Source organism: Zea mays, chromosome 1 (genome assembly GCF_902167145.1).
Source record: "Zea mays cultivar B73 chromosome 1, Zm-B73-REFERENCE-NAM-5.0, whole genome shotgun sequence".
Classification (NCBI taxonomy): Eukaryota; Viridiplantae; Streptophyta; class Magnoliopsida; order Poales; family Poaceae; genus Zea; species Zea mays.
In genome coordinates, this window is record NC_050096.1 from 169,090,363 (window position 1) to 169,162,451 (window position 72,089).

General features: G+C 48.5%; 1 protein-coding gene and 1 pseudogene across 2 annotated transcripts; both read right to left on the minus strand.

The window, feature by feature from the left end:
* Nucleotides 1-26,628: 26,628 nt before the first annotated feature.
* LOC109943456 (uncharacterized) lies at nucleotides 26,629-28,860 on the minus strand. Its single transcript, XM_020546511.1, has 7 exons — nucleotides 28,746-28,860; nucleotides 28,375-28,657; nucleotides 28,149-28,288; nucleotides 27,790-27,874; nucleotides 27,312-27,662; nucleotides 27,009-27,232; nucleotides 26,629-26,921 (listed from the first exon to the last, which is right to left on the minus strand). The coding sequence occupies exons 1-7, from the start codon at nucleotides 28,772-28,774 to the stop codon at nucleotides 26,873-26,875; spliced, it is 1,161 nt and encodes a 386-aa protein (XP_020402100.1). The 5' UTR covers nucleotides 28,775-28,860; the 3' UTR covers nucleotides 26,629-26,872.
* Nucleotides 28,861-29,491: 631 nt separating this feature from the next.
* LOC103640516 (histone acetyltransferase pseudogene) lies at nucleotides 29,492-51,896 on the minus strand (annotated as a pseudogene). The gene is made up of 10 exons (NR_165315.1): nucleotides 51,753-51,896; nucleotides 51,001-51,106; nucleotides 47,519-47,705; nucleotides 47,258-47,437; nucleotides 46,503-47,140; nucleotides 31,282-31,557; nucleotides 30,929-31,204; nucleotides 30,050-30,178; nucleotides 29,753-29,953; nucleotides 29,492-29,658 (listed from the first exon to the last, which is right to left on the minus strand). The product of NR_165315.1 is annotated as a histone acetyltransferase pseudogene (transcript).
* Between the last annotated feature and the right edge of the window lie 20,193 nt (nucleotides 51,897-72,089).

The following is a 72,089-nucleotide window of genomic DNA, read 5'->3' on the forward strand; positions in this document are numbered from 1 at the left end:
AAGTGGAAATGAATGAGGAAGACAATAATATAGAACTAAGATGAAGACAACAGTAGAGAACAACGATACTTGACGAAGAAGAATAATTCTGTTGTTTCTCCATACCCTCTCTTCAATTGTTGCTGCTCCTTATGTAATGTCAGCTAACTGGGCCGACAAACACCATATGGGCCGGGTACCTGACAATATGTAGACATAAATATATATATATATATATATATATATATATATATGGTGTAGCGGTGGCTATTGCTCACATTTGGCTGAGGGGTCACAGGTTTTAATACCGTTGGAGCCATGTGTGTGTGTTTTTTTTAAAGAGAGAGAGCTTTGTAGCACTGACTGTCCGAGGCGCGCTGCTAGAGCAGGGAGCAGCTGCGGCGGCGAGGAGAGTGTCATGTGTCAATTCATCAATTAAAACTGAAGCAGCAGGCGAAGCCACGATATATAGGTTGCTGCGTGTTTCTCTGGCTGTTTGGGATCCCAACGCGCTAGCTTGTGCAGCCTTTTTTTTTTTCTCCTGACATTGTAATCCATCCATCCATCCAGCCACCATGAACTCATTTTCAGCTTGAAATGAAAATTCCCGTCATATTTTGTCACCCATCACACTCATCAGCGCATTTGTTTTCTCTTTTTTCTTAATATTTCGCCTGTGCCCCTGCAGCCTGCCTGCCTCTAACATCTCTCTGAGAACCCTGAGAAAGTGCATGCATGCATGCATAGCCACGTCCTGAACGTGCGACCTTCTCTCCACGCCCTGCCGTCGTCTCAAACTGGCCGGAAGTCCGACCTCACCCCCCCCCCCCCCCCCCCAGCTAGCTCTCCTCTCTTCTCTGCAACCATTTTCAACATGCTCGTCATTTCCAAGCTCCCATGCACGCGCCGACGGTCAGACGCTGCAGAGTCCGGCCCGGCGCCGCTTGCCCCATCTCTCTCTCCCTCGCAAATGTTTTTACGCTATAGTCAATAGTTACTACTGGAGAAGTTGTTTTGTTGAGTGTCTGAAGCACTCGATAAAGTCTGAAAACACTCAGTGAAAACTGAAAAACACTTCGCAAAAAAAGCTCGATGAACTGTACATCGGCAACGGCTTTTTTGCTGAGTTCTTTTTATCGGACACTCGGTACTCGACAAAGAAAAGTTGTCGTCACGGCACCAGTTAACGGCGACGGGACGGAGCCTGTGCCGAGTGCCCACAGCGTGACACTCGGTAAAGGCTCACTCTTTGTCGAGTATCCATTGTACTGACACTCGACAAAGAAGCTCCTCATGGACCCTTTTATTAGGCCCCTTTACCACAGTACTGACTCTCGACAAAGATAACGCCGTCAGCCATAGACGGCTGCTGACGGTCCTTTGCCGAACGTCGTCTTTCGCCGAGTGTCTAGCTATGCCAAGTGTACTACGCTCGGTAAAGGTGCTCGTTATTGAGAGTGTGATGTTGCCGAGTGCGGTACTCGATAAATAATTCTTTGCCGAATGTTCGATAAAAAAGCACTCAGCAAAGAGCTGGATTCCGGTAGTGAGCGATTCTACCGTTTATACAATTCATGTGTCTAGGAGCCACCATGTTTTTATGGATCTTAAGTCGATGCTGCAGCCAGCAGACGGTGCATACCGCCGTATAAAACATTATTTTATATATTGATAGATTCTTGTGTTTCTACAGTGGATTTTGAAATAGGGGACAGAATGAGTAACCCTGCTGGCTGCTGCTAGAGATATAGCCTTTAGAGGCATTTCACTAGAAAAGAGAGCTAATTAAAAGGAGTTCTAGCTAGCTGGCCCGAGGGCCGAGGCTTTAGTTACATTGATCATCACAGCCACAGCAGCATGCATGCATGCAGACAGTGTACTCCCTCCGGTACAGGTTTACAGGTCGTTCTGGCCACGAAGCGTTGTGCGCCAAAAGAAGTCGTGGCACACGCGCCCAAGCGATTCTTCCTATTCTTTCCTTTGATGCCCCTAATTAATTGCAGCGCTTTTCGTTTTCTCCTCCATCGCGCGCCAACCGGCGGTACCGCGCGTACAGGAACTCGCGAATAAAGGACGCGCGCCAACGAAACAATGAAAAACCCACAGTAAAAAGACCGAAACGATGAAAAAATGCGCGCCCAAAACTCACAGAACAAAAAAAAGACCGCGGCACCGAGCGCCAGGAATGAAAAAAATGCACGCCCAAACGCGACACCGAACACCTTTCACGTCCGCCACAGTACCATGCGTGCAAAATCCTTCACCCGGCAAAAACAAGCAGCCACGGAGAGTCGATCCTGGGACCAACTACTTAGCAGATGCTGTCAATAGCCAATCGGCTAAAGAAGTTTTGCTGATTCCAATCCACTTGCCACCCTATATGAGGGTAAAAATGGAAAAATTACTCCAATTAATGACTCCTTGGTAGACTAAATCTGGTCTTAAACGACTTCTAAACCTGTACCGGAGGGAGTACGTATTACTGCAGTTGTGGAAGCTAAGCGTCATGAACTCATGATGGAAGAAGGCCTTTTTCCAAGCCGACTCCGGCGCCGGGGCCGCCTCCGTCCTCCTGGTCCGCACAGCACGCGTCCCTCACAGCTAGAAGCCTAGAAGAGGGCATCACGCGTGCATGCATGCATGCAGCAGGGGCCCGTCCGCGTTCACTGGTGCGTACACCCCGATCGTCTGGCAGCCGGCCGGCCGGGCAGGGGCAGCTGGACGGCCGATCGATATGATCAGATCAGGTGGCTGGCTACTAGGTAGACGACGATATCAGCATCATCATCATACTCAGATCGATCAGATCCACGCATGCATGCATATATACCGATCAATTGTCCCTCTCTCTGCTGTCTGCTGTGTCCCGGTCGGTCGACTTGGCCATCCAGCACAGGCAGGCAGGCGGCGGTGCCCCGCCGGGCCTACGGCGCGTTGCACCGGTGCATGCCGCGCGCGACGTGCGCGTGCCCCGGTGGAACTGGAATCTCGCATGCGACGGGCGCAAGAGGACAAGCGGGTGTGACTCCGTCTTCCATTATATTAGCGCACCTTGACCGCGGGGAAAGCCTGCGCTGCGGCGTGCCTCTCGCCTTGGCATGCAGTACTAGGCGCCGCAGCTGCTACTAGGCAGCAACCAATAAACCAATCCATCGATCTATCTGTCGATCTAGTACCACCATGCATGCAACATACATGCATGCATGCTTTTGACATTAAGGTGTAATGTAATGTAAATGATAATAATAATATAATGTAAATGACAACGGTAATGATTTACACTCGACCAACCAACGATAAGAGCAACTTTCGCTCATCACCTTCTACGTTATTAGTTTATAGTGTGATATCTGATTACGATTGGACTTAAATAAATATATTTTAACGTTATCGGTTACGTTACAAATGTGAACATAATTAACATCGTCTTACCACATGTGTGTTTAAGCGATGTGATAGTGAAAAACAGACTCCAATCCTGCAGGTCACCATCTCCAGGAGAGGTGGAGAGCAGGGGGCGCCGCCGGTGGATCGTCATCAAGACGCCGCTTGCGCTGGGATCCAAGCCCAAGGGCAGGCCCAGCAGCATCAACGACGCAGCTGCCGCAACGAGGTGGTGACCACGCTGCAGCAGGCGTCGCCATGCTGCCGCCTGCAGGTAGCTGCAGCTGCAGCAGCTTACGGCAGTAGCCTCGCCGTGCCTGCAGGTGAGCCAGAAGCTGGTGACGGCCTCTCGACGACGACGGCGACGCCGGAGCAAAGCGACAACAGGTAATTTATTGTGATGTACGGATCAGATCAGGTGCTGCAAGTAATTAGGTAGCACGGGCATTTATCATCCATCGTCTTTCATTCGTCGTTCTTGGGAGCCATGCAAAGAAGATGTCTAGAATGTCGTTTTCTTTCTGTTTTTTGTTACTCCTTGGAAAATCATTGCTTTTTTTTACTTGGAAATAACCGGTCATGTTCTGTTTAGGAGATGGGAACATATCTAGTGCGTATGTTGTACACATTATATTATGCTCATCTATTTTAAATCTAATGTCCTTTGTTTGATGATGATCTACATATCTATATCTATCTATATCTATACCCCTATATAAAGCACCACATCAAATTTTGTAACGGCCACCCAATCAAATACATCCAAATCCAAGCAATTTATCACGTGGTTCGGCCAAACCTAAAATACTTGCCTACATTCACGTTTTAGTTAGCCAACCTGGCTTAGAGTCTATTTTAACTCCTTCCTCCGTTTGCTCAGATCCGTCTATTTTAACTCCTTTCTTCGCTTGCTCAGATCCATCAGCAGGTGACGGATAAAGACTTCCCTTATATCTGGTCGATGTTGCAGTACAACAGAACCGTGACTACCACAACTTGATACCTCGACGGTGGATAAACGCAACGCCGAAGTCTTGCTCAAGATCACAATCATTTGCTCTATCTCGTAGAAGCACCTTCCCACTCTCTTTTGGCTTATAACTGTGCCAACACATGATCTAGAGAAAAATACACAAAGAGAGGGGCAAAGAATAACTACACAATGTTACTATGATTGCTTATTGCCTTGGTGTATAGGTTGTAGGCGTGGGAGACTCCTTTATATAGCCTCAAGCCTCAAGGAGCTGTTGGAGATCTAGAAGGAGACGAGGAAAGCACGATCAAGAAAACCAAGCAACAAAAGCAATAAGAAAATACAAGGCCACACTCTCTAGTGTCTCTCCAAGTCGCTAATCATTCAAGATTACAAATCACAATTATGACATTTGGAGGAGTTTTGAGGCTTTTGAGTGTGCCTTGAAGTGAAAACTTGCTCTTTGCAATGAATGAGAGTTGTGGAAGCTTGGGTTACCATTGAAGGGGGTGGTTAGGGGTTGTATTTATATCCACCAACCACATCCTAGTTGTTGCTTCAATTCTGCCAACCGTGGACGGTCCAGGGTCTCGGTCCGGACGGTCCATCCCAGTAAGATCAACGGCTATATCGCAACAGTCAGTTATAATAGCTATATCAATGGCTATAATTGTATTAAATGCGTCCTCAGACGTCAGACAAAGTATGATGTGGACGGTCCGATCAGGCCTTGGATGGTCCGTGTGGGCGCTATAATTCATTTTTTTGAACCCGACACCTTCGGGTTTGTCTGATTTACAACGGGTGGACGGACTGCGCATGGTGCCAGACGGTCTTTGTCTTTCCTTCGGGCGGTACATAGTAGAAATGTGCAATTGATGTAGTTTTTGTCCGAAGTGCATCGAGGCGTCGCGGACGATCCGTCGAAAGGGCCCGGACGGCCCGAACACATGTAATATTTCCAAAAAGAGCTCCTATCAAAATCTACGTTATCCCCGACAGTCTGCATTAGAGGCTCTGATGTCATGGTGTATAGGTTGTAGGCGTGGGAGGCTCCTTTATATAGCCCCAAGCCTCAAGGAGCCGTTGGAGATCTAGAAGGAGAGGAAGAAAGCACGATCAAGAAAACCAAGCAACAATAGCAATAAGAAAATACAAGGCCACACTCTCTCTTGTGTCTCTCCAAGGCGCTAATCACTAAAGATTACAAATCACAATTATGACACTTGGAGGAGTTTTGAGGCTTTGAATAGCTTGAAGTGAAGACTTGCTCTTTGCAATGAATGAGAGTTGTGGAAACTTGGGTTACCATTGAAGGGGATGGTTGGGAGTTGTATTTATAGCAACCAACCACATCCTAGCTGTTGCTTCAATTCTACCAACCATGGATGGTCCACGGTCTTGGTCCGAACGGTCCACCCCTGCAAGATCAACAGCTAGATCGCAACAGTCAGTTATAATAGCTATATCAACGGCTATAATCGTATTAAATGTGTCCTCAGATGTCAGATAAAGTATGACATGGACGGCCCGATCGGGCCTCTGGACAGTCCGCGTGGGCGCTATAATTCATTTTTTCGAACCCAACACCTTAGGGTTTGTCTGATTTACAATGGGTAGACGGTCTGCGCATGGTGCCAGACGGTCCTTGTCTTTCCTTCGGACATAACGTAGTAGAAATGTGCATTTGACATAGTTTTTGTCCGAAGTGCATCGAGGCGTCGTGGACGGTCCGACGGAAGGGCCCGGACGGTCCGAGCACATGTAATATTTCCAAAAAGAGCTCATGTCCGAGAAAATCTACGTTATCCCCGACAGTCTGCATTAGAGACTCTGATGTCATGGTGTATAGGTTGTAGGCGTGGGAGGCTCCTTTATATAGCCCCAAGCCTCAAGGAGCTATTGGAGATCTAGAAGGAGAGGAAGAAAGCACGATCAAGAAAACCAAGCAATAAGAAAATACAAGGCCACATTCTCTCTAGTGTCTCTTCAAGGCGCTAATCACTAAAGATTACAAATCACAATTGAAAGTCGCCTAGAGGGGGGTGAATAGGCGAAACCTGAAATTTATAACTTTAAACACACACAACAAGCTAGGGTTAGCGTTAGAATTAAATTCAAGTCTGAAAGAGAGGGAAAAACAAATCAAACAAGAATCAAGGCGGGTGAATAGGCGAATTAAATTCAAGTTTTACCGAGGTTCGGTTCCAAAGAACCTAATCCCCGTTGAGGAGGTCACAAAGACCGGGTCTATTTCAACCCTTTCCCTCTCTCAAATGGTCACTTAGACCGAGTGAGCCTTCTTCCTTAATCTCATGGGTCACTTACACCCTGCAAGGACCACCACACACTTGGTGTCTCTTGCCTCGCTTACAAAGCACTTGAGAGTAAGAATGGGAAAAGAAGAAAGGCCAAACCAAGCAACAAGAGCAACAAAAGAACACAAAATGCCCTCTCTCAAGTCCCTAATGGAATTGAGTTGATTTTGGAGGCTTGGAGAGGATTCAATCTATTTGATTTGTCTTGGAGTGGAGTCTTTTGCTCTTGTATTGAATGAGATGTTTGGAATGCTTGGATGGTTGAGTGAGGTGGTTGGGGGGTATTTATAGTCCCCAACCACTTCCATATCCGTTGGTGAAGCTGATGGTGAAGGGCGCACCGAACAGTCTGGTGTGCCACTGGACAAGTACTGTGCACTGTCCGGTGCGCCGCCACATCACCCAACCGTTAGGGCCTAGAGCTGGTCGACCGTTGAAGAGCTTGTCTTCTTGCGGCACCAGAAAGTCCGGTGCCACACCAGATAGTCTGGTGCCCCTCTGACTTCGCTGCTCTAACTTCTACGCGACACTGTTCATCACTGTAGCACTTTGCAGAGTCGACCGTTGGCGCAGGGAATCGTTGCTCCGCTGGCTCACCGGACAGTCTGGTGGCACACCGGACAGTCCGGTGAATTATAGCGGAGCACGTCTCCAAATTCTTGAGAGTGTCTGGTTGAGGATTGTACGGTCCTGGTGCACCAGACACTGTCCGGTGCGCCAATTCTTAGCGCACTCAAGTCCTTTTGCTCCAATAAAATTGTGTCCCTAACTTGATTTCTTTGTTGGTTTGTGTTGAACCTTATGCACCTGTAATAGATGAATTCTAGACAAACTAGTTAGTCCACGTGTTTGTGTTGATCATCAACCACCAAAATTAATTATAGGAAATGGTTAACCCAATTTCCCTTTCATCTCCCTCTTTTTGGTGATTGATGCCAACACAAACCAAAGCAAAAATAGAGTGCAGAAATATAACTAGTTTGCAATTTAGATGACAGTGCATAGGTTACTTGGAGTTAAACCAAATAAAAAGTCTCACTTAGTATGAATGGATTGCTTTTTCTTTTATTTAACATTTTGGACCATATCTGCACCACATGTTAGTTTTTGCAAACCTTTTGGAAAATCTTTTCAAAGTCTTTTTTCAAATAGTCAAAGGTATGTGAATAGGATTGCAAGAAGCATTTTCAATATTTGAAATTCCTCCCCCCTGTTTCAAATGCTTTTCCTTTGACTATATAAAAGCTCCCCCTGAATGAAATTCTCCTCTTAGCTTTCAAGAGGATTTTAAAATAGATACCAATTTGAAATTTTACTTTCACAAATCAAGTGAAACATTGATACTAATTGAGAATACATTAATTGAAATTTTACTTTTGAAGATACCAATTGAAAGTTCATATTGATTTAAAATTGCCTTGAAATACCAATTGAAAAACATTTGTGAAAATTTTTGAAATTTGAAATGGTGGTGCGGTTCTTTTGCTTTGGGCTTAATACTTTCTCCCCCTTTGGCATTAATCGCCAAAAACAGAGAACTTGAGAGCCCTCTTGCAATTTTATCCCAAATGGTGAGATAAATATGAATGAAGATCATACCATTTGTGACAGAACCTCTGAAGTCATTAGGCCCACCTACAGTTGTCCTTGTCCAACGGACCTTAGACAACCCTGCAAGTGCCCCTGAATCACTTGACAAGTCCAGTACCTCTGAAGTCATTAGGCCCACCTACGATGGAGTTCTGATCGAAGCTGATCAACTTGGGCATCCAGATCCCCGATTGGATCGTTGCCAATTGAAGAGCTGGGGAGGGCAGGGAAACGTGTACCAGTGGCACCTGGCTGAGTGGTTGAAGTAGGGGAAGTGGCGGGGCGAATGAAGACCGGTTGCTTGAAAGGGTAGGAGGGTGGACGTGGGGAAGAGCGATTCGGATTAAAAGGTTGGATTACCAACCTTTGTCTTTTCTCAGACCCCTGACTGGGCCTGTCGCCTCCGTAACCCTTGGATTTTCTAGAGCCTGTATATTTAGCCTGGACTGCTAGTGCAGTACTGACAGCCCTTCCGTAGGAAAGATCAATGCAGGTGGCCATCTTCCTTTGCATTCGGTCATTAAGGCCTCTCATGAAGCAATTTCTCTTCTTTAAATCCGTGTTGACTTGGTCGATAGCATATTGGGACAAGTGGTTGAATTTATTGAGATACTGAGTGATAGTATCCCCACCCTGTTTCAGCTTCATAAACTCCTCCTGTTTCATGTGGAGCACCCCTTCAGGTATATAGTGCTCCCGGAAAGCCAACTTGAACTCATCCCAAGTTATTTGATGACCAGCCGGTTGAACGGCTACAAAAGTTCCCCACCAGGTACTGGCAGGGCCGCACAATTGTTGTGCTGCGAATAAGGGCTTTTGAATCTCCGTACATTGGAGAAGCCCGAACTTCTTTTCGATGACACGGATCCACTCATCTGCTTCCAGAGGATCTTCCGCCTTAACGAACAATGGGGGACGTGTCTCTGAGAAATCCAGATATGATGTCTCACGGGGTCCTTGCTGATACGCTCGCCCACCTTGTTGCTGCATTTGTTGTCCCACCATTTCCCGCAGAAAGCGGGTGTTATCAGCTATAGCGTTAACCAAGGCAGCAATGGCCTCAGCTAATGTTGGAGGTACTGGGGGTGGGTTCTGAGTTGTTTCCCTCCCATGGGAGGTCCCTGCTCCATCCTGTGCATGAGTCTTGGAAGGCATCTAAGGCAACAAACATTTGGAAAATATAATATGCCAAAGAAAACCATCCATTTTACATTACTGAAAAGGGTAATGTTACAGACTCGAATTTATAACAGGATTACATTACCTATTATACATTACTACTACTTCTACACTATACTACTCTTGCTTCTTATCACTTTTGGTAGCCTCGCTGTCGGGAGTAGGAGACCATTCATCCACCAACTTCATAGAGGGAGGAGGCCTGAAAAGGTCTAGTTCACCACCAAAGGCTTCTCCCGCTGTCACAGAAGGTCCGGCTTCTATCCCGACAGGATCCGCAGGTACATTGGGGTATAGTTGGGAATACAATACATGAACTTCTTCATGTAGTGTATTACAATACACTTGCAAGTGGTCTATGGCGGTGCTAAGCTCCTCTACGCGGGCTCGAGCTTTAGCTTCCTTAGCCCAAGCAAGCGAACGAGAGTTAACCACCCAGTCGAGCGCTAGATCTCGTTCTGCGAGCTGATCTTGCAGGTGGCGGATGTCTGTTCTTAATTCGTTTATTCTTTCACCATCCACGACCCATATGTCGTTCTTACGATGGAGTTCTGATCGAAGCTGATCAACTTGGGCATCCAGATCCCTGATTGGATCGTTGCTACCACTGCTACTGTCTTCATGCCTCGGGGCAAGTTGATGGTGAGGTACGCCGATTGGCCCGGTAGACTTGCGCGCAGTCTTTCTTGTGCGCGGCGGCATTTCTTAAGGGGGAAAATCTTATTAGCATAGTTTTTAGCATGATGCATGTGTAATTACAGAATCAACCTTAGTTGATTCACACCTTCTATACCTTGCACTCTATTATCTGGTCTTTAAATAAGTACTTCAGAAGGAAGCTAGATAAAAAAGAAAGAAATTTTCTAGATAAGTCTTTGAAAATTCTTTTTGAAGATGCCTCATAACATCTGCAGAGATGGGCTTCGCTCTGATACCAGCTGTGATGGAACCTCTGAAGTCATTAGGCCCACCTACAGTTGTCCTTGTCCAACGGACCTTAGACAACCCTGCAGGTACCCCTGAATCACTTGACAAGTCCGGTATCTGCTTTCTTTACCTTTTCCAAGAGCGTTTCACCCGTCACGCATACATTTATAACACATCGGAGATACGAAAATGCGGAAGCAATTACAATAACTTACCTTATATTGAAAGTAAGAAAGAGTTATAATATTACAGACCAGAAACAACTATAGGAGTGCTGAGTATTATTATTATTACAAACCAGGGAGGCAAAAACTCCTCCCGAATAAGCAGTAAAAAGTTTTTAACGGAGGATCCTTTCCTCCTGAAGCTTTACTCCTGGTTTTCCTCCTTGGGCACCACCTTTGAACAAAAGCAACAAAAGTTTGCCGCTTCTTCACCTAAAACCACATGGGACAAAGCCCTGAGTACGAAGTGTACTTTCGCAAGACTTACCTGACAAAGTAAAAGACTCTCAAGGATATGCTGGCCTTTGGGGATCAAGGAATGGTTTATCAATAGTCAAAGACCCTGTTTGCAGAAATGCTTACTAATAGTGGATCCTTAAAAATCAAATTTTACTTGTCAGGTTAAGTGAGTTTACTTGAGGCTAGAGTTCTTTCTACCCTAGTTCAATCACTGGACCTGCACTAGCCAATTTCTTAATCACCCTTCATCTTCACTGGATTTCTACGTATAGGGCAGTGACCAAGTCTTCATAACCGCGAAGGTACGGCGATCCGAATCGATTATACTCAGCTGAGGATCTCCAATCACACGACATATGTAGCACTTAACCCTTGCATATGTCAACTCGCCACCGGGGTTCTTAAGACCAGATCAGGTTCACGCCAACCGAGAGCACAGATACACCACCGTCCAGCCTCTTGCCACGGAGGGTACACACTACTCTCGCCATCTCTCCACTCCCATTGTGTGGTATCTTATTCTGGTATTAGTCTGCTCGAGGCAAAGCTTACCCATGACGAGGCATGTGACCAGTTAAAGGGTCCTCGGTCAGCAAGCCTACATCGAATCGACTTAGACTGAGACACTACACAGAGACTCTCTTCTCGTGCAAGTCACCCGCCCGGTCTCAGTTTAATCATTTCAAACCCAAAGTTTGGTACCTGGCAGAGGTACATCTTTTCTGATGTTGAACCCATCATGGCCATGATGGATCCACCATCAAGTTTTATTTTTGAAAACATCCCACCCACTTTGCCACATCATCTTTTGAGAAAACAAAACATTTTATTTTTCTAAAGCAAAGCTAAGCATAAGAAAAACCTTTTGTAAAACAGGGATTTAAGAAATAATCAAGTCCAAGGAAGGAGATGCAGGAATTGGTTTAGCACACAAATCCTATTACCTAATGCATCAAGTAAGTGAGAAAGATTTTAAAGTAACAAGGAGGTGGCAAATGCACCGGGGCTTGCCTTGTGTTACTGGTGAATCAGGCTCTGTTCCGCAGATATCAAAATAAAAACAGTTGCCTGCCTGATGTTCCTCCGGTGGTGGTGGTGAAGTCTTCGCTTCTGCGACTTCTACTTCTTCTTTGTTTTCTAAATATGACCATACATAATAATGAATGTCCATGTAATGCTCATGAGAGTGCAAAGATAAATAAAGTTTATTATCTAAAATCTTGAATACAATTTTCCTTCATGGATCTCCGAGAACTTGGGGTTTCCGGAGTCAATAGTGAAGTTCACAGGGCAGGGGGCTAGGGTTTTGGGTTCTAAGTATCAAACATGGTGCAAATCATATCAAACTCTACCCAAGGCTTCTAAATATTATTTAGAGTTTATCCTAAAAATTTATTGAATTTTGGATTTATTATTTATTTTCGAAAAATCCAGAAGCAAGGGTTTTGGCTATTTTAAATACTCTATAATTTCTTATTTGGACTAAAAATCATGAAACTATTTTTAGTAAATACTATAGGAAATTAGAAACCTAGCAAAATTGGTTTGGTATTTTTATCATTTTTCTACAATTTTCTAGAATTTCTTTAGCTCTGGTAAAAAAAGTAAAAGATAGGAACAGTTCTGGACCGAATCTGGCCCAGGTCGGCCTAACTTCGGGCGGAAACGCGCGCGCCCGCGCCCGCGTGTAGACTTTGCAAGAAAGTCCCTGTCGTTTCGCATAACCCGAAAGAGTCCAAGACACTATTTTAGATAGTCACTGACACTTTCAAATAAACCCTCGAACTCCTATGTCTTCACAAAGTCCAGTCCATGACGGTGGACGGTGACACACCGATCACCGGCGTGCCTGTACTAGCCGATTTACGCAATGACTAGTGCCCTCGTGCGGTGGACACCTAATCGGACCCCTCCTAGTCATTTCCCCTCAATCAATTTTACTAACGGAGCTGGGAATCAATCGGCCCACGGAGATAGCGCGAACAATCGGACAACCAAGTGCGTTCCCGGCGATCTAAGACAGCTTAACTCAACTGAGTTGGTCGGGGAGTATCGGGGGGTACATAAGAACACTCAAACGAGGGGGCAGAGGGCATGAGCAGACCTGAATCGAGCTGGCCGCGGTGAGGATTCTTTCACGGTGGCGGAAACTTAGTTTGGGGGAAGTGAGCAATTTGTGGTCTCTGGTGGACAATTAGAGGCAAGCGTGGGTGCGTTGGCTTCGTGATAACATGGCACAACAGACCCGACCATCAATTTATAGGATCGCTAAGCGGTGGCTGGTGAATTTGGATTGAGCGCGGTGGCGGTTAGAGAAGAAATGAGTCACTGGCATGGTGATTCGTGGCCTTCACCGTGGCGGCCTCCCCGGTGATCATGGGACATGCATAATACTGGTGATTGCGATGTGGTAATTGCTGAGGCACGTGGCATTCGGTCGATGAGCAGCCAACTCTGGTGACTTATCCGAACCGGCCGCAAAGTAGGAAGGAGTACGGCGGCTAGCCGAAATAGTGCCCATAGCCCAACAACGTTGAAGATCTTTTTACCCCGCGGCGTTATCTGGGCATAAGTGACCACAAATCACCTTATCGGCGTGAATCTACGCGCGAGGTCACTGGCGGCGAGGGGAATCTGATCCTGTTGATATTTTGGTATTGTACCATTGGAAGCCCTTTCAGTTAGCCTGATAGAACAAATTTGGTCTGGATTTTCTCTTGATTTTATATGGCAACAAGGCCATTGTTCTGTAGTAAAGTTGTAGCATAATGATCCAGCTGCAATCTTACTACAGCAACCATAGCCAATTACTGTCTGGATTATAATCGAATCCAAGCTCAAAGATGGCTCAAACTCACTGTTAGTCTGAATTCAGACTCAAGACAGCCTGACATAGCAACTTTGAGTCAAATTTTCTCAGAATTTTTCATAGTACCAAGTCTTGATATTTACAGCAAAATTATCCCCCTTGTGTAGCTCTATAAACTTGATGTGGTGACCTAGGGCAAAAACTTCATAATTTGAAAGTTACAAGGCCCCAAAGTTGAGCCAATTCTCTGAAATTCAGACTTAGCCTATTTGAGTATAAGTCTGTCTTTTTACAAATAAGTCCAAAACTTAGGATTTAAGTTGCAAGTCCACATTCTTGTGAACCATATGACTTAAGATTCTCTAACCTCATGTTTTTTGCACTTTAGTCCAAAAGTGCACCAATTTTGCACTTAGCCCCCTAGGGTTTAAGTTTAGGCTTTCTAGGGTCTTATTTAGGGTTTTTGATACTTCTAGGGTTTGGATATCCCATAAGTCTATTCAAGGTGACCTTTTATGATCATCCCTAATGAGTTTTGAAGTTTTCTCTTATTAGGCTTTTCTTTGCCCTTCTGAGCCCAATTTAGGGTTAAGTATCCTATTCTAGGGTTTTATTCACAAAATGTCATAGCAACACAACTTGTTTGAAATTTTTTGCCTAGTGAATGCATTCTAGGTGTGACAAACACATGATATGCCCATGCTTATGATGTGATGCTCAAGTTTTAGTAACAGTAACACCAGGGGTGTTACACCATTGAGAGTTTGTGGAGTAGCGGCAAAGGTTAAATAATACCGTCAGAGTGTTGAGTGGAAGCCTTGTCTTTGCCATCTCCTCCAATTTCCTTTCAATCTAAGACTAAGTATAGAAATACACTTGATAACTCATTAGTCTTAGTTTTGGCACAAGAAGAATAAGAAACATGCAATTGTACCAAATGAAAGAGATATGATCAAAGGTATAAAAGAGCTATGTGTGCAATGTTTCAATCAAAATTCCGAGAATCAAGTATATTTAGCTCATTCCTAAGTTTGCTAAAGATTTTCTCATCTAGTGGGTTGGTAATATATCGGCTAATTGATTTTGGGTGCTCACATAAGCTATTTTGATATCCCCTTTTGTTTGTGGTCTCTCAGAAAGTGGTACTGGATGTCTATGTGCTTAGTGCGGCTGTGTTCAACGGGATTATCCGCCATGCAGATTGCACTCTCATTATCACATAGGAGAGGAACTTTGCTCAATTTGTAGCCATAGTTCCTAAGGGTTTGCCTTATCCAAAGTAATTGCGCACAACAATGGTCTATGGCAATGTACTCGGCTTCAGCGGTGGAAAGAGCTACTGAGTTTTGTTTCTTTGAAGCCCAAGACACCAGGGATCTCCCCAGAAACTGACAAGTCCCTGATGTGCTCTTTCTATCAATTTTACATCCAGCCCAATCGACATCGGAATACCCAATTAGATCAAAGGTAGATCCCTTAGGGTACCAAAGCCCAAACTAAGGAGTGTGAACTAAGTATCTCATGATTCTCTTCACGACCCTAAGGTGAACTTCCTTAGGATTTACCTGGAACCTTGCACACATGCATACAGAAAGCATAATATCCGGTCGAGATGCACATAAGTAGAGTAAAGATCCTATCATCGACCGATATACCTTTTGATCTATGGATTTACATCCCGTGTCGAGGTCGAGATGCCCATTGGTTCCCATGGGTGTCTTGATGGGTTTGCCATCCTTCATTCCAAACTTCTTAAGTATGTCTTGAATGTACCTTGTTTGGCTGATGAAGGTGCCCTCTTGGAGTTGCTTGATTTGAAATCCTAGAAAATACTTCAACTCCCAAATCATTGACATCTCGAATTTTTGAATCATGATCCTACTAAACTCTTCACAAGTTGACTTGTTAGTAGACCCAAATATAATATCATCGACATAAATTTGGCATACAAACAAGTCTTTTGCAACAGTTTTAGTAAAGAGAGTAGGATCGGCATTGCTGACTTTGAAGCCATTAGTGATAAGAAAATCTCGCAGGCATTCATACCATGCTCTTGGGGCTTGTTTGAGCCCATAAAGCGCCTTTGAGAGTTTATACACATGGTTAGGGTACTCACTATCTTAAAAGCTAGGAGGTTGCTCAACATAGACCTCTTCCTTGATAGGTCCATTGAGGAAGACACTTTTCACGTCCATTTGGTAGAGCTTAAAGCCATGGTAAGTAGCATAGGCAAGTAATATACGAATTGACTCAAGCCTAGCTACGGGTGCATAAGTTTCATCAAAGTCCAAACCTTCGACTTATGAATAACCTTTGGCCACAAGTCGAGCTTTGTTTCTTGTCACCACACCATGCTCATCTTGCTTGTTGCAGAATACCCGTTTGGTACCTACAACATTTTGATTAGGACATGGAACTAAATGTCATACCTCATTCCTTGTGAAATTGTTGAGCTCCTCTTACATTGCCATCACTCAATCTAGATCTCTTAATGCATCCTCTACCCTGTATGGCTCAATAGAGGACACAAAAGAGTAATGTTCACAAAAATGTGCAACTCGAGATCTAGTGGTTACCCCCTTATGAATGTCACCAAGAATGGAGTTGATGGGGTGATCTCTTTGAATTGCTTGGTGGACTCTTGGGTGTGGTGGTCTTTGATCTCTTGATTCTTGATCATCTTCCTTGTCTTCTATCTTCATCTCCCCCTTGATCATTGTCCTCTTCTTGAGGTGGCTCATCCTCTTGATTTTCATCCTCATCATCTTGAGCCTATTCCTCATCTTGAGTTGGTGGAGATGCTTGATTGGAAGATGATGGTTGATCTTGTGCTTGTGGAGGCTCTTCGGATTCTTTAGGGCACACATCTTCAATGGACATGTTCCTTAGTGCAACGCATGGAGCCTCTTCATCATCTAATTCATCAAGATCAACTTGCTCCACTTGGGAGCCATTAGTCTCATCAAACACAATATCACAAGAAACTTCAACTAGTCCAGTGGACTTGTTAAAGACTATATGCCCTTGTGTTTGAGTCATAACCAAGTAAAAAACCTTCTACAGCTTTAGGAGCAAATTTGGATTTTCTACCTCTTTTAATAAGAATAAAGCATTTACTCCCAAAGACTCTAAAATATGAAACATTGGACTTTTTACCAGTGAGGAGTTCATATGATGTCATCTTGAGGATTCAGTGAAGGTAGAGCCGATTGATGGAGTAGCAAGCAGTGTTGATTGCTTCCGCCCAAAACCGGTCCGGTGTCTTGTATTCATCAAGCATGGTTTTTGTCATGTCCAGTAGAGTTCTATTCTTTCTCTCCACTACACCATTTTGTTGAGGTGTGTAGGGAGAAGAGAACTCATGCTTGATGCCCTCCTCCTCAAGAAATCCTTCAAATTGAGAGTTCTTGAACTCTGTCCCATTATCACTTCTAATCTTTTTGATTCTCAATCCGAACTCATTTTGAGCCTGTCTTAAGAATCCTTTTAAGGTCTCTTGGGTTTGTGATTTTTCCTGCAAAAAGAACACCCAAGTGAAGCGAGAATAGTCATCCACAATAACTAGACAATACTTACTCCCGCCGATGCTTATGTAAGCGATCGGGACGAATAGGTCCATGTGGAGTAGCTCGAGCGGCCTGTCCGTTGTCATTATGTTCTTGTGTGGATGATGGACTCAAACTTGCTTCCCTGCTTGACATGCGCTACAAATCCTATCTTTCTCAAAATGAACATTGGTTAGTCCTAAAATGTGCTCTCCCTTTAGAAGCTTATGGAGATTCTTCATCCCAACATGGGCAAGTCGGCGATGCTAGAGCCAACCCATATTAATCTTAGCAATTAATAAGTGTCCAGTTCAACTTTGTTATCATTAAAATCAACCAAATATAGCTGACCATCTAACACTTCTTTAAATGCTACTGAATCATCAGTTCTTCTAAAGACAGTAACACCTACATCAATAAATAGACAGTTGTAGCCCATTTTATATAATTGAGAAATGGAAAACAAATTGTAGTCTAATGAATCTACAAGAAAAACATTGGAAATAGAGTGGCCAGGTGATATAGCAATTTTACCCAAACCTTTGACCAAACCTTGATTTCCATCCCCGAATGTGATAGCTCGTTGGGGATCTTCATTTTTCTCATATGAGGAGAACATTCTTTTCTCCCCTGTCATGTGGTTTGTGCACCTGCTATCAATTATCCAACTTGAACCACCAGATGCATAAACCTACAAAACAAGTTTAGGCCTTGTTCTTAGGTACCCAAACAGTCTTGGGTCCTTTGACGTTAGAAACAAGCACCTTGGGTTCCCAAACAGAAGTCTTAGGACTCTTGTGTTTGCCCCTAACATATTTGGCAATTATTTTGCCTGATTTGTTAGTTAAGACATATGATGCATCAAAAGTCTTAAATGAAACATTATGCTCATTTGATGCAGTAGGAGATTTCTTTTTAGGCATTTTAACATGGGTGGTATGCCTAGAGCTAGAAGCCTCATTTTTATACATAAATGCATGATGAAAAACAGTGTGAGGTTTCCTAGCATGAATTCTCCTACTTTTATGCTTAGGATAGTTAGCAGGATATAAAATGTAGCCTTCCCTATCCTGAACCATGGGAGCCTTACCCTTTACAAAATTAGACAATTTCTTAGGGGCATTAAGCTTGACATTGGATCGGTTCCCATGTTGGAACCCAATGCCATCCTTAATGCCTGGGCGTCTCCCATTATAGAGCATGCTTCTAGCAAATTTAAATTTTTCATTTTCAAGTTCATGCTCGGCAATTTTAGCAGTTAATTTAGCTATGTGATCATTTTGTTGTTTAATCATGGCAAGGTGATCATCCATAGCTTCAATGTTAACATCTCTACATCTAGTGCAAATGGAAACATGTTCATTAGTGGATGTAGAGGGTTTGCAAGCACTCAATTTCTCAATCTTAGTATTTAAACTATCATTCTCAATTCTAAGACTAGAAATTGTATCATTGCAAACATTCAATTCATCAATCTTAGCATTTATACTAGCATTTTCATTTCTAAGATGGATAATTGAATCATTACAGATGCTAAGCTCTTTAGACAGATTATCACATTTTTCTACTTCTAGAGCATACACATTTTTTAGCTTAACAAATTTCTTGTTTTCTTTAATGAGGAAGTCCTCTTGGCTTTCCAAGAATTCATCTTTCTCATTAATGGCTTCTATTAATTCATTTATTTTTTTCTTTTGGTCCATGCTAAGGTTGGCAAAGAGAGACATTAAATTATCTTCATCATCACTAGAGCTACTTTCATCACTAGATGTAGTGTATTTAGGGTGGCTCTAGAGTGTACCTTCTTCTTCTTGCCGTCCTTAGCCATGAGGCACTTGTGGCCGACGTTGGGGAAGAGGAGGCCTTTGTTGACGGCGATGTTGGCGGCGTCCTCGTCGGAGAAGGAGACAGTGGAGCTCTCGTCGGAGTCCTATTCCCGACATATGTGGGCATCGTCGTCCTTCTTCTTGTAGTACCTCTTCTTCTCCTTCATCTTTCCCTTCTTGTCGTCGTCCCTGTCATTTTCACTTGACATTGGACATTTAGCAATAAAGTGACTGGGCTTACCACATTTGTAGCACACCCTTTTGGAGCGGGGTTTGTAATCCTTCCCCCTCCTTTGTTTGAGGATTTGGCAGAAGCTCTTGATGATGAGCGCTATTTCCTCGTTGTCGAGCTTGGAGGCGTCGATTGGAAGTCTACTTGGTGTAGACTCCATCTTCTCTTCTTCTATTGCTTTGAATGCGACGGGTTGCACCTCGGGTGTTGAGGTTGCGCCTTGCTCTAAGTTGACAATATGTTTGGAGTCTTTGATCATAAGTTCAAAGCTCACTAACTTGCCAATCACTTCCTCGGGAAACATCTGTTTATATCTTGGATCTCCATGAATTAGTTGCACTTGAGTGAGATTACGAAAAACAAGAGATCTAAGAATAACCTTGACCATTTCATGGTCATCCCTTGGTGCTCCCGAGGTTGCGCACTTGGTTCACCATTGTCTTTAGCCAGTTGTACATTGCTTGCGGCTCTTCTCCTTTGTTACAAACGAATCGACCGAGCTCGCCATCGATCGTCTCCCGCTTGGTGATCTGGGCCACCTCGTCCCCTTTGTGCGCGGTTTTGAGGACGTCCCAAATTTCTTTGGCGTTCTTCAACCCTTGCACCTTGTTATACTCCTCTTGACACAAGGAGGCGAGGAGTATAGTCGTGGCTTGGGAGTTAAAGTGCATAATTTGGGTGGCCTCGTCCAAGTCGTAGTCCTTGTCCCCCACCTTAGGTACCTGCGCTCCATACTCAAACAATTTCCCAAATACTTTCGTAGAGTGAGGTTAGATGGTGCCTCATTTTATCACTCCACATAAAATAATCTTAACCATCAAAATATGGTGGTTTTCCTAAGGGAACAGAAAGTAATGGATTGCGCTTTGAAATATGGGGGTAGCGTAGGGGCATCTTACTATACTTCTTGCGCTCATAGCGCTTAAAAGTAGTCGACGACTTGGAGTCAGAGGTGGAGGGTGACGAAGAGTCGGTCTCGTAGTAGACCACTTTCTTCATATTCTTCTTCTTGTCACCTCTCCGATGGGACTTGATGGAGGAAGAGGATTCCTCCTTGTGTTTGTGGCCGGACTCCCTTGAGAGGGTCCTCCCCGAGCTTGCGGGCTTGTCGCCGGTCATCATCTCCCTCTTGGCGTGATCTCCAGACATCACTTAGAGTTGGTTAGGCTCTTGATGAAGCACTTGCTCCGATACCAATTGAAAGTCGCCTAGAGGGGGGTGAATAGGCGAAACCTGAAATTTATAACTTTAAACACACACTACAAGCCGGGGTTAGCGTTAGAATTAAATTGAAGTCCGAAAGAGAGGAAAAAACAAATCAAACAAGAATCAAGGCGAGTGATACGATGATTTGTTTTACCGAGGTTCGGTTACAAAGAACCTAGTCCCCATTGAGGAGGTCACAAAGACCGGGTCTATTTCAACCCTTTCCCTCTCTCAAACGGTCACTTGGACCAAGTGAGCCTTCTTCCTTAATCTCACGGGTCACTTAGACCCCTCAAGGACCACCACACACTTGGTGTCTCTTGTCTCGCTTACAAAGCACCTGAGAGTAAGAACAGGAAAAGAAGAAAGGCCAAACCAAGCAACAAGAGCAACAAAAGAACACAAAACGCCCTCTCTCAAGTCCCTAATGGAATTGAGTTGATTTTGGAGGCTTGGAGAGGATTCAATCTATTTGATGTGTCTTGGAGTGGAGTCTTTTGCTCTTATATTGAATGAGATGTTTGGAATGCTTGGATGGTTATGAGTGAGGTGGTTGGGGGGGGGTATTTATAGCCCCCAACCACTTCCATATCCGTTGGTGAAGCTGCTGGCGAAGGGCGCACCGGATAGTCTGGTGCGCCATTGGAGAAGTACTGTGCGCTGTCCGGTGCGCCGCCACGTCACCCAACCGTTAGGGCCTGGAGCTGGTCGACCGTTGGAGAGCTTGTCTTCTTGCGGCACCGGAAAGTCCGGTGCCACACCAGATAGTCCGGTGCCCCTCTGACTTCGCTGCTCTAACTTCTGCGCGACACTGTTCATCACTGTAGCACTTTGTAGAGTCGACCGTTGGCGTAGGGAACCGTTGCTCCGCTGGCTCACCGGATAGTCCGGTGGCACACCGGACAGTCCAATGAATTATAGCGAAGCACGTCTCCAAATTCCTGAGAGTGTCTAGTTGAGGATTGTACGGTCCTGGTGCATCGGACACTGTCCGGTGGCACACCGGACAGTCCGGTGCGCCAATTATTAGTGCACTCAAGTCCTTTTGCTCCAATAAAATTGTGTCCCTAACTTGATTTTTTTTCTTGGTTTGTGTTGAACCTTATGCACCTGTAATAGATGAATTCTAGACAAACTAGTTAGTCCACATGTTTGTGTTGATCATCAACCACCAAAATTAATTATAGGAAATGGTTAACCCATTTTCGCTTTCAACAATTATGGCACTTGGAGGAGTTTTGAGGCTTTTGAGTAGGTTGAAGTGAAGACTTGCTCTTTGCAATGAATGAGAGTTGTGAAAACTTAGGTTACCATTGAAGGGGGTGGTTGGAAGTTATATTTATAGCCACCAATCACATCCTAGTCGTTGCTTCAATTCTGCCAACCGTGGACGGTCCACGGTCTTGGTCTGGACGGTCCACCCCAGCAAGATCAACGACTAGATCACAACAATTGGTTATAACGGCTATATCAACGGCTATAATCGTATTAAATGTGTCATTAGATGTTAGATAAAGTATGACGCGGACAGTCCGATCGTACCTTTGGACGGTCCGCGTGGGCTCTATAATTCATTTTTCTGAACCCGACACCTTCAGGTTTGTCTGATTTACAATGGGTGGACGGTCTGCGCATGGTGTCGGACGGTCCTTGTCTTTCCTTCGGACAGTACGTAGTAGAAATTTGCATTTGACATAGTTTTTGTTCGAAGTGCATCAAGGCATCGTGAACGGTCCGAGCACATGTAATATTTCCAAAATGAGCTCCTGTCCGGGATAATCTACGTTATCCCCGACAGTTTGCATTAGAGGCTCAAACGGTCCACGATGTGCTGTTTTGAGGGTTGATCTTTCTTGAAGTATTTTCTAAGTTCATGAAATCATAACTTAGAAAACTAGTTAGCTCAATTGGTTGTGATGGTCGTCAATTATGAAAACAAGAGTGGAAATGGTTTTTAGGCTTATTTCCCTTTCACCCTAGCGTACATGCTTCAGCCCCTAGCGGCCCTAGCACCCCCTCGGGTGCGTGCGACAGTGCTCGCCCACCTCGACGCCTCAACCCTCCCTCTACTGAACCCGAACCACAGCCGGCCGATTGCGCGCCTCGGTCGACTCCCTCTGTTGCGCCGCCAACTTCTGCTCTGGCGACCACCGGCGCTCTGCTTCAGACTGGCATGGTTGCGCCCTTCGCTAGCACCTTGCTCCCTACCATTGTTCGCCCCATGCATGGTGCCCCTTCCCTGGCCACTGTTACCCCTATGTGGGCGTGTCCCTCGACCTTGCGTCTGTCACTTCTTCCCCGAAAGTGGGCCACGACGCCTCCCGTGCGGTCATCCCTGCGCCTCTCTTCTCCGTGGCTTCCTTACCGCACGATGGCACCCTCGACGTGCTCCCTACCATCACCGGTGGTACTCCCTCCCCTGCTGGTGTCACTCCCTCGACACCACTTCTTCGTTTCGCCATGGTTCACATGCCGCCCTATCATGTGTGTGTCCCTCTTGCGACAACCTACATTTCCGGGGCACATGTAAGGAAAATGGACCCTGACTCATTTGACTAAGTGATTTCGGTGTATGATGATCAACATAACCGGTGAACTAATGTGTTTGCATGTGATTTCGGTGTTTGGGGCTGGTGGCCTGTAGGAAGTTTGTTGCATTCCCGAAGATTGTGAGCTTTGCTGGCTGCTCCGGGTATGATTTGCCCTGTCATCATTTGTGTTGGGATTGTGGATCATTCTGACATGCCTGGGGTGAGTCTTCCTTCGAAGCCCCTAGTCATCTCAGAATACATGTACGCTTCCTCCCTTCTCTGGCAGAAATCATTGTTAGCTCGAATGTATTCATCCATCTTCTTGAGAAGCTTCTCCAAGGTCTGTGGTCCTGGGCGGAGCCCCTTGATCATGGCCTCGATGATGATTTCATTAGGCACTATTGGCGCCTAGACTCTTAGTCACAAGAACCTTCGAACGTATGCCTACAAGTACTCCTCATGGTCTTGCGTGCACTGGAATAGAGCTTGAGCATTCACTGGCTTCGTTTGGAAGCCCTAGAAGCTTGTGACTAACATATCCTTCAGCTTCTACCATGATGTAATTGTTCCTGACTGAAGAGAAGAATACCAAGTCTGAGCCACGCTCCTGACTGCCATGACGAAGGACTTTGCCATGATAGCAGTGTTGCCACCATATGATGATATGGTTGCTTCGTAGCTCATGAGGAATTGCTTCGGGTCGGAGTGCCCATCATACATGGGGAGTTGTGGCGGCTTGTATGAAGGTGGTCATGGGGTAGCCTGCAACTCTGCTGCCAGGGGAGAAGCATCATCAAAAGCAAAATTACCATGGTACAAGTCATCATACCATCCATCATCGTTGATTGGAGTTTCTTGACGAAGCTCTCTATGTTGAGGCCCTCGTCCTTGATCGTCCTACGCGATGTGGCGCATTTCTTCAGCGGCTTCGTTGATCTTCCTTTGAAGTTCAGCTAGCCGAAGCATCTTTTCCCTTTTCCTCTATACTTGGTGATGTATAGCTTCTAAGTCTCTGATTTCCTGGTCCAACTCCTCCTCCAGAGGTGTTGGACTGTTAGCCTTTCTCTTCTAGCTCCTAGCTTTTCTCAGTGAGAGAGTCTCTTGATTAGTGTCCAGGGGCTGTAGAGCAGCCCCTGGCGCTGTTGCCTTCTTTGGCGGCATGACAAAGGTGAACACTTGCCGAAGCTTATGGAAGTGAGTTCACTAGAGGTGGGCGCCAATGTTAGTCACTTGTTATTAAATGCTGTGAATCAAGAACAAGACAACACAATTGTGAAGTATTAAGGTCCTTTGTCTTTCGAAGCATCATATCCTCACGGACATAATGATCATCAGACGAAGGTCATGAAGGACATGTCTTCATCATTTTATAGATAAGCGAGAATGCAAAGAGACGAAGACAACAAGTGTATCCCATTGATTCATTCGTATTTGCATTTCACGGAATCATGCATGAATATTAACAAGATTTATATCACAATGATACCTTCGGCTTGTTTGAAGGTGTTGACGTGAGGGAGATTACAAATCAGCGTGAACAGTACGGTGCTACTGTTCATCTATTTATAGGCACGGGACACAGCCCGGGTAAAAGTACATTTATGTCCCCTATATTCACTTATGACTGTAATATAAGTCATTAAGGACTAAGTAGTATTTTTTCCCCTTCGGTCAGCATCATCATCATACTTCATCTCCATTACGAGCCGAAGTTGTTAATCTGGCTATGCTTCGGCGTTCATTCTTATCATCCTTAGATCATATCTTCATCTTGTATGCCTTCATCATGAGGAAAATATTTGCATCCTAAAGACGAAGCTCCCTGTAACAGCTTATGTTGAAAACAATGGTTAATTATGTTTTTGAGGACCTTCGGAAGAGGAAGGCCCCTAACATGGGTCTTCACAGTAAAGCAGACTCTAGAAGGAAAGGTCGACATGTACAAAGAGAGACTGGTGGCGAAGGGATATAGTCAGACATATGGGATTGATTATGATGAGACCTTCGCACCTGTGGCAAAAATGGGCACGATGAGGACCTTAATCTCATGTGTGGCCAATTTTGGTTGGCCACTTCATCAGTTGGATGTGAAGAATGCATTTCTTCATGGCGACCTACAGGAAGAGGTCTATATGAAAATTCCACTTGGGTTTGCAAATGAACAGACTGTTGGAAAAGTGTGCAGACTTAAGAAATCACTCTATGGCCTAAAGCAATCACCACATGCATGGTTTGATAGATTCAAGCGAGCAGTTTGTGATATGGGCTACTATCAATGTAATGGAGATCACATGGTTTTCTACAAACATCAAGGCTCTTGTATCACTATCCTGGCTGTCTATGTTGATGACATAGTGATCACTGGAGATGATGTGGAGAGATCAAGAAACTGAAGAAAAAGCTAAGTGGAGCCTTTGAGGTAAAGGATCTTGGACCACTTCATTACTTCCTTGGAATTGAGATTGCTAGATCGCTAAAGGAATCATTCTCTCTCAAAGGAAGTAAGTTCTTGATCTATTGACAGAGACATGAATGCTTGGGTGTCGTCCATGTGGCTCACCCATTGATAAAAATCACCAAACTTGTGCCGAGTCAGGTGACCCTGTGAATCAAGAAAGATATCAGAGATAGTGGGTCGGTTGATATACCTTTGTCATATGAGACCAGACATTGCTTATGCAGTGAGTGTGGTGAGTAGGTATATGCATGATCCTAGGACAAGACATATGGAGGTGGTCTATCAAATTCCGAGATACCTGAAGGGAACCACTGGCAAGGGGTTGTGGTTTAGAGCGAATCAACACCTGAATCTGGAGGGTTACTGTGATGCTGATTGGGCAAGCAGTAGAGATGATCGGAGATCCACATCTGGATACTGTGTGTTTGTGGGAGGTAATCTTGTTTCATGGAGAAGTAAGAAACAAGTTGTGGTGTCTCGGTCTACTGCAGAAGCCGAACATAGAGCGATGGCTTTAGCTCTATGTGAGATGATGTGGTTGAAAGGTCTTCTGAAGGAGCTTCGGGTGTTGAAGAATGAGACTACGTTACTTTATTGTGATAATGTAGCAATGATCAATATAGCAAATAATGCAGTCCAGTTTGACCGCATGAAACATGTGGAGATTGATAGGTTCTTCGTCAAGGAGAAGATTGATGTTGGGACTTAAGTTAAAATATGTTAAGTCTCGTAATCAGTTAGCAGATAGTCTCACAAAAGGTCTAGGTCCTAAAAATAATGAGTTGGCATGTAGCAAGATGGGAATGTTAAATATATTTAGCCCATTTTGAGTGAGAGTGTTGGTGTAAATAGTTCAATGTAAAATGACCTCCTTGTATAATGGAGTAATATACTTTGTGGGTGTTGGAGCCCGAGAGGGAACAACACAATACACCAAACAACACTTTTCTAGCATGATCACATTATAGTAGCTTGTGTTTTGTCTCTACCTTGGATTAGCATGTTATGTTTGTGCTGTTGGTAGCATATTTCTTAATCGTTGTATGTTGGATAATGAAAATATTTACATGCAGTGGCTGAAATTATATATTCTCTTTTCTAAAAAGCATATGATTGGGCAGGACGTCACCAATTCATTGAATTTTTGGATGCCGCCACAGCACGGTAACACTTGAACAAAAATGCGGCCCTTGTTCGACACATTCTGGAACAAAACTTTGACAATATATATAAAATTAAACCAAACCGCGTATTTCTTTTTGTACATCTATGAGCCGCAGAGGACAGATTCTATGTACACTGTATGTACGGACACTAAAAAAAACCAATGTCAGATTGTCTATGTAAGCTTCCGTTGGTAACTAATCCCATCAGTGACAATGGAGGAAACCAGACAGAAATCCAGTAGTAGATTATACAAGAAGACGGCTTCTGACCAGATGGCCTGCTCGCTACGAGACAGGACCAACAAGCTTCTCAGCTATGTATGCCTTCATGTCCCTACAAAGACCACGCTCGTGGGTGGATCAAGCAAAGCAATGCAGACGCGTTTCAAGAGAGAAATTGCTGAATGAGCCGTGGTTTTACCTGCATCTGGGAACCGGACAGTCCACGTCGTCGTCGCAATCTCTTGAGTGGCAGAGCACAAGTTTCCACATGAAGAGACACATAGTGCAACCAGTCCGGTTGCGGACACGGGTACCACATTGTACACCATGGAAGAACAGTTTCTTCAGGGTTAAGCAAACCGGACTAGCGCAGTTACGTGGATCGCAGCACCTCGATGCATGCACAAGGCCGTCAACGTAATCCTGCTTTGGGAACATGCGCAAGAAAACATAAGAACGCAGGGTTATCAATTTATCATGTTGCTAATTTAAAAAGGGGTACCTGTTGAGTGTGCTGCTGCGAGGTTTCTCTAGTGTGAACCTGCCTCAATTCATGGCTATGCAAACTTATTGGACCGTCTTGTTTATAGCATCGATCACAAAAGGTGCAGCCCATGCACTCTAGGCACCGCCACACCAAGCATTGATCCACACCACGGTGGCAAGCGGAGCAGGTCGAACTGTGTAGATAATACAGAATCATCATCGTAGAGTGCTTTGCCCGCCGGAGCGTATCGAACTGGAACTGGTTGTCTTGGCAATGCTTCAAGAAATCCACCCTGCTGTCAAAATACTTGCTTTCCATTGTCGGATCTCCATCGTCAGTCTCCGGAGGAAGAGGTTCTACCTCCATCTGTCGGAAAGTTAGCCACTATGGTTAGTAGTATATTTGATCCATCATGCATCTGTTGAATATAAGCAAGTTGTCAACTTATTTGACTAACAAAAATCAAGCCAAGAAATGAAATTTTCCTACATACACTTTGAAATGCATGTGCATGGTTCTGTTTTCTGGTGGCTGGATGCCTGTACTTTTGTGCCGTATTCTGCTCCTCCGCATGGCACCTATGAAAACCAACGCATTCAATAATCAGAATAGTTGCTGATGTATTGATCAAGGTTAACTAACTACCGGCTTTTAATTGGCAAATGAATGCAAGAAGCTGGAAGTTGACGAGGTTAACTAAGTACACAAACTCTTTTTTTTTTACAACAGGTATTTCTACTGATGTCCTGTTTTAAACAATCGTGATGCCATCTTATATAGCCATCAAAGTTTTAGACAACTTTCTGAGCAGAGTAAAGAAAAGAGAGAACTGTGATCAGAAGAAATCCTTACTTAGCACAAAGATGGAAATTTTTACAGCTAGTGCAAACCCAACTTTTGCCAGATACGATAGGCTGGTGACAGTGCTTGCACAACTGTTGCAGACAAAGCATAATGAAATCTTCATCCATGTTGCGCATCCTTTCGCCAAGCTGGCAACATTGAAAAATAAGACGATCGTTTTCGCACGAAATGCTGGAAGGCAAGATAAAAAAAAAATAAAATAAAACGATCTAACCTTGTGCACAAGAAAAATATCCTTAGGGTTTCCTTTTCTGTCGTAGCGTTTGGCAACACGCAAGAGCCTTCCTACCTGTGCCTTTTTTTTCTGTTTAGTGTTATCGTCTTTCTCAAGGAGCCTCTCTGCTTCTCCAGGCCAGAAATCGTTTTCGCAATATGGCAAGCATGCTGCTGAAAAATTGGCCTTGCACTCATTTTTAGGCTGAAGGAAGAAGTCAGAGAGTGTATTACGCTCCACAACAATGCCCTCCTTAACAGCCTTCTTGATCAAGTTATGGTACCTGAAATTATAAACAAAAACTGACATATTAAGGCCCGTATAGAACAATATTAGTTTTAATTCATCAATGTCATGTTTGAAAGACAGACCAGCTTCGAAGCTTGTCAGACTTGGGCATCTTTTGTACTTTTGGATGACAATATAGAACATAATCATCACGCTTCCTAGATGGGCAAGCCCACAGTGGCGGACCCAGAAATTAGCCAAGGCCCGGGCCGAAGCTACTATAAACTCTAACAGTAAGCTAGTAACATATAAAAAAAATGTACGGCAAAACAACGTTATCATAGATGTTAAAGATGAAATACAACTCTAATTAAAGTCTTAAAAGCTAAAAGGGATTAAACACTTGAGAAGTCTTCTACCTGCGTATGGGCGGAGCTGCGTAGGAGACGGCGCGGCGGACTAGGTTGGGCATCTGCGTGGGCGCCGCCGACTCGCCGAGAGGCGCCAAGTCGCCATGGCGGCGCGGCGGACTGGGCTGCTGGCCACTGCTGGGCGGCGCGGCGAACTGGGTCGGGGTGGCGCGGTGGTCTACGAGAGCCGCCCAGGCGCCAGAGGCCGATAGGGCGCGAGCCGCGAGCGCGACGGCAGGCGGCACCGCGGCAGCCGACAGCAGATGCAGAGGCGGCGGCGCGGCGGACTGGGCTGCTGGCCACTGCTGGGCGGCGCGGCGAACTAGGTCAGGGTGGCGCGGCAGTCTGCGAGAGCCACCCAGGCGCCAGAGGCCGAGAGGGCGCGAGCTGCGAGCGCGACGGCAGGCGGCACCCGACAGCAGATGCAGAGGCGGCGGCGCGGCGATTCCACGGCTAGGTTCACGTTCACGACTTCACGAGCTGGGCTATGCCTGTGATCCTGTGCCGGCTCACGGCTCTTCTAAGAAAATATTGGGCCTGCGCCCCGGGCCGTGGCCCAGGCGGCCATAGGCCTGGGTCCGCCCCTGCAAGCCCATATGGAACAGCTTACAAATCCTCGTTTCTTGCAGTAGTCCAGATAGCCAATCTACAATAAGCATTGGAACAATTACATTCTAGAAACATAAACTCATTTGCGCAAGCAAAGACAAAATATGTTTCACGATTTAGAATTCTCATACCAAAATTTCATGATACACAAAGGTGCGGAGAGCTTCTCCACTTGAAGATTTTATTTCAGGCCGCAAATATTTGACAGAATCGATATATGCAAGATAAACATGTCTTTGATTTGGTGATGGGCAATCTGAACCATACTCTTGTACATACATCGCGAACAGGCAAACATCCACACCGTCAATCTTCTGAAACAAGAGAATGGCCTGTATAAAACACAGAAATTAGTACAAGATAGCTATAGTTATCTACTCGGCAGCGAAATATGGGATATATTGGTCAACCGTTTAACCATCACGTACCTTCGATCTGTATGGAAATTCCCCAGGATACTTTTCTTGTTTAAATAAGTCACGAAAACGTGGTTGGACTTGTACTAATCTGTCAACTGAAGAAACTACTCTAACTGTAAGACCTTTCACGCCTGGTACCTAAAATTGGAGCAGAGATGACAAAAGTCAAATAAACCTTCTGTGGAGTTGACATCAGTTTGCAATGCAGTTCCTTCCGATAGACAAGCAAATAAAATTATAACCAACATAGACAGTCTGATTATTCTGAGAATATGTGTATAATCTTGTTCAGATAAGCATTAATTATCACAACATTTTTTTCCAAAATTCTAATCTTCCCAGGTTTGGATACGATAGTAACAAGACCTGGATAGCTACATGAATTCAGTGGGTTAATAACTGCATGGGCTTGTGTGTGTTGACCATCCTTTCTTGGCATCCAAAGGAATGCAATGCAAGCAAAACAGTCTCAACAATACTAACAGTCAAAAAGGAAAAAATGTGTAAAGCAGCCTATTTGTTATGCATAATAAACTTAATAGAATCCTGATGGATCATCAAGCCAATTAAATGTTCATCAACAATGCCATAACAAGATCTAAATTAACAACAAAACTGTGTGATTATATAAAGGAACAAAAATGAAATGGATTTTGAGTGCAGACTCATTTTCAGTACTTTTTACTTGAATCAACATTGAACATTATAGTAAAAGGATTAACACTTTTTTGTGATCAAGAAGAGAACAAAAGGCCCAGTAGAACGCTAAAGGATATAATAAATAGGAATAAGATTTATACATGGACTTAACATGATTAGAGACTCACTAGAAGCAGGTATGAATGAGCCTTAATAATTTCTTATGTCATTAGTGTGTATGATAAATACCTCTTCAGCAACTTTTCCAGAGGCGCTCGCTCTGTGTTGTCTGTCCTGCTTAAGCCTCTCTGAAAGTCTTTGCTCAATATGATCACTTAGCTTAGTTCTTGGTAACTCATGTGCCCCAAGAACAGTGGATGGCTCGAGTGCCTGAATATCTCCGCTATCCTTTTCACTCAAAAAACATTTTGCGCAAGTATACTCAGCCTTTGCCCCTTCACACTTTCTGTTAAAAAGAGCACAGATTTCATGCTGCCAAGCTTTGCACTTGTTGCACTGGACCCACTGAAAAATGCAAACAAACAAAAGATGAGAATTTAATAGAGACATAAGAATAACTAGACATATGAAAAGAACATTACCCATTCAGCCTCAGCATCTGTTTCTGCATAATTAAATTTCTTCTGGTATTTAGCTTTTAAACTGCTAAGATGGTGGCATTTGCAACATATAGAAGTTTCCTCACTTCCATTTTCAACTTCGACATAATAGCACCCTGCAGAATTTATTATTTTGAAACAGAGAGCACAAAATCGTGGAGGAGGTTCAAAAAGAAGCATCTCCATTCCACACAAACTGCATGTATTCTGATCAGGCAATCCATCAATTGATGGAAATTCTTGAGATGTCTCCTTGCTCTGGAAAAAAAAGGAAATTATGTTCAAATACTAAACGATACATCTGGTCCAATCTGAGTGGAAGAAAATTTATATTCGTAACCATGGATAAATCATCCGCAAGATTCTGATTTGATCTTGTAGCATCAATGTACTATGCCGCCAAGCAATTAGACAGATATATAATAGCTATGAGTATGATTAAACAGTTATATAATTGTTATAATGTTTATGTACTAGACCCTATCTAGGCCTTATGTTAACTGGCACGTTAGGGTTCCCCATATTTGTACCCTTTGGCCGTAGCTAGGGTTTCATACACTATTCTATCCAACATGGTATCAGAGCCTTAGTATTTTTTTTCTTTTTCCTCCCTACAGTCGCCGCCACCACCATGGCTAGCCGGCCGCCGCCCCTTCCCTCCTCCGGTGAGCCCATCCCCCTCTCCCTCTCTCCAACCGGGCGGCGCTGGCCGCGCCCCCTCCCTCTGCGCGTGCCCCTACAGCCGCAGGCGCGCTGCCGGGGTTTGTCCTCATGGCCGTCGACCCCGTGCCGCCGTCGTCTTCGACCGGATCCGGCCCCGTCGGCGCCTGGACCGCGTCGACCGCGCCTCCAACGCCCGCGACGCGTTGGGTCCGGACGGCTTCGACCTCGCTGGCGCCCAACCCGCATCGATTGCGTCGACCGCGCCGCTGGGTCCGGCTGGCTCCGGCCTCGCTGGCGCCCGACCTGCGTCGGCCACTCTTCCTCTGCCCGCGTCCCAGGCGGCCGTGTCTGACCCCGACGGTGCTCAGCCTGCCCCTGGTGGCTCCCTCCCTGACCCCATGCCGTTGGCACCGGGTTTTTCCCATGGCTCGCTCAACATGACCCCACCTATGACGGTTGGGGCCCACATGCATGACTGCCCACTGCCGACGACTGTCTACAGCCAGTCGTCTGCCCTCACCTTTTCATTGCGCGCCCCTTCGGATGACGTTGTAGCCATCTTCACTGCCACCCGGGCCACCGTTGCGGCGGCTCGCTAGCGGGCCCAGGACGCCGCCCGTGCTCTTGAGCAGGAGCAGGCGGTTGTCGACACCATTGAGCGCCAGTACGCCGAGACCTACCGTCGTCTCGCTGGCAAGGGCGTGTCGGATGGCTCCCCGACGTCCGCTTCGTCACAGCACCGACACATTCGAGCCCACGAACTCCCTAGCCTCGACTCTTCGCGCCTCTCTTCACGCCTAGGCGGCGGCCTTAATAGCATCCAGGCAACCGTCACCGACGTTCTCGCGCCGGACTCCACTTAGTACCCTTGGTGGCACGACCAAGTCCTGCAGACCCTACGCCGCTACGCCCTCGTCGACCACGTCCTCTCCACGGTCGATGAACTGACGGAGGATTGGCTCCTGATGGATGAGGTGGTGCTTTCTTGAATCCATGGTGTTGGAACACAAATTGACCATGCGGATGGTCCGGCCCCAAGGCCGGACGGTCCACACTGGTGGCGCGGACAGTCCGCGCGCGCTGAGTCAGTTTGGGTTCTGAGTTCAGCCCCCCTCCTCTATAAATATAGAGGAATACGGCCGATTCAACATCAACAATCGAATCAATACTCAGTTTATCTCTCGTTTTACTTTAGGCATTAGGAGTAGTTCTAGTTTAGCCCTAGATTAGTCTTCCTCAACCCCAAATCCTTCGCTTCTCTTCGGCTCTACGTCGATTAGAGGTGTCTAGGGTGACCTGCCGACCCTAGACAACACCTAGGATCTCTCCTCCCAGATGGGGTCCCACCCGGAAGCGAGATCCAGGCGCTGTCGGCGAACTCCGCCACCCCTGCGTATGCGCGGACCGTCCGGCCCGTCAGGCAGAAAACCCGAGCCCTGCACCAGGTCACGGACCGTCCGGTCCCTGGCCACGGACCGTCCGCGCCTGCGCAGAGAGAACCACCGTCGGTACTCAACACAGTGATTGGCGCCCGGATCGGCGCCAACACACTTTTTGGTGACTCCGCTGGGGAGATCACATAAAGACCTATCAGATCAGCCCTCAATGGCCAGTTCGAGGGATAACTCTGACATCTCTCCCAGCAATATCATAGAGCCAACTTGGGAAACCTTGCCGGCTGATGAACAGCTCTAGTTCGAGGAGCATAAGAGCAGCTGATCCAAGAAGAAAAGATAAAGTTCCTGGCCAACTTCAAGGTGGACAGGAACAATAAGGTCGTTCAGCAACGGGCGACTGATCTGGCTTCGCTCCGACTCACAACGGATGCCCGCAATGTAAGTAACACCAGCGAGCTCCAATCTCTAAAAGCTTACATAGATGAACAGCGAGAGCAAATGCAACATATCGTGGGGGGTATACAAAAGGATTATAAAAGGCTAGTGCGTGCGTTTGAAAAATCTAACATTGCAAAATTTCCTTCGCACGAGGTTGAGTTAGGGGAAAACACGCGTGATTCATCGTCTATAGGTTGTCACGACCAGTCACAACCCCTTTATGGGATGCCGATAGATACGTACCCTGGGCAACCACAGCCTCCTATGCACATCGGTGATAAATTCGCCGATTTGTGTATGTCCGGACCGTCCGCATATGAGCGCGGACCGTCCGGACCAGCGGCGGCCAGTCCCATTTTTGATGAGTTACCGAGACATGAGCCCGAGCCACCACGTAGTACGCAAACCCTAAACTACCCAGTCGGACCGTCCGCATACAGCGACGGACGATCCGTATACAACAACAGACGGTCCGGCCACATGCCCGAACAGTCCACGCATGCCGCCGGACCATCCGCGTATCCAACCAGACGGTCTAGCGCAGATATTTTTAAGGAGGATTGTTACCTGAATCCTCATCCGTCCCAGCAAAACTTCCCATCATATCCTACGGCACCCCAGCACCATAATACAGCATTCCAGACACATGGGGGTGGGCATTTTTCGACCCATAGAAGGCCGGAAAGAGACGGCCGGTCCTATGAACCACATAGGGCAAATATTAATACGCCATAAAACTCAAACCAATGGGGGGAAGACAACATGCCAGTATCTAAACAACCTTAGACAAAAGAGCCGGTGGTCTCCCACCGGCCGCTATTGATATAGTAAGGAAAGAGATAGCCGAGGCGTTTCGAGATAAGCTCAGAGTAAGCATGGTCCCTGTGGGACAGTCATATCGGATACCTTACGACAGCCGATTTGACCATCACCCATACCCACAGGGAACCAGGATACCTGAATTCGCAAAATTTTCGGGTGACCAAGGAAAGAGCACACGCGAACACATAGGTCAATTTTTAGCGCAATTAGGAGAATTGGCCGACACAGAGACATTCCGTGTGCGTTTATTTTCATTATCTTTAACAGGAACCGCATTCGCATGGTATGCCACATTACCTCCTAATTCTATTTTGTCATGGAGGGTTTACAACGAAAATTCCATGATCACTTCTTTTTCGATGATTATGAGCTAGATTTGGTAGACTTAGTGGCCCTGCGACAAGGGAAAGACGAATCGGTTAATAATTACATCCGGAGATTCTAGGATATAAGAAACCGATGTTTTCAAATTCATTTGGCAGAAAAACAGCTAGCGGAATTAGCCTCTAATGGATTGCAGTATTATTTAAAAGAAAGATTAGAAGACATCCAGTTTTCACGCTAGCACAATTATATCAGAGAGCTTTGGCTTATGAAAGCCAAAGCAAAGAAACTGCTAAAATGATTCGTCACAACGTCCATATAGTAGAGTGTGACCAAAGTAGCTCGGACGACGAATCAAAAGAAGTATATGCGGCTGAAATGGTTTGGCCAAAGCAGGTCAAATCTTTGGCTTGTTTCTCCTTACAGCCGGTTCAAAAGAAAAGGCAAGAGGAGGTTAAGTTTACATTTAATGTTGGCAAATGTGACAAGATATTCGATGAATTGCTCAAAAATGGCAACATTAAGATAAATCATACTGTTCCACCCGCCGATGAACTAAAACGTCGCGCATATTACAAGTGGCACAACTCCTTTTCCCATGCCACTAATGATTATAATGTATTTCGACGATATATCCAATTGGTCATTAACGAGGGACGATTGAAATTTCAGGAAATGCAGGTGGATACAGAGCCCTTCCCAATGAACGTGATCGACTTCGAGGGCAAAAAGGTCCTAATCTGGCCTAGCATGGCCGATAAGGGCAAAGGCAAAGAAGTCATCATCGACGACGCAAGGAAGACCGATGAAAATAATAAAATTTCTTGCAGGAAAGTAGTGGCCGAGAAGACTTCTGATGGAGGGGGAGACTCTGAAAATTACCATCACTACCTCCAACACTCGGGGCAGGCGCATGTAGGAAACCAGGCGCTAGCACCTGTTCTACGCATTGCAGACGGTCCGACGCACAGACGCGGACGGTCTGGAACACCGCCAGACAGTCTGGATCATTCCAGCGGACGATCCGGCAACGCCCATGAACCACGACGACCACGCACCTTCAAACCACGACGACCGAAAATAGGTACGTGGAAAACTAACACATTCAAGGCAGCTAGGCGACTGGTCAGATCTGGCCCAACCTTCGATCAATTATTATCTAAATATGTAAAAAAGAAGGCCGGCCCAAGTAACCGACCAGCAAAGTGACCTCACTCACCCACTCAAGAGCGACAGCAGATAACACTGATTGGACCACCTCACCAATTGGAAAAGACGGAGGGTCATACTGTCCAGTTAAGACCTAACATGCCTGCATGGACACCTCCACTCCCATATCTACCTATGCCATATCAATATACATACATACCACCACCACATGCCCCGAATTAAATGTGAAGCATGCCACAATACCCCGCTTGGGGGGCACCCTAAACATCTGTATTCAACTGGTTGGCACCTGCAGTACAAGACCGATTGAGCGCCACTCAATCCAGTCACCAGGCACAAGCCCAGCAAGATTGCTGGACCACTCGGCCACAAAGGCCGACCAACCCGGCAGGGGGCATATACCTACAGCAACCAAGAGAATGATAAAAAGGGACATCATCAAAATAGGTACTATAGATGTCGTTATACAGGGAAATAATGAAGGGTCGATAATTTTTGGTAAATCGGCCAGTACAAGCAAAGAAGGAGACACGACTGCCATCAAAATAGCTGATCCAAAATACTCCATGCCTCGATGGTGCCCATTGGGACTACACAGTCTCAAAAGCAAAAATTGCAACGCTTAAGAGCAAAGGAGAGCAAGGAAAAGGAAGTAGAAAAAATATTTAATAACACACATCCGCAGTACCCACCACCGCAAAAAAGGTGGAGGCCAAAGGCCGTTGAAATAAATCAAACGGCCATGAAGACCGAAAATGAGACAACAACTTTACAGCTTTCTGCGGTATGGCAGACAGTCCAGCTATAAAGGCCGGACCGTCCATAGATGATACGGACCGTCCGACTCTCGAGTCCGGACCATCCGCACTGCACGAGGACACCTCCAATGACGTGTCGACGCCCATGGCGGAGGACGACCCACTAGGAGAAGACCTGGTCGACTCCGAAGCTTCTCCAGAGCACCTAGGTACGAACGTAAATGTTATTACATTTTCCGCCGATTGTACTATTGTCGGCGACGATGAACCTGTCGTTCTCAGTTCGACATTGGTCCTAAAGAGGCCACCTTTACTAAACCAAAGGAATCGGTAAATCATTTAAAGACACTCTTCGTGCGCGGTCACATTGATGGGATACTGATTGCTAAAATGTTGGTAGACGGGGGCGGCCGTAAATCTAATGCCTTATTCATTATATAGAAAATTAGGTAAACAGGACGACGAACTTGTCAAGACTAACATGACCCTCAGCGGCGTTGGAACTGATAGTTCGATCAAAGCCAAGGGAGTCACGTCCGTTGAGTTAACCATCGTGAGTAAGACCCTTGTTGTTGCATTCTTCGTTGCTAATGTAGAAGGTAATTTTAGTCTAATCTTAGGGCAGAGATTGGATTCATGCTAATCAATGTGTACCTTCTACATTATATCAGATGTTATTACAATGGGTAGGCGATGATGTAGAACAAATACATGCTGATGCATCGGCCTGTATTGCCATGGCCGATGCCCCTGTACTTTGGACCTATGAGACTGCTATGTGTCTCACAGGAGTAGACTTTTCTAATTATCAGTTTATAAGTATAGATAAAAAAGGTTTCATTCCTATAATGCTAGAGCCGATAGAGAATCGGCTAAATCCTAAATAAAGTTTAAATGATGAGTACACACATAATGAACATGTCCCTGGTCACGGATGGTCCGACCTCTAAGGCCGGACGGTCCGGTCTTTCACAGAATAGTTCAGCTTTTAAGGCCGAACAGCCACCGCAGCATAAAACCAGTGTCACGAACGGTCCGGCCCTCGAGACCGGACAATCTGCCGTCACACAGAGATCATCTAATTCCTCTGTAGGAGACATAATAGAGGAATTCAGAGATCTCGACAAATTAGGACAGGGGTTTACATCGGTCGATCCTTTAGAGGAGATCGATATAGGAGATGGTAAAACTTAAAGGCCGACATTTGTAAACAAAACCCTAAAGACCGATCCTAAAGATGAAATGATCGGTCTATTGAAAGAATATTCTGATTGCTTTACATGGAATTACACTGAGATGTCAGGATTAAGCCGAGAGATAGTAGAGCATCGGCTGCCTATTAAGTCCGGTTTCAGACCTTTTAAGCAGAAAGCTAGAACATTTCGTCCAGACCTACTACCACGAATAAAGGACGAAATTCATCGGCTGCTAGAAGCTAATTTATTAGACCTTACAGATACACAGAGTGGGTCTCCAATATTGTGCTGGTGGAGAAGAAAGAATCAAGTAGGCTCAGAGTATGCATTGATTTCGTAATTTGAATAAAGCAACTTCTAAAGATGAATATCCCATGCCCATAGCCGACACGTTGATCAATAATGCGCCAGGAAATAGAATTATTAGTTTTCTTGACAGTAATGCCGGATATAATCAGATTTTCATGGCCGAAGAAGATGCGTCTAAAACGGCCTTTATATGTCCAAGCTTCATTGGTTTATTTGAGTGGGTTGTCATTACATTTAGTCTGAAAAATGCTGGTGCTACTTATCAGAGGTCTATGAATTTGATCTTTTACGAGCTGTTGAATAACACTGTGGAAGTCTACATTGATGATATTGTAGTCAAATCGGCTGAGTATAGTTCTCATATAGCTGATTTACGCAAAGCCTTTAATAAAATGCGTCGGTATGGTCTAAAAATGAACCCACATAAATGTGCTTTTGGAGTGTCGGCTGGTAAGTTCTTAGGATTCATCATTCATGAACATGGTATAGAGATAGACCCTGACCGAATTAAATCCATTCGGAATGTGGGATCTCTGACCTGTAAGCTTGAAGTGCAGAAGTTACTTGGCAAGATAAATTATTTACGGAGGTTTATTTCTAATCTAGCCGGGAAGATTGATGCCTTCACTCCTAACCTTCGACTTAAAAATGATGCCGAATTCACCTGTGGGCAGAACAGCAGGAAGTGTTTGATCTCATCAGAAAGTATTTGTCTTCGGCTCTCGTGTTAAAAGTGTCGCAGGTAGGAGTACCGTTCAGATTATACATTGCAGCTGAAGATAAGGTTATTGGAGTTGTTCTGATGCAAGAGACCGAAGGAAAGGAGCATGTGGTAACCTACTTAAGTCGGAGGCTGGTTGATGCTGAAACGAGGTACACTTTTATTGAGAAGTTATGCTTATGTCTGTTTTATGCATGCACCAAGTGTAGATGTTATTTACTGTCTAGTCATTGCACCGTTGCCGGTCAAACCGATGTGATCAAATACATGTTGCAAAACCCGATTATGAGTGATAGAATTGGTAAATGGGCTTATGCACTCATAGAATATGACTTGGCCTATGAACCATTGAAATCTATGAAATGCTAGGTCGTAGCAGATTTTATTATATAAAATCGGATTGATGATACTCATAAACTAGACATATCATACCTCACTGTTACTCCCTGGACTTTATATTTTGATGGATCGGTTTGCAATGAAGGACAAGGAATTGCTATTGTGCTTGTTTCACCAAGTAATGTCTCCTTCGACTTCTCTAGCCGATTAAAAACTTATTGTACTAACAATCAAGCCGAATATGAGGCCCTTTTGTTCGGTTTGGAACTTTTAAATTGTATGGGAGTAAAACATGTGAAGGCATTTGGTGATTCTCAGCTAGTTGTCCAACAGGTATTAGAAGAGTATCAATGTTTTGATGGTATTTTAAATGGTTACCTTGAAAAATGTTGGGGCATAATTTATTCTTTTGACGAATTCAGCATTTGGCACATCTCTAGAGTTAATAACCATAGAGCTAACAATTTGGCACAAGATGCATCAGGTTATCGGATAAAGCGAGGGAAATTTCACAACACCGAAAATCTGATAACCAGTACAGGGCCAATTCCCCAGGTCGCGGACCGTCCGGGTGAAGGCTCCGGACCGTCCGGGTTGCCAGGAAAGTTCTCCTGATTGATTCGGCTGGTAATGAAGCCGATGCAAGCGATTGGAGGACACCCATAATTAATTATCTACAAAATCCCAGTATTAGGACGGATAGGAACGTTCGGCGTACAACTTTCAAGTATGTTTTAATGAGTGATGAACTCTACCGTCGAATAGTCAACGATGTCCTGCTTAAATGCTTAGGCTCAGGTGATGCTATATTAGCCATGGCCAAAGTACATGAAGGGATTTGTGGTACCCATCAATCGACTCCAAAGATGAAGTGGTTATTGCGAAGGTCTGGCTTCTATTGGCCTAACATGATAGCTGATTGTTTTAAGTATTACAAACGATGCCAAGTATGTCATAAATTCGGCGACTTACAGTTGGTCCCTGCAGTCGAATTACATCCTATCATTAAGCCTTGGCCTTTCAGAGAATGGGGATTGGACTTTATAGGAGAGATTCATCCTTCATCATCAAAAGGGCATCGGTTCGTGTTAGTTGCCACTGACTACTTTACCAAATGGACTGAAGTCGTTGCTCTGAAGAACATGACACACAGGGAGGTAATTGAGTTCATAAATGAGCATATTATTCATAGATTCGGCATTCCCCAGACTTTGACTACAGACCAGGGGACTTCTTTTATGTCAAAGGAGGTACGTGAGTTTGCTGAATTATATAGAATTAAGTTACTCAATTCATCTCCGTATTATGCTCAGGCCAATGGACAGGCCGAGTCTAGTAATAGGATATTGATTAGCCAGATAAAAAAGAAAATATCTTATCATCCTAAGCATTGGCATAGGGTTTTGTCCGAAGCTTTATGGGCTCATAGAATATCTAAACACCGTGCTACTAAAGTATCTCCGTTTGAGCTTGTCTATGGGCAGGAAGCAGTATTACCTGTAGAGATAAGTTTAAATGTTGTCAGGTTCGCCAAGCAAAATGATCTGACTGTCGGTGATTATTACAATTCAATGATGGACAATATTGATGAAGTGACCGACAAGAGAGTGACGGCCTTAGGAGAAATAGAAAAGGACAAGATTATGGTCGCCAAAGCTTACAATAAGAAGGTCAAGGCTAAATCGTTCCAGGTAGGGGACCTGATATGGAAGACTATCCTGTCTCTAAGGAGCAAAGACCGGAAGTTTGGGAAGTGGTAGCCAAGATGGGAAGGCCCTTACAGAGTCACGCAGGTGATGTCTGGTAACGCCTACTTATTGCAAACATTACAAGGCAAAGCCTTGCCTAAGGCGTTAAACGGCCGTTTTCTTAAGCAGTACCATCCTAATATGTGGCAAGTTGTCTAAGAAAAGCGATGTGATCACATCGAGTTAGTTGCTTTTGGTTCGCTCGGCTCCGCCAAAAGGCAGGGGCATATGTTGGAACACAAATTGACCGTGCGGACGGTCCACATTGGTGGCGCGGACGGTCCGCGCGCGCAGAGTCAGTTAGGGTTCCGAGTTTCTTGCTACAGTTGTTGGCTAGATTCACAAAATTAACTCGGGAGATTTGTTTGTAACGGGTCCAGCCCCCCTCCTCTATAAATATAGAGGAATACTACCGATTCAACATCAACAATCAAATCAATACTCAGTTTATCTCTAGTTTTACTTTAGGCATTAGGAGTAGTTCTAGTTTAGCCCTAGATTAGTCTTCCTCAACCCCAAATTCTTCGCTTCTCTTCGACTCTACGTCGATTAGAGGTGTCTAGGGTGGCCTGCCGACCCTAGACAACACCTAGGATCTCTCCTCCCCGACGTGGTCCCTCCCGGGAGCGAGATCCAGGTGCTGTCGGCGAACTCCGCCGCCTCTGCGTACGCGCGGACCGTCCGACCTATAGGCGCGGACCGTCCGACCCATCAGGCAGGAAACCCGAGCCCTATGCCAGGTCACGGACCGTCTGGCCCCTGGCCGCGGACCTTCCACGCCTATGCAGAGAGCACCACCGCCGGTTCTCAACGCAGTGATTGGCGCCCGGATCGGCACCAACACATGGCACCCTCACGGCCGAGCTTCAGGACATCGTTCGAGTGTTGGACGATACTGCTCACCGGATCTGGGGTGCCCTTGAGGCTTAGTTCCTCGGCAACCGCCAGACTCAGATTCTATACCAAAAGACTGCTTTCCGCAAGCTTGCTCAGGGCGATCTCTCTGTGGATGAGTACTGCCGTCAGATGAAGACGATGGCGGACACTCTCCACACCCTCGGGGCCCCCATCACCGATGAGAGCCTCATGCTCAACCTCCTCCGCGGCTTGAGTCCTCGCTTCGATCGCGTGGCGCCCATCCTTACCCGCAAGAAGCCATTACCTTTGCGGAGGCCAAGAATGATCTGCTTCTCGAGGAGCTTTGCCTCTCCGCCACTGCGACCACCGCTCCCGCCACGACGCTCTACAGCTTGCCTCAGGATGCCCCCTCCGACTCTGGAGGGGTTCCTCTTCACAGCACTCCGTCCCCGCCGCCCTCTGGAGCTCCACGGCAGGCTACTGGCTCCGGGGGTCATGGTCGCGACCACGATCGCAAGGGCGGCCGCGGTGGCGGTGGCACGTCGAGCGACCGGGGTGGCTCTCCGGGTGGTTCTCAGTGGCCATCCTTCTACAATCGTGGACTGGCACCATTCACATGTGGTCCGGGCCGTCCGCGGGTGCCTCGGCCCCTCGCCCCACCGCCTCTCAGCATGTCTTCTTTGTCGTTGCACCTCCGGCGACGCCCTCGGCTCCTCACCAGCCTCAACAGGGGCTTCTACCGCTCCCGGGGCCTCCAACTCAGCCAATGTGGGGGCCCTGAACTAATGGGTGGGACGTGCAGTCTCTCGCCAGCTCCTTCTCCACGATGACGCTGGCCCAGCCCACCTTGGTCTCTGATTGGGTGGCTGACTCCGACGCCTCCTACCACACCACTCCGGACGCAGGTATTCTGTCTTCCACCTCCCCCACCCCTCCCTTCCTTCTTCCATCGTTGTTGGAAACGGGTCCACCATACTCGTCATATCAGTAGGTAACGCGGTCCTTCCCGATCCTTTCCGTTTAACCAACATCCTTGTTGCCCCCAACATTAGAATCTTCTTTCTGTCCGTCAGTTCACTACTGACAACTCTTGTTCTATGGAGTTTGACCCGTTTGGTCTGTCTGTGAAGGATCTTGCCACCAGGACCCTTCTCGCTCGGTGTGACAGCCCCGGGCCCCTCTACACGCTTCGCCTGCCTGCTTCCACTACATCGACCTCTGCCCCGCATGTTCTTGCAGCAGCCTCCTCTTCTGTGACTTGGCATCGTCATCCGGGCCCCTCTACTCTCTCCAGTAGTACCTCTTTCTGGTTGTAGGGGATCTTTTGAGCACCTCTGTCATGCTTGTCAGTTAGGTCGCCATGTTAGGCTCCCATTCCCCACATCCTCTTCTAGAGCAGCAACCATTTTTTATCTGATACACTGTGATGTATGGACATCCCTTGTAATCAACATTTCTGGTTATAAGTATTATTTACTCATGCTTGATGACTTCTCGCATTATTTGTGGACTTTTCCTTTACGTCAGAAGTCGGACACTTATCCCACCCTGTCTCACTTCCTCACTTGGGTCTCCACTCAGTTCGGCCGCACCATCCGGAGTGTCCAGTGTGACAACGGGCGCGAGTTCTATAACAATGCGTCCCGTGACTTCTTCCTCTCTCGTGGCGTCCACCTCCATATGTCGTGCCCCTACACGTCTCCTCTGAACGGTAGGGCTAAGCGCATGATTCGCACGACAAACGATGGCATGCGCTCTCTGCTTTTTAAGGCTTCCCTTCCTGCTCACTAGTGGGCTGAGGCCCTCACCACTGCCACCTACCTCCTCAACCGTCTTCCCACCAAGGCGGTTGCCCACCCCACTCCTTACTTTGCTCTTTTCGGCATCCACCCCTCCTATGAGCATCTTCGTGTCTTCGGGCGCTTGCTACCCTAATCTCGCCTCCACTGCTCCTCATAAGTTAGCGCCCCGCTCCACTCGCCATGTCTTCCTCGGATACTCCCCCGACCATAAGGGGTATCGATGTCTTGACCTCACCTCCCACAGAGTCCTCATCTCTCGTCATGTCGTTTTCGACGAGTCGAATTTCCCCTTTTCCTCTTCTTCCGCTGCCTCTCTCACCGAGCTCGACGTGTTCCTCGATCTCAACTCTGTGTCCCCTACTGTCGTGCCCCCATCCCTACAGGTCCGTCTGCCACGCCGCCCCGACAGCGACACCCTCCCCCGCACAACCACGTGCGGCCTCAGCGTCCCCTGTGTCGCCTCGCACGGCCCCGCCGACGCCGCCCTCCCTCGCACAGCCACGTGCGGCCTCGACGTCCCCTCCGTCGCCATGTGCAGCCTTGGCATCTCCTCCGCCGCCTCGCGCGGCCCCAACGTCTCCCGCACAGTCCCGTGCAGCTCCAGCGCCTCCTGCACCGACGCGTACGGCCCCGTCGTCTCGCTCCATTGACCCCATCCAGACGTACCAGCGCAACGGTCGACGTGGTGCACCGGTTTGCCCTCGTGCCCAGCCCCTGGCCTATCACCCCGTCGTCGTCCACCGGGATCCTCGACACATCCACCCGATGGTCACCCAACGCGCGACAGGTGTCCTCCGGGCACCTGATCGCTTGATTCTCTCCGCAACCTCTTCTCCGGCCTTTCCACCAGTGCCAACGACTATCCGTGGTGTGCTTGCTGACCCGTAGTGGTGGCGTGCCATGGAAGAGGAGTATGAGGCTCTAGGCTAACCACACCTCGGACCTGCTGCCTCGTCCCCATGGTGCCAACGTGGTCACCGGGAAATGGATCTTCAAGCTGAAGCTGAATGCCGACAGGTCCTGGAGCCGTACAAGGCCCACTATATGCTCCGAGGCTTCACCCAGCGCCGTGGGGTCGACTACGACGGGATCTTCAGTCCGGTTGTCAAGCCTGCCATCGTACGGGCTGTTATGACTCTGGCTCTGTCCAGGGACTGGCCGATCCACCAACTTGACGTGAAGAACGCTTCCTCCATGGCACCATGCCGGAGACGGTCTATTGCACTCAGCCCGTTGGGTTTGTCGACCCCGCTCACCCCGACATGGTCTGCAAGCTCAACAAGTCCGTCTACGGCCTCAAGTAGGCCCCCCGGGCTTGGTACAGTCGCTTCGCCACCTTCTTGTGTTCACGGGGCTTCGTCGAGGCCAAGTAGGACACGTCCCTGTTCATCCTCCGTCGTGGTCCGGACACTGCATACCTCCTCCTCTACGTCGACGACATCGTGCTCACCGCCTCCTCCCCTGGGCTCCTGCGTCGCATCATCTCCTGCCTCCAGCAGGACTTTGCGATGAAGGACCTGCGGCGCTCCACCACTTCCTGGGGGTCACCGTTGAGCGCCGTCCCCAGGGCATGTTCCTTCACCAATGGCAGTACACTGTCGACCTCCTCGAGCGCGCTGGCATGGCCGAGTGCAAGCCCTGCGTGACCCCGGTGGACACGCAGGGCAAGGTCTCCGCCGCTGGCCCCCCGGTAGCCGATCCGACCGGCTACCGAAGCCTTGTCAGGGCACTGCAGTACCTCATCTTCACCAGGCCCAACATCGCCTACGCCGTCCAGCAGGTGTGCCTCCACATGCACGACCCTTGGGAGCCGCACCTCACCGCGATGAAGCGGATCCTATGGTACTTGTGTGGCACCCTCGACTTCGGGCTCCTTCTCCGCCGGTCCTCGACCACGGAGCTTCATGTCTACACTAATGTCGACTGGGCGGGCTGTCCAAACATGCGTCGGTCCACCTCGGGCTATGCCGTGTTCCTAGGGGACAGCCTTGTCTCTTGGTCGTCGAAGCGCCAGCTGGTCGTCTCCTGCTCCAGCGCCGAGGCCGAGTACCGCGCCGTGGCAAACTTCGTGGCTGAGGCGATCTGGCTGCGTCAGCTGCTCCAAGAGTTGCATAGTCCACTGGCAAATAGCACCCTGGTCTTTTGCGACAACGTCAGCGCCGTCTACCTTTCCACAAACCCCGTCCAGCACGAGCGCATGAAACATGTCAAGATCGATCTTCACTTCGTCCACGAGTGGGTCGCCTGTGGAGATGTTCGCGTACTTCACGTCCCGACCGCCTCCCAGTTCGCCGATGTCTTCACCAAGGGGCTTCCGACGACGGTGTTTGCGGAGTTTCGGTCCAGTCTCAACATCTGCAGTGGCTAGAGTTTCGACTGCGGGGGGTGTTAGAGTGTTTATGTACTAGACCCTATCTGGGCCTTATGTTAGCTGGCCCATTAGGGTTCCCCATATTTGTACCCTTTGGCTGTAGCTAGGGTTTCACACACTATTCTATCCAACAATAATAGCTATGAGTATGGTTAGACGGTCATATAATAGACATGAGCATGATTATTATTATAACTATCTAACTGTTTGGTGGTATACTATGTTGATTCTACAGGATCTAACAAAGTCACAGAAAACACGGGAGATTGAAAAGGTTATCTACTCACCAGACAAGTATTCTGGTTTGTTAGACTACTCATATGATCTCCAAGCTCCTCAGCAGTTAATCCATAAAGTATAGAAGCCCCTCTCTCTCGCCTTGAACTTAAACTGACCCCTCTTGGTGTCTGATCCCATGCAACGGTCTTTGCCTCTCTCATCTCAATGTCACCCTTTGCAAAGTATAACTTCTCTTCCATAACAGCCTTCAGGCGTTTTGCTGGACGCTTGGCAGAAGATTCATCTGAAATAGGTGAAGTTGGCTTTGATACTGTACTATTTGGTGTATGTTCAGATCTTTCAACAATTTCTCTCTCAGGGTCACAAGGATCACAATCAGACACGAAACACTGATTGGATGTGCTTAAATTTGAGTATATCTCCCTGCATGAGTTCCTAGAGTCCGAGATGCACCAATAGTTTTCTGTCATTTCCATGAATGTGTCAGGTCCACATTCTCCATTGAGATATATTTCATTGCTTTGAGTTGTCCTATTTGAGTGAACTGCCTTCTCTGCTGGGTGGCTCCATGCACCGTCTAACTCTTTCTCATATTCTCTGTATTGTTGAAACAATTGTCCTTCACCGGTAAAGAGTTTTTGCCCACTTGCTTTAGAGATATTCTCTGTATTTGGGTAAGCATCACCTGGCAAAATTTGCTCAAAACATTTTAATGATATGACCAAACCAAATTTGTGAAGTACAAATGGTCATTTCTAAATTCTAATCAAATGTGTAAGGCAACGGATGTGAGACAATTTACCTGGAAAATGGTCCTTTAAATAGCCATTTTGCAATCCAGCACTATCAATCCCACAAAGGCCTGAAATACGGTTAGGAAGTACTGAAACAGATGGAGCAACTATGGTGCTCATAAAGCTTTCAGGCGTTTCAGCTAGAGAAACATTAGCAACGGCCATGTCGGGATTCTGTGGTACATATCCTGCCAAAATATAGCCAACGAATCATGGTAAATTTAAAGGTATGTCCAGAGACAAAAGTAGAGCTCATCATCCCAACTTACTCTGCGAAGTAAACGCAGTATGTGGAGGTACGTCTCCTCCATGTGCAGGAAAATTAGTAAAACCAGGGGCAACTCTATTATGATAGGCACTTAAGTCTGTCATCTGTATCCCAGGCAGCTGCCGCAAAGATCTGAGGTAATTATTCACCCTGACTTCTACTGTGTCAAGATCCATGTAATAATACAGCTGATATAGAAAATGGGTAGATGTTAGCAAGGCATCATAAACTAGTAAGATATTTTAGTATTGAGTTACGTAACTAAGATATGAAAGATGCAACTAAAAAAAGGACAAAAGGTACAAACAATAGCTAAATTATTATTAGTCAGCAAGGGTCAAACATGTACTGTTCTTGTTAAGATATAATAGTCAAGGGTATTACGCTCGGCTGCCACAAAGACGCACTCAAGAGTCATTTGGCACCGCAGTGAGTCTGTCCTACAATGGTGGACGTCCCTAGCTACAACTTAAGATTGTAACAGGAAGAACTTGGGAAATCTCTTAATTCTAGTGAATTGGACCGTCTGGCGTGAGAGAAATGCTAGGATTTTCGACCACAAGTCCTCCACATGTCCTCAGATTCTCGCATCTATTATATCTGAGGCATCGGCTTGGATACGTGCAGGAGCCAAACAGCTGACTAATCTCCTAGCCTTTCTTTAGTTTTGTGTGTTTGAGCTTGGCTTTTCTCCTAGTCTCCTTTCAGTTTAGTCTTGTGTGTTTGTGTTTTTCGGCTTGGTCCTGCTTTTGTGGGGTGTCTTTGTATTTTAAACCTCGCTCCCTTTGGGTTCCCCTCTTTTTAATATAACGGGCAGGTCTCCTGCCGGTTCGTTTAAAAAAAGAGTCATTTGGCACATGTCAGTATAAACCCTAGACCCCTCGCGTCCCAGGGCATCAGCGAGTATAAGCCCTCTCGTTATGAATCAATACGACACAAAGTAGATCAAACACAGATTTAACGTGGAAACCTCCTCCAAAGCGAAGAGGAAAAAACCACGGGCGTCGGCCAGCAACAATCTCACTATTTTCAGGTGGTAGTAGGGAGCGATCCGCTTCGCTCGCTCCGGCCCAAGCCTCCCGGCGACGGGTGAGAGCACCTAGAGGGGGGTGAATAGGTGATCCTGTAAAATTCAAAACTAAATAGCACACACACTTGGTTATGAAATGTTAGTAAGATTAAAACCAAGTTGCTATAGCAAGAGTTCTTCACTTGATTGTTCCTTTCGAATGAGTATTGAACTTTGAAACAATAGCACAAGTGATTAAGTGAGAACTTTAGAAGAGAAACCAATCACAAAGAAAAGTGACACCAGAGACACGATGATTTTATCCCATGGTTCGGCCAAGTAGAACACTTGCCTACTTCCATGTTGTGGCGTCCCAATGGACGAGGGTTGCACTCAACCCCTTTCAAGTGATCCAATGATCCACTTGAATACCACGATTTTCTTCTTTATAGTTATTTCCCATTTGTGAGGAATCTCCATAAATTGGAGTCTTTCACCCTTACAATGTTGATCACAACAAAAAGCACAAGAGTAAGGGAGGGAAAGAAACACACGCAAGAGTCGGAGCAATCACACGCACACAAGTCAAGACGTGAGCACACAAAACACAGCACAGGGAGTTTACAACTCGAGAAGTGCTCAAATCTCAAACACGAAGATCCAGATGCGTGCTTGTGGATTCTAGGCATCTTAGGATGTTTAATGGATGCTTGGTGTAGTGCTCCATGCGCCTAGTGGTCCCTTTTATAGCCCTAAGGCCGCTAGGAGCCGTTGGTACTCCATTTGATAGGCAATTCTTACCTTCTGCCGGTTGGCGCACCGGACAGTCCGGTGCACCACCGGACATGAACAGTGTCCAATATCCTTCCTTTCCTGGCGAAGCCGACCGTTGAGCCCTCGGTCCACTTGGCACACCAGACACTGCCCGGTGCGCATCGGACAGTCCGGTGCGCCCAAGTGACTGTTGGCTCAACCACGTGTCACCCGCTGACCGTGCAGTCGACCGTTGGCGCGGGCGCTGATGGCTCACCAGACAGTCTGGTGATTTTTAGCCGCAGCGCCCTCGGCTTTTTTCTGAGAGTGACGAGTTCGTCGCCGGGTCAGCCTGGGCACCGGACAATGTCCAGTGCACACCGGACAGTTCGGTGCACCTCAAGCTGGTGCAAGTTTGGCTGAACTTAGCCAAACTTCTCAATTCCAATTTTATTTGATTTGACGAGCATCCTAGCACTTAGAGAAATATGTTAGTAACAAAAACAATTCACTAAGGCCAGAGTCATACCTTGATTCTTTGATTTACATCTCTCGACCGCTTAGCACATATTAATCACAATAACATGTGTTGGACATCTAATCACCAAAATATTTATAGAAATGGCCCAAAAGGCACATTTTCCTTTCAACGGGCCTCCGCTTCGCTCGCCAACTTGGCCGCCTTTTTCAGAATTTGGATCACAAACTCAACACTCCTAGCCTCTCACGTCTCGAGGCACCGTTTAGTATAGACCTTCACGCCCCACGCGCTCAGTGACACCTAATGGTGTGGATCCTCACAACCCCTCATGTCTTGAAGTAATGATTGGTGCTCAGGACAGACTAAGCCCCGAGCTCTTGCAGTACTTGATCACTCGGGACACTTCATAGGCCGCAGGAAGCCAAAAGTTCCTGACCACATACTTTGTCAACCGAGACCCATGCCCTCTAGTTAGGATAGTGTTGGGAAAAATGGGTCGGGTTTTTTCGACTAGCACGAGCATGGTCCAAAAATAGGAGTCTAAAGCATGGTCTGACACGAAATAATATGGGTCTAGCTAGCACGGTCCGAAGATGGACCTGGGTCGGGCCTCAAATTCTGGCCCATCGGGCCCCCGGCACAGCCTAAAATACATGGGCCGAGCTTGGGCTGGCACAGCCCAATGAAGCCCATATTGTTTAATCTCTTTATTTTAGTAGGCTAGAGTCTTTATATTATTGTAATATTTGGACTTTACGTGATCAAATAATACTAGCATTATTTAATATCTTTAATGTAGTATGTTATATATGGACTTCGTAGACATACCCTGCGGTGCCATGACTCACTTCGTGCTCCACTAGCTATATTTCTCCGATACTCTTGGTACCCTAGTGTCCTTGCTACCACAACCATAATTTCCTATATAGTTTAGGGTTTTCCTCCTGTGTTTTTCATGTACTCAATATATAGTCGCTATTGGGCCCAATACTATCATCCAATTAAGTCTCCCTTATTTGTAACATGGTATCGCCGCTCTAATTTTTAGATCCAGCCAAAATCCTAGTCCCCACTGCGCTACCCCTAGGAGGATCATCTCTACTCCCAGAAGCAGCTTTGTAGATTTATTTAGGGTGTACTTCAATTATTCAAGAGCAAGATTTTGAGACCTAATAAAAGATACTAGTGTGCTATATAATGTATATATTGTGGTTGCACGGCAGAGAATGAAAGAACACACCTGGGGAGCTGTTTCGTAGAGTATGCTGTCAATGATTCTTGAAGGGAATCGTAAAAAATATGGGCGGAAGTTACGATACCGTTCACTCTTTTTCAGGCATGCTTCACTGGGTAGAAGAAAAGAAATATCAGAATGCGCAGTGTGAAAAAGAAAACATAGGCGAAAGGAAAGAAAAGAATATAGCCACTATCTCCATTTAAACCACCTTTAGTATTCCTGAAGAAATTTCAAACCACTGGCTCATGCAGAAAAAGGTGTACAATAAAGAGTGATAAAATAAACTAGTAATCAAAATGGGAAGCATATGTATATAACTAAAAAAATTGTATCTGGGCTAGGAATTAATCAAGTAAAATTGAATAAAAACAAGTAAAATCTGCAGCTAGATGCTCATGATTACAGTGCAACATCATATGCTTGTATAGTTGTATAAGACTAATAACTATGTTGTATCAGCAAAATAGAAAGGAAAAAATGAAGAATTCAGCCTTGTCAGATGTAACAATTGAATATGAAAGCATTATAGGCGAGTAATAATTAGCAAGCATGAAGACCAGCATTCCAAGAACTAAATGCAGTGAAGTAGGTAGCTGGATGAACTGCTAGCATGTATCAGCAGTGACATGATTTCTTGCTCACAACAGGCGCGCAGCCGCATATATATACTAACAACAACAGCAACAACAAATTTGCAAGTCGAGACTAGTATCCATATATATATGCTGCGCTGAGTCGCTGACTTCCAAACTTACATTTTATTCATGATGAGGCGGCGAACCGGAGATGTATTCTGGTCCATGTTATCCAGCTGAAGCATTGCAAGGTCCTCCGCCGATGGTGTATCGGCCGTAACTTTCCCTTGCAGGTTTTGAGTCACCATGTCTGTGGCGTTCACCTGAAATGCAGAGATTTACTGCCAAGTCTCATCAAGAGCTCGATGAGCAGCTGCAGAGCACAGCGGCACACAGATCAGTAGACTGTGCTAACGCAAAGCGAAGCATCACAAAAGTAAGTCGTATATATATGCTAGCTAGAAACAGAAAGTGCAGCGCCACTGCGAAGCAATGCGCCTAAAAAAGATAAACAACTTTTACACAGAATGTTATGTAATGCGCCGGCGCCAGTATCCGACGCTAACGCTAACGCATCCCACATTTTGGAGTAGCAGAATATTATGTAATGTAATGCACCAGTATCCGACGGCCACACTGATTCCTTTTGTAGTCTTATATATATGGCTCAGGCACTATACATTGTCGCTGGATTGGCCAACCAGGAAGCCGCAAGGCGTAACGGCACGATCACTAAAGACTAAATAAACAACAAAGCGACAACATAAGGATTATTGCATGCAGCATTCGTCGCTAAAACCCTAACCCTAGGGAGAGCCGCACGTCGCCGGAACTCCTCCAGCGCGCGCCACCAGGTAGATTGGATCTGATCGAGCCCAAGGTAGGACGGAGGCGGGCGAGGCGTTACCTAAATCTCGACTGCGGAGATACAGCCGCGCGGGGGGACGTCGTCTCCGGGGTGGATCGGCGGGCGGGGTCTGGCGCTCTGTGATGGCCCGCGGCCACCGGCGACGACCGCGCGTGGAGGCGTGAGCTTCGCCGGGGATCCTCCCGACTCCGACGAAGGTAAGCGTGCAGCCGTGCACAGGTGATTCTGTTATGAGCTGGGCTTCTACTGTTATTTTCGTATTCCCTTCCGTCCTCCACCTTAACAATATTTATAGGGACGGAGACGGAGGCAGGCAGGTCACGGCGAAAGGGGCAGAGGAAAAGAAAAAGATCCGGGGCTCGTTGTGTCCTGTTGGCGGGGCTACGGGTTGGAGGGGCACCAGCACGTGGGCCTGGGGCTCGGCAGCAGGGCCTAAGAGGCTGTCACACACACCCGGATTTAATCAATAAAGCTAAGTGTGTCTCGTGCCAATAAAGTACTTTACATATAATAACAGAATGTACAAAGATAATTGTCATAAATATCATAAATATACTCATTACATAGCGGCAATCTTACAAAATAAATGATAAATATAAACGAACTAAATATTATTTCTCTGGCGCCACAAAGCTGACTGGGAGGCACCACCTAGATCAAGTCGAACGTACTCCTTGTTGTGCGGCTCCTCTTCGACCACCTGCGGTTCACCTGTGGGGGGTTTATATATCGCAAGAGTGAGCTCACAAAAGATCATAACTCAACAAGTTGTAGGGAATAATGTACATAAACTCACCAAAGGTGGGAGTTCATATGAAGTGTAAGGCTGATCAACAAAATAAAGGTTAAAGCTGAGCATTGCTTTTATAAGTTGGTCAAAATTTTATTAGCAGTTACTAAGTGTAAGTAAATACCAAATCATAGTAATAATTGTCGGGTACCATAATTAGGGGTACCCCCAACGCTCCTAATCACGGCTGGTTAACACCCTCAGACCAACTGACGGGTACGGTTCAAGCCAAGACTTCGTCTACCCGAAGGGCGCGATCTTACCCGAGCCCAGCCTCGGGTTGGAATAGTGGTCCCAGACGAATTCACGCCTCACCCGAGAGCCTCCTCAGACGGCAGGCGCCCCTCGGCTCTCCCGAGGCCTGGCACAGGCAGGCTTCGTCGTGAAGCAACCTTGGCCATACCACCTCACCAACCGATCATTTCGTAGGCGCATTAAATGCGGGGGATGCCTGACGACGTATCCTGACACACGCGCCTCAGTCGGCCAGGCCGAAGTGACCGCAGTCACTTCGCCCCTCCTCTTTACTGTCCGATATGACAGGAAAACAGCGTCGCCCGCTCCGCTCCGACTGCCGTGTCAGCCACCTCGGCAACGACTGACAACAGGTCACGATCAACCACCGAGCTCAAGCCTCGGGCGCAACAGGAAGCTCCGCCTCGCTTGACCTCACGCTCCGGCCTCAGGAGGAGGTCTCCGCCTCGTCCGACCTCAGGCTCCGGCCTCGGGAGGAGGTCTCCGCCTCGCCCGACCCCAGAACTCGGCCTCGACCCCGGTCTCGGGAGGAATCGCGTCCTCGCCCGACTCCGGCCTCGGCCACAAGAGAAGTCTCCGCCTCGACCGACCTGGGCTCGGACTGACCGTGCTGATAGGGGATGCATCATTCCCCTACTCCTAGCCTGCTCAGGCTACAAAGACCAAGACCGGCGTCCCATCTGGCTTACCCCGACGATGGGTAATGATGGTGCCCCGCGTGCGCCATGACGCCGGTGGCTATCAGCCCCTTACGACAGCAAGGAGACGTCAGCAGGGTCCTCGCCACGCTGCCAGCTGCGCTCCTATAAGAGTCAAGCGCTCCTCCGGCGGTCACGCCATCACATGTACAGCGCCCAAGCTCTCCCCCGACGGCCACGTTGGCATGTACACAGGGCTTAGGCACTCCACTGCCGGACACGTTAGCACATAGCTACGCCCCCCGTTGTACACCTGGACTCTCTCCTTGCCTCTATAAAAGGGGAGTCCAGGGCCACCCTGAGGGAGGTTCGCGCGAGGGAAGCGGCGGACGAGCTCTATGTCCCCCTCTCTCTCTCTCCCTCACGCGACGCGCTTGTAACCCCTACTGCGAGCGGCACCCCTGGTGCAGGATAATACAAGGCTTGTCCCACATCTTGTGTTCCATCCCGCGCCAACCCATCTGGGCAGGGACACGCAACGACAATTTACTCATCTGTCTAGGGACCCCCCCGGGGTCGAAACGCCGACAGTTGGCGCGCCAGGTAGGGGCCTGCTGCGTGTTAACGAACACCTTCCCGTTGAGATACAGATGGGGAGTCTTCAGCAACCTCTCCAGCCCGGGACGGTGCTCCGCTTCGGGAGTCTTGAGTTCATGTCCCTCGACGACAGCTACGACATGGTACTCCTCCCCCCGCGGCGTGACGACAACGACGATTTTCGACTCGCCCGGCGGCGGCGAGCTCTACGACAGCATCTCCCCGCGGTAGAAGAGGAGCACTCCGGTCGTCCCCGCCACCCTCCTCGTCGGAGGAGGCGGAGACAGGGCAACCATGGCCACGCAGGAGGCGGCACCTTGTCGGCTGTCGCACCAGAGCGAGTCGACGACGCCGACACTCCCCTGCGGGACATGTCGGACATTGCCCTCGCACCTGAGGCGACGGCGGGTGTCACTTCCCCGCGATGTGTCAGCCCCAAGCGGACTGATGACGCCAGCACCCTCGCGAAGGGCCTACTGGGCGTTACCCTTGTACCTGAGATGACGGTGTGCACCGCCCCCGACGCGACTTCACCACCGTCCAACGACCAAGAGGTACCGTCCGTTTTCCATCCCATACCTTTTCGGTTCAGCTTCGATCCACCTAGCGACCCCGCAATGGTGAGCGCCTTCGTAAAGGCGTATCCAAACCTTTCGGGGTACCACATGTGGTCGACCTGGGACCGACTGACAGCCGTCTCGACCTTCGGACCGGCGGGTTCTGAGGAAGAGGACATCCCCGACTCCGCTTGGGATTTCTCTGCCCTCAATGACCCTGGTGCCATGCGGGGCTTCATGTCCGCATGTGACCACTGCCTCTCCGGTTGTTCTAACGATGGCCATGACCTTGACGACGAGGGTTACGGCCCAAGTCACGAATGCTTCCACGTCGATCTGTGAGATCACAACGAAGGCAACCACCTCGGTATGCCAGAGGTTGACGATCCCCCTGGGCCCTCATCTCGCGTTGACATCCTGCGGGAGCTAGATGTCGTCCCAGTCCCTGCCGGGGGTCAGGACATACAGCTCGAGCAAATCCGTGAGATGCAGGCCTGGGTCGACGGGGAAGCAGGCCGGCTTGTACAGCTCCGACAGGACATCGAACAGGAGTGGGCAGGCCGATCACTCGCTAGAGAAGCCTGTCACCAGGCCCAAGACATCCGGCACCGCATCGTCGACAATGCCAGGGCAGCGCTGCCTCCGGCCGTCAGCGGGTCCGGCCAGGACCTAGCTGCAGCGACGATGCTGCTTCGGGCCATGCCGGAACCATCCACCACCTGGAGGGGCCAGCGCATTCGACAAGATGCTCAAAGAGCCGTGCCCCTATCACCAGGGGGCCCGTCAAGCACACCCTCGAAGAATGTATCATGCTCCGATGCCACTTCCATAAGACCGGGCCCCTGGCGGAAGATGGCAAGGGCCATGACAACGACAAGAAGGAGGGCGGCAAGGAAGAGGGATTCTCGGAAGTCCATAACTGCTTCATGATCTACGGCGGGCAGGCGGCGAACGCCTCGGCTTGACACCGCAAGCAGGAGCGCTGGGAAATCTGCTTGGTGAAGGTGGCGGCGCCAGTCTACCTAGACTGGTCCGACAAGCCTATCACCTTTGACCAAGGCGACCACCTCGACTTCGTGCCGAGCCCGGGAAGGTACCCGCTCGTCGTCGATCTGATCATCGGCAACGTTAGGCTCTCCAAGGTCCTCATGGACGGAGGCAGCATCCTTAACATCATCTGCGCCAAGACCCTGGAACTCTTAGGGGTTGATCGATCCGAAGTCTGGGCTGGTGCAGCACCCTTCCACGGGCTCGCGCCCGGGAAGCGAATCCAACCCCTCGGACGGATCGACTTACCCGTCTGCTTCGGAACTCCCTCAAACTTCCGAAAGGAAGCTCTCACCTTTGAGGTCGTCGGGTTCCGAGGAACCTACCATGCGGTGTTGGGAAGACCATGCTACGCCAAGTTCATGGGTGTCCCCAACTACACCTACCTCAAGCTCAAGATGTCGGGCCCGAATGGGATCATCACTATCGGGTCCATGTACCGCCACGCGTACGAATGCGACGTGGAGTGCGTGGAGTACGCCGAGGCTCTCACCGAGTCCGAGGCCCTCATCGCCGACCTTGAACGCCTCTCCAAGGAGGTGCCCAACGTGAAGCGGCACGCCGGCAACTTCGAACCGGTTGAGGCAATCAAATCCGTCTCTCTCGACCCCAGCAACGACGCCAGCAAGCAAGTTCGGATCGGCTCCGAGCTCGACCCCAAATAGGAAGCAGTGCTCGTCGACTTTCTCCGCGCAAACACCGAAGTCTTTGCGTGGAGTCCCTCAGACATGCCCGGCATACTGAGGGATGTCGCCGAGCACTCACTGGATATCAGAGCTGGAGCCCGACCCGTGAAGCAAGCCCTACGCTGTTTCGACGAGGAAAAGCGCAGGGCCATAGGCGAGGAGATCCACAAGCTACTCGCGGCAGGGTTCATCAAAGAGGTATTCCATCACGAATGGTTAGCTAACCCTGTTCTTGTAAGGAAGAAGGATGGGAAATGGAGGATGTGTGTAGACTACACTGGTTTAAACAAAGCATGTCCAAAAGTACCCTACCCTCTACCTCGCATCGATCAAATCATGGACTCCACAGCTGGGTGCGAAACCCTGTCATTCCTCGATGCCTACTCAGGCTATCACCAAATCAAGATGAAAGAGTCCGACCAGCTCGCGACTTCTTTCATCACACCTTTTGGCATGTACTGTTACACCACAATGCCATTTGGGTTGAGGAATGCAGGCGCCACCTACCAGAGGTGCATGAACCACGTGTTCGGAGAACACATCGGCAGAACGGTCGAGGCTTACGTCGACGACATCGTTATCAAGACGAAGAGAGCCTCCGACCTCCTCTCCGACCTTGAAACGACATTCAAGTGTCTGAGAGCGAAAGGCGTGAAACTCAATCCCGAGAAGTGTGTCTTCGGAGTCCCCCGAGGCATGCTCCTCGGGTTCATCGTCTCCGAGCGCGGCATCGAGGCCAACCCGGAGAAAATTGCGGCCATCACCAGTATGGGACCGATCAAAGATTTGAAAGGAGTACAGAGGGTCATGGGATGCTGAAAGTCGCCTAGAGGGGGTGAATAGGGCGAATCTGAAATTTACAAACTTAATCACAACTACAAGCTGGGTTAGCGTTAGAAATAGAAACGAGTCCGAGAGAGGGCGTAAAAACAAATCGCGAGTGAGTAAAGAAGTGAGACGCAAGGATTTGTTTTACCGAGGTTCGGTTCTCGCAAACCTACTCCCCGTTGAGGAGGCCACAAAGGCCGGGTCTATTTCAACCCTTTCCCTCTCTCAAACGGTCCCTCGGACCGAGTGAGCTTCTCTTCTCAAATCAACCGGGAACAAAACTTCCCCGCAAGGACCACCACACAATTGGTGTCTCTTGCCTCGGTTACAATTGAGTTTTGATCACAAGAACAAATGAGAAAGAAAAGAAGCAATCCAAGCGCAAGAGCTCAAATGAACACAACAAATCTCTCTCACTAGTCACTAAAGCTTTGTGTGGAATTGGAGAGGATTTGACCACTTTGGTGTGTCTAGAATTGAATGCTAGAGCTCTTGTAAGGTGTAGAAGTGTGAAAACTTGGATGACTTGAATGAGGGGTGGTTGGGGGTATTTATAGCCCCAACCACCAAACTAGCCGTTTGGTGAAGGCTGCTGTCGCATGGTGCACCGGACAGTCCGGTGTGCCACCGAACAGTGTCCGGTGTGCCAACCATGTCACCCGGCCTTTAGGGTTCGACCGTTGGAGCTCTGACTGGTGGGGTCGCCTGGCTGTCCGGTGGTGCACCGGACAGGTACTATAGACTGTCCGATGTGCCGTCTCGCGCGTGCCTGACTTCTGCGCACTCTGGCGCGCATTTAATGCCTCTGTAGGTGACCGTTGGCGCCGAAGTAGCCGTTGCTCCGCTGGCTCACTGGACAGTCTGGTGTGCACCGGACATGTCCGGTGAATTATAGCGGAGCGGATTCCCAAAGCTGGCGAGTTCAGAGACGCTCTCCCCTGGGGCACCGGACAGTCCGGTGAATTATAGCGAAGCGCCTCTGAGGTTTCCCGAAGGTGAAGAGTTCAGCTTGGAGTCCCCTGGTGCACCGGACACTGTCCGGTGGCACACCGGAAAGTCCGGTGCGCTAGACCAGGGCAGCCTTCGGTTATCCCTTGCTCTCTTTGTTCGAACCCATCCTTGGTCTTTTTATTGACTTATTGTGAACCTTTGGCACCTATAGAACTTATAGACTAGAGCAAACTAGTTAGTCCAATTATTTGTGTTGGACAATTCAACCACCAAAATCATTTAGGAAAAAGGTGGAAGCCTAATTCCCTTTCTGATGCCTTGTGGCTCTAAGCCGCTTCATCTCACGCCTTGGCGAGAAAGGCTTGCCTCTGTACCGCCTCTTAAGGAAGGTCGAGTGCTTCACTTGGACCCCCGAGGCTGAGGAAGCTCTCGAAAACCTTAAGGCGCTCCTTACGAAAACACCCATCCTGGTGCCCCCCGCCGCAAGAGAAGCCCTCTTGATCTACGTAGCCGCGACTACTCAGGTAGTCAGCGCCGCGATCGTAGTCGAGAGACGAGAAGAAGGGCATGCACTGCCCGTCCAGAGGCCGGTCTACTTCATCAGTGAAGTACTTTTCAAGACCAAAGCTCGCTACAAACAGATCCAGAAGCTGCTCTACGCGGTGATCCTGACGCGGCGAAAGTTGCGACACTACTTCGAGTCTCATCCGGTAACTGTGGTGTCATCCTTCCCCCTGGGGGAGATCATCCAGTTCCGCGAGGCCTCGGGTAGGATAGAAAAGTGGGCGGTGGAGCTTATGGGCGAAACACTATCATTCGCTCCTCGTAAAGCCATAAAATCCCAGGTCTTGGCAGACTTCCTGGCTGAGTGGACCGACACCCAGTTACCGACAACTCCAATCCAGCCCGAGCTCTGGACCATGTACTTCGATGGGTCACTCATGAAAACGGGAGCGGGCGCTGGCCTGCTCTTCGTTTCACCCCTCGGAAAGCATCTCCGCTACGTCATGCGCCTCCATTTTCCGACGTCAAACAATGTGGCCGAGTACGAAGCACTGGTTAACGGGCTACGCACCGCCGTTGAGCTAGGGGTTCGACGCCTCGACGCTCAAGGCGACTCGTAGCTTGTCATTGACCAAGTCATGAAGAACTCCCACTGCCGTGACCGGAGGATGGAAGCCTACTGCGACGAAGTCCGGCGCTTGGAGAACAAGTTCTACGGGCTGGAGCTCAACCACATCGCCCGACGGTACAACGAGACTGCGGACGAGCTGGCGAAAATAGCCTCGGGGCGAACAACAGTTCCCCCCGACGTCTTCTCCAGAGACTTGCATCAACCATCCGTCAAGATCGACGACGCGCCCGAGCCTGAGGAAGCCTCGACCCAGCCCGAGGCACCCTCGGCCGAGCCCGAGGTACCCTCGGCCGCACCCGAGGCACCCTCAGCCATCGAGGAAGAGGCCTTGCCCGTCGAAGAGGAACAGAATGGGGTCACGCCAGATCCGAACTGGCAGGCCCCGTACCTGGAATATCTCCTCCGAGGAGAGCTTCCCATCGACAAGACCAAAGCTCGGCGGTTGGCTCGGCGCGCCAAGTCATTTGTCCTGCTGGGTGATGAAAAAGAGCTCTACCACCGCAGCCCCTCGGGCATCCTTCAACGATGCATATCCATTACCCAAGGACAAGAGCTGTTGCAAGAAATACACTCGGGGGCTTGCGGCCATCATGCAGCGCCTCAAGCCCTCGTGGGGAATGCCTTTCAACAAGGTTTCTACTGGCCAACCGCGGTGGCCGACGCCACTAGGATTGTGCGCTCCTGCCAGGGGTGTCAATTCTACGCAAAGCAAATGCATCTGCCCGCTCAGGCCTTGCAGATGATACCCATCACCTGGCCATTTGCTGTATGGGGTCTGGACCTCGTCGGACCCTTGTAGAAAGCACCTGGGGGCTTCACGCACCTGCTGGTCGCTATCAACAAATTCTCCAAGTGGATCGAGGTCCAACCCCTAAACAGCATCAGGTCCGAGCAGGCGGTGGCATTCTTCACCAACATTATTCATCGGTTTGGGGTTCCAAACTCAATCATCACCGACAATGGCACGCAGTTCACCGGAAAAAAGTTCCTGGACTTCTGCGACGACCACCACATCCGTGTGGACTGGGCCGCCGTAGCTCATCCCATGACGAATGGGCAGGTGGAGCGTGCCAACGGTATGATTCTGCAGGGGCTCAAACCAAGAATCTACAACGACCTCAACAAGTTCGGCAAGCGGTGGATGAAAGAGCTACCCTCAGTAGTCTGGAGCCTGAGGACGACGCCGAGCCGCGCCATAGGTTTTACGCCGTTCTTTCTAGTCTATGGGGACGAGGCCGTCCTCCCCACGGACTTAGAATTTGGCTCCCCGAGGACCAAGGCGTACGACGACCGAAGCAACCAGACCAGCCAAGAGGACGCGCTGGACCAACTCGAGGAGGCTCAAGACGTCGCCTTACTACATTCGACACGGTACCAGGAGACGCTGCGGCGCTACCACGCCCGAAGCGTTCGGGCCCGAGGCTTCCAAGTGGGAGACTTGGTGCTTCGCCTGCGACAGGACGCCCGAGGGCGCCACAAGCTCACTCCTCCCTGGGAAGGGCCCTTCATCATCGCCAAGATCTTGAAGCCCGGAACATACAAGCTAGCCAACAACCAAGGCGAGGTCTACAGCAACGCTTGGAACATCCAACAGCTACGTCGCTTCTACCCTTAAGATGTTTTAAGTCGTACATGTACCTCATTTACGTACACAAAGTCTAACCGTCAAGGAAGGGTCGGCCTTGCCTCAGCAAAGCCCGACCCTCCCTCGGGGGCTAGAAGGGGGGAACCCCCTCTACGTCAAAATTTTCCTCGGAAAAATTTTATACCAAAACAACCTTTGTGCTTTCGACTTCCGTATTGATAGCGGGATCCTGAGAATGACGAGAGTACACGTAAGTGGCAAGGCCGACCGAGCCGAGGAACTCCTACGCCTCTGGGATACAGATACCTCACTCATCACCTTCCATGAGAAGTAACTCACGCTCGGATAAGCGATCCTGCTACCAAACAAGTCCTAACACTCGGGTAGAAAATGAATTTCGCGCCTTCTCGACTGTCCCAATAATGGAATCCTTCGACCGAATGAGAGCGCACGTAAGCGGCAAGGCCGACCGAGCCGAGGGACTCCTACGCCTCCGGGATACGGATACCTCACTCATCACCTTCCGTGAAAAGTAACTCTCGTTCGGATAAACGATTCTGCTATTAACAGACAAGTCGTGATGCTTGAAACAAGAGGAGAGAAGATGCAGCTTTTTAAACACGACGATAAAGTGTTTAGGCCTCGGCAGCCGCAAAAAGGCATGTGCATGCCACAGACAAACTGTTCCTGCAGGTTCTGGCATCGGCAGGGGGAGCAGCAGCACCCTCGGCGTTGATTCCACCCTCGGCGGAACCAGACCCGGCCTCGGACGGCGACCCGGGCAAAAGGACCTCCACCTAAGGGAGGACGCCAGCACCGCGCCAGCAGATGTCTTGGCCAAGCTCTAGCAACTGCTACCAAATCTTCCTCGGCCTAGGAAGCCGCCATCTCCTGGGCCGACGAAGTCTCCTTCCGAGCCAACTCCGCGTCTGTCCGCGCTAACACCGCTGCCTCCGGCTCCGGCTCATCGCAGAGCAGCCGAGGGTTCCGAAAACTGAGCAAGGGAAGCCTAGAGCAGCAAGGCCGACAGAGCCGAGGGACTCCTACGCCTCCGGGATACGGACACCTCACTCGTCACCTTCCGTGAAAGGCGACCGACGCTCGGTTAAGTGGTTTGGCCAGCCAACAGACAAGTCCCAGCGCTCGGAATGAGGAAGACACACAGCTTCGTTCTCGAATACCCAAATGTTCAGGCCTCGACAGCCACAATGAACATACACTGGTGCTCAAGGTGCCATTACAAACGGGACTCCGGTTCCGTTCCCGCAGGTACGAACAACCTCCATACCAGGGGGCCTGCGGGATGACGAACTCCAGATGGCTCGCCGACGACCCATGACAGCAGCGACAACGACCCCTACTTCGGGCGGCTAAACAGCAGCAGCGATGACCTCAGGGCCGACGCTGCTGTGACGAGGCCCTCACCCGCTTCTCCGCTCGAGGGGCGAGGACAAGCCATCAAAGCCAAAGAGTCGGGGGTCCGGCCGCACCTGGCGCCGACGGTCTTGTCGGCAGAGACAACCTCCTCCGGCTGCCACCACCTCAGCACCGACGACAGTGGCCACCTGCGCACCAGCGCCACGCCGGCGAATGGCGGACGCCCCAGCCTACACCGGCATATCCCCACTCAGGTCCTCGTGGACAGGCAGGCCTCGACCTTCGCATAGAGGCGTCGTGCCGGAGTGAGGACAAGACAATCCAAGAACATGAATGCCGCCCATGCAGCGTACGGCGTCTTGGACGGTCCACCGGTGCGCGCGGCACAACAGATGCCCGAGCCTAGATCAAGCGGCAGGAGGCAGCGTCGGAGGCCATGACAGAGCCAGCTAAGCCAGCGAGCCAGGCACGCTGGAGCTGACGGCACTTGCGGCCGACCGGTCCTGTGTTGACGAAGTTTGCCCCTCCGCAAGGCCGGTGAGTGCCTTCTCCCCTGAATGCTGAAGGAGGAGACGGCCTGCCGGCCCATGCGGGAGGTAGAACCTCGGCTCAGCTCTCCCTCCGCCTCAGCAAGGATGATGAAGATCCTTGAAGCTGAGGGCGGGGCGGAGGCCGCAGCCCGGCTTGCTTCTCCCCACCAAACTGCCCATTGGCGAGGGAATGCAGCCGGGCTGCACGACGAAAATCCTTAAAGCCGAACGATGGCTGAAAAGGTACCTATCTCCACGAGGTCGCGCTCCTCCAACGACAGCAAGAGCAAGGCGACGCTGGGGCACCCCATCCGGGGGTTCAAAAGGCGGAAGGGCGCAAGGCATGAGGGGAGGACGAAGGCATGGCCACTGCCCAGGGGATCGATCCCCCTTTTATAGGCAGACCTCCTCGCTTGCACCCCTTAGCGTCACGGGCGAAGTCCCCACTGACAACCTCCAGGGTTCTCCCCCCACGACACGGGGGCTGGGACCCACACGTCATACAAGCTGAACCGAAGCACGAAGAAGGCGAACCGCCGCACGCAAGGCATGTAACCGTTCCGCGGTTACAAGCACTCTCCCGTCTTCGCAGGAACCGGTGGTCGAAAGGGTGGACTGCCACGCGACAAGCGTCCAACTGCACCACAACTGTGTGCCCCTTTGGCTCCGTCCACATCCGGTGGACCAGCGCAAAGGAAGCGGGCCTGCATGTCATGTAACCGGCGCGCCAGTTACGACGTGCAAGAAGCTCCACCGCCACTCACGCCAATGTCGCGCCTCCTCGACTGCGGGACCAGTACCGCGACTCGAGGTACCCCTGCGCATGACCCAACAGTGCCAATTAAAGGCGATGGCCATGGGTCGATCAGCCGCGGGGTAGGCACGACGGTTGGCATGGTCAAAAGTGGGCCGGCAGTAACTGCAGCGGCAGACAAACGGAGGCAGCAGTCAAATCGCCTGCAGGCTCGCATCCCCTCCTGAAGCAACGGGAGAGCCCTCCCTCACGGCGTGAAGACGACGCGCCCGTGCCCCGTTCCTCGAACGGCTCGCACGCGCAACAGGCGCCACGCGAATCACCCGTCCCGTCGCATCAACTCCCCGACGGAGCAGGCAACACCTCTGGCAGGCGAGGCGGGCGTCGCTTCGTCTTTGCCATAATGACCGCATCAAAAAAAGGTGCGCCACTTTATTTAAAATTCATATCCTTCCCCTCCTCTCTCTCTCTCTTGCCACAGGGACCAGAGAAGGGGACGTTGTGGAAAGGATCCTTCCCGGCGAAGGAAGCGAGCCCCGAGCCCTCTTACTGATGAGGGGTTCGAAGGCTGGCCCCTCGGAAGGGTTCGACAGCCGCCCCAGAGCGCCCGGGCTCCGTGCCCACTACTGATTAGGGGTTCGTAGGCTGGCCCCTCGGAAGGGTTCGACAGTCGCCCCAGAGCATGCAGAGTGAGGGATGACTCTGGGTACGTTCAATACATAACCAAGGCTCGAGCTATGCTCCCGAGGTACCCTAGGACATTTCCGAGACTGGCGGGAACGATTTGTAACGGAATCCTACCGGAGGGAGGCATCGAGCCCTCGGACCCTGTCGAAGGGGTCTGGGTCCGGCGAATCACCCGCAGGTACTTTTGGAGCGCGCCTCCGGGCCATAGCCGACCCCTAACGAATGGGGCACGGGCGTCCACTCGGATCACCCATTAGCAGCTCATTGGAAACACCATGTTCGGCGCCCTCCAAGGGCAACATGGCACTTTCCCCCCTCCTCCTTGCGGAAAGGCAACGCAGGGGTGTATAATAAAAGTCAGGAAAGTCCTTGATCATCCTCTCGCTTCGTGCAGAGGCTCGGGGGCCGCTCTCGCACCCGGCTACGGCCAAAACTGTTGACAGCGTCAACAAACCAGCCTGATAACTTGGAACCCGACCACGCACCCGGGCTACTGCCGGGCCGCAAGAGGGAACATCCAGACCGGCCGAAGCACCACGAAAAGCATTCAGACCTCAGAGGAGTCAAACCACTCCTCCGAGGCCTCGGGGGCTACACCCGGCGGGTGCGCTTGCGCGCACCTACCAGAACAAGGAGAAAAATCGAGAAAGGCCGGTCCCCTCACCGAAAACGCGGCAAAAGCCTCCAAGCGAGTACCATCACTCCCTTCGAAGCTCGGGGGCTACTGTCGGGTACCATAATTAGGGGTACCCCCAACGCTCCTAATCACGGCTAGTTAACACCCTCAGACCAACTGACGGGTACGGTTCAAGCCAAGACTTCGTCTACCCGAAGGGCGCGATCTTACCCGAGCCCAGCCTTGGGTTGGAATAGTGGTCCCAAACGAATTCACGCCTCGCCCGAGGGCCTCCTCAGACGGCAGGCGCCCCCTCGGCTCTCCCGAGGCCCAGCACAGGTAGGCTTCGTCGTGAAGCAACCTTGGCCATACCGCCTCACCAACCGACCATTTCGCAGGCGCATTAAATGTGGGGGATGCCTGACGACGTATCCTGACACACGCGCCTCAGTCGGCCAGGCCGAAGTGACCGCAGTCACTTTGCCCCTCCTCTTTACTGTCCGATATGACAGGAAAACAGCGCCGCCCGCTCTGCTCCGACTGCCGTGTCAGCCACCCCGGCAACGACTGACAACAGGTCACGATCAACCACCGAGCTCAAGCCTCGGGCGCAACAGGAAGCTCCGCCTCGCCCGACCTCACGCTCCGGCCTCAGGATGAGGTCTCCGCCTCGCCCGACCTCAGGGTCCAGCCTCAGGAGGAGGTCTCCGCCTCGCCCGACCCCAGGACTCGGCCTCGACCCCGGTCTCGAGAGGAATCGCGTCCTCGCCCGACCCCGGCCTCGTCCACAAGAGAAGTCTCCGCCTCGACCGACCCTGGGCTCGGACTGACCGTGCTGATAGGGGATGCATCATTCCCCAACTCCTACCCTGCTCAGGCTACAAGGAACAAGACCGACGTCCCATCTGGCTTACCCCGGCGACGGGTAATGATGGTGCCCCGCGTGCGCCATGACGCCGGTGGCTCTCAGCCCCTTACGACAGCAAGGAGACGTCAGCAGGGTCCTCGCCGCGCTGCCAGCTGCACTCCTACAGGACTCAGGCGCTCCTCCGGCGGCCACGCCATCACATGTACAACACCCAAGCTCTCCCCCGACGACCATGTTGGCATGTACACAGGGCTTAGGCACTCCACTGCCGGACACGTTAGCACATAGCTACGCCCCCCGTTGTACACCTAGACTCTCTCCTTGCCTCTATAAAAGGGGAGTCCAGGGCCACCCTGAGGGAGGTTCGCGCGAGGGAAGCGGCGGACGAGCTCTGTGTCCCCCTCTCTCTCTCCCTCACGCGATGCGCTTGTAACCCCTACTACGAGCAGCACCCCTGGTGCAGGATAATACAAGGCTTGTCCCACATCTTGTGTTCCATCCCATGCCAACCCATCTGGGCAGGGACACGCGACGACAATTTACTCGTCGGTCCAGGGACCCCCCCGGGGTCGAAACGCCGACAATAATAAATCAAAGTAATAATAAACAATCCCAATGCGATTCAAATGACAAATTGAATTTAATTCCATAAGTTAATCATGTGAGGGTCCAAGCCGCTCATGACCATGAGCACGGCTGATATACCAGTTTTACACTCTGCAGAGGTTGCACATCTTTACCCACAAGTCATGTTACCCATCTACCAAGGGGTCATGAATCCCATACACCTCTACTAAGAAAGCGAGGCAGATAACAATACGAGGCCTTTACAAAGTTCCACTAGCTTCAGAAAACCCGCTACAGTTTCTAGGGAGCTCCAATGCAGAGACCCCTCGCCTGACCGTCATCGCAGCAAAATCAACCCAAGGGCCTCCCTACACTGACCACTCCCCTACTGCCCTTGCCCCTTTCGGGTAAGGTAGTCCTCCACTAGCTTTCTTAGTTAGTCAGCCAAGGGCGTCCCATACCACCCTTGTGGTAACACAGTTTTCCCGAGTGGTCGCTCCATGTTCCAATTAACTTAATGATCTTATCATGAACAGTAATAATAAACTAATAATAAAAGTACCTCTTTCTCCTTTTCCATTTTCAATTCCAAATTCAAATTTATGTTTTAATCCAAATCTTCACTCATTATATTTTTATTAGTGTTATTGTTATTATCATTCAATGCACAAACAAACTCCAATATGATGCATGGCTTTTCTTTTTATGTTTTAGTAAAGAATTATTCTCTTTTACTTATGTTTAGTCACATGTCTTAAGAAGTAGATGTCGAATCACATAAGGAGATCAACTCTTTTTATAAGTTTTATAATTTGAGTATTACAAATTTTACCCCCTTACAAAGAATCTCGTCCTCGAGATTAGGAAGGACTAGGAAAGAGGTGGGGAAAATCTACTCGTAGTTCTTCTTCTCTTTCCCATGTAGCCTCATCTTCTCCATGGTGATTCCATTGCACTTTGCACATTTTTATCACTTTACTCCTCGTGACACGAGTCAATGTATCAAGAATCTTGATAGGATACTCTGTATAAGTCAGATCATCTTGGACACTAAGATCCTCCATAGGTAGCTGCTCTTCGGGTACCCTGAGGCATTTCTTGAACTGAGATACATGGAAGACATCGTGTACATCCGCAAGATGATCGGGTAGTTCCAGTTGATAGGCAACTTCTCCCACTCGCTTTAGGATCAAGAAGGGTCCAATAAAGCGAGGGGACAACTTCCCTTTGACTTTAAATCTTCTCATGCCCTGGATCGGTGACACCTTCAAATATACGTGATCACCCTCTTTAAACTCGAGCAGTCTCCTCCGGGTATCAGCAGAACTTTTCTGCCTTGACTGCGCAGTTCTCAAATTCTCCCTTATCTATCGAACCTGTTCTTTTGCCTCTTGTATAATCTCTGGTCCAAAGAATTGCTTTTCACAAGTTTGATCCCAATACAGTGGAGTCCTGCACTCTCTGCCATATAGAGCCTCAAACGGGGACATCTTCAAACTGGCCTGGTAGCTATTATTGTAAGAGAACTCCACATACAATAAACTCTTATCCCAACTGCCACCATGTTTAAGAGCGCAAGCTTTTAACATATCCTCTAGTACTTGGTTGGTCCTCTCGGTCTGCCCATCAGTTTGAGGATGGTAGGCCGAACTAAAATTCAATCTTGTATCCAAGCACTCATGCAACTTCTGCCAGAACCGAGAAGTAAACTGAGATCCTCGGTCTGACACGATATTCTTAGGCACACCGTGCAGACATACAATCCATGCCATGTACAACTCTGCTAGCCTGGCTCTTGAATATGTGGTCTTCACTGGGATAAAGTGGGCTACTTTAGTTAGCCTGTCCACAATTACCCATATAGTCATACCCAGTAGATGTGCGGGGTAGACCCACAATGAAGTCCATGCCAATCTCTTCCCACTTCCACTTAGGTATCTTAAGCGGGTGCAGTAAACCGGCAGGTCTTTGATGTTCCGCTTTCACCCTCTGGCAAATATCACATAGTGCTACATGTGAAGCAACATTCTTCTTTAGTCCATACCACCAATACTTCTGCTTCAAGTCTTGGTACATCTTGGTGCTACCAGGGTGGATGGAGTAAGCCGAGTCATGTGCCTCCTTCAATATGGTTTCACGAAGACTATCAATCTCAGGAACACAAATCTGGTTCTTGAACCATACCGTGCCCTGCTCATCCTCCATGAAGTCTGGGCCTCTTCCTTCTGTTATCAGATCTTTGATCTCCTAAATTTTGACATCACCGATCTGACCTTTGCGTATCTCCTGCTCTAAGGTAGGTTCCACTTCTATGGTAATTCCTTCAGTATGAGCAACTATCCCCAGATGGAGCCTTTCAAAATCTTCTGCTAATTCATCGGGTAACTGGGTGACAATAGCTGCATGGACATGCTCCTTCCGACTCAAGGCATCTGCAACCAGATTCGCCTTGCCCGGATGATAGTGAATTTCCAAGTCATAGTCCTTGATGAGCTCCAACCAGCGGCGTTGCCTAAGGTTGAGGTCCTTCTGAGTGAAGATGTACTTTAAGCTCTTGTGATCGGTGTAAACTTGGCACTTGGTTCTCATAATATAGTGTCTCCAAATCTTGAGTGCATGCACTACGACTGTCAGTTATAAGTCATGAGTGGGGTAGTTCAACTCATGTTTCCGCAACTGGCGAGACGCGTAGGCGATGACGTGTCCTTCTTGCATAAGCACACATCCCAAGCCTTAGCGACTTGCATCACAATATATATCAAAACTCTTCTGTAGATCTGGCATAATTAGCATTGGGGCTGCCATCAGTTTAAACCTCAGTTGGTTGAAACTCTCTTGGCATTCCCAAGTCCACTTAAACTCATTTCCCTTCTCTAACAATGAGTTCATAGGCTTAGCAATCTTGGAGAACCCTTCAATGAGTCGCTAGTAATAGACTGCGAGTCCTAGGAAACTCTGGACCTCCGAGACTGTACTTGGTACCTTCCAACCAACTATCGTCGTTACTTTGGCCGGATCCACAGAAATTCCTCCTTTGGAGATGATATGCTCGAGGAAATGTACTTCACCAAGACAGAACTCACACTTGGTAAATTTGGCATAGAGCTGATTATCTCGTAGCTTTTGTAGCACCATCCGCAGATGTTCCTCATGATCACTATCATTCTTGGAATAAATAAGAATGTCATTGATGAATACCACGACGAATTTATCGAGATACTCCATGAACACCTTGTTCATCAAATTCATGAAGTAGGCTGGTGTGTTGGTTAAGCCAAACGACATGAATGGGAATTCATATAGACCATATCGGGTAGAGAAAACCATCTTGGGAATATCATATGGCCTAATCTTCATTTGATGGTAGTCCGACCTGAGGTCAATCTTAGAGAACACCCTAGCACCTCTCATCTGATCAAATTAGTCATCAATACGAGGTAACAGGTACTTGATCTTAATGGTGACATCATTAAGTGATCTATAGTCCACACACATCCGTTGCGAACCATCCTTCTTCTGTACAAACAGTACCAGGGCTCCCCAAGGTGAGGAACTCAGATGAATGTACCCTGCCTCTTGCAACTCAGTTAATTGTTTCTTAAGTTCTTTTTGTGGCGGAACCGCCCAAATTATTCCAGCTTAAGTGCCCAAGTTGCACCCATAAGGGTAGCAACACACTTAAACAGGAATAACCCGTCAGTCCCTCGGATCTAGTCCGATAAAGCCACTTACCAGGATCGAATACCACTAGCTCACACGAAGGTGAGGCACAGAGAAATACAATAAAACATAATACCACAATTTAATAAGTATCATTAGTGATTACATTATCAGAGTTTCAGAAATAATAACCATAAATTTTAATGCAGCGGAAATAACTAACGGAGAAAACCGAGTAACATGGCGAAGCTGGGCCACGCTACACCTCCCGGTCCTCTCCTGCGGAAGCAGTAACCCACTCGACCGTCTATCCTGGTGGCAGGGATGGAGGCCAAGTCACACCAGCAACCAATCATCCTAAGGAGTACCTGCAAAAATTGTGCCACAAGCAAGGCTCAGTATACTAATACTCAGCTAGACTTACCCGGTGTGAGGAGTCTACTCCTCTACCTCTAGACATGCAGCTGTTTGGCTGAGGGGTTTGGTTTGCCAAAAGCACTAGCTGAGTCTAAAAACAAGTTTTAGCTTTTCAAGTTTTAGTAGAATCCTTTAGACTAGATGTGTACCTAGCTAATCATACATGGTATCAAACATTTTTATCAATCAACATCTTTTGCCAAATCAACACATTTCCACTTGTTACTCAATGTAGCAGCATGGATCAAGCAGTCTCATTAGTTGCGAGAAGCAGACGATTCGAATCGAGTTTTTAAACCTTGCAAGGTAAACCTAAACACACGACGTGGCGAGGCACTCCGTCCCCACACACATCAACCGTCCCCATCGATTCCCTGGCAGCAGATCAGGGCTCACCGCCTTGGCGTACAATGCCTCACTGACCCCGACTGCCGTCGTGCAGTGACCGCACTTGTACCCACCATAACCGGAATGGGAGACCACGTCTCAGGTCGCGTGAGGGGATATGTCCGCTGGCAGGTTCAATCAGGTACTAGGCTTACCGATTTACCATATTTCTCGGCATGTGCTTAGTACGTTCAAACGCTTGACTCACGGTACCACACCTTAATCCTTATTCCAATTTCCGTCTTGTAGACAACCAATCCCCATGGATTGTTGTCCACAGACCAACATCATTATGATAATAAAGTGGAGACAATCAATTCCTGACCTCGTGCGAGTGCTAGAAAAATCACTCGACTTCTACCGAGATCCCTAATTAGTAGAGCAGCTACTCGACCTAGCATACTAGTATCCATCTCAAAAGGAATCCTGAGTTCATGCAACTAAGGTTCCAAACAACTCCTACACTTAAGTGCACAGTACAAGCCTACAAACACTAAGTGTAGTAAAATAGCATATATAAACAGTTATGCATAAAACCGGGGCTTGCCTTAATTTAACACTTAGGTAGTGTTTGCTGGGGAGGTGCTCGCTTGGCGAGCATCCACTGGTTATGTCCATCCTTCCTTGGGTCATCCACCGACTGCATCTTGTGGGTGGCACTACATCACTTGCACGATCATCCTCTCTCGGTCCTAAATGAGATGCAAGGTGCATATG

Bases quoted from the DNA above. Each gene is read 5' to 3' on its own strand.
- LOC109943456 (XM_020546511.1), bottom strand. From the start codon at position 28,774: ATGCCCAAGTCTGACAAGCTTCGAAGCTG. The intron at 28,289-28,374 runs GTTAGATCGTTT...CAATGTTGCCAG, and splicing joins ATATTTTTCTTGTGCACAAG to CTTGGCGAAAGGATGCGCAA. The intron at 26,922-27,008 runs GTAAAACCACGG...TGGTCTTTGTAG, and splicing joins TGTCCGGTTCCCAGATGCAG to GGACATGAAGGCATACATAG.